The following is a 60948-nucleotide window of genomic DNA, read 5'->3' as shown; positions in this document are numbered from 1 at the left end:
ACATCTCGTCACCAAGGCAACCACGTTCTTGCGTCTGGGCGTGGCCCGGGTGAGATCTCAGAGGCGGTGCTTAGGAGGTTCAAGGACCTGAGTGGCAGTCGGGTCCCCGCGAAGCCCGCAGCTCTAGGCCCGCTCAGTCCCGCCCGGAGGAAACACCGCCCACCCGGCTGGGCTGCGCGGCGCACAGGAACCCTCCTCCCGCAGGGTCACGGCGACCGGGCGGGGCGAAACGCACGGCCCCGCCTCCGAGCGCGCGTGCGCACTGCCTCCTGGGAGGCGCGAGCGCAGTTGATGTTAGCCATGGAAACGCGAGCGGTCTTGGAGGCCCCTGGTCAGCTGCTGGTGCCGCCACATCCATCGTCCGGCGGGAGCTCCCAACCGACCTCCCCAGGGGAGATGTGGTCCCGGGACGCCCTCGCGTCACCTTTCCCCTCGGGCGACTCCAGGTAATGTCCGTCCTAGAGACACCTGGGACTTCGTTACTGCCTTAGTTTCCACGCCTGGGTACTACCCAGTTCTTTCAGCTTTGGTTACCACAGCAAACGCCTTCCGCTTTTTAAATGGAATTGTTGCTCTTTTTAATGTTCAGGGTGAACTGAGTTGATAGATAGAGGTAGTGATCCGGTGTGGTTTTAACTTGCTTGAGATTATTTTGCAGCCCGTGGGGCTGCATTTTTTTTTTTTTTTTTTTTTTTTTTTTTTTTTTTTTTTTTTAACTGAGAGGCCTTTGCGAAGTGGTGAGTGGTCCTTTGGCCCTGATGAGGGCTGAGCACGTTACCCTAATCAAGGTCAGTCTATGCCCCTTAGGTAGAGTTCACTATTTCTTGGTTTTCTCCATCTCAAACCCTCTTGCCCCAAATTTGTTCATTTTTGGCTGCCTGGGTAGGTATAGCTCGTTTCTCAGGTTTTTCTGTCTCCAGATAATCCTTTGCATGTCAAAGACCAGACTTTACTTCCCATTTGTTCTGTATTAGGCGTCTGGTGTCTGAATTATCTGCTCTGTGCCTCTCTTTTTTTTTTTTTTTTTTTTTTTTTTTTGCACTATTTTTCCCATCAAGGTCCTGCATTTAGAGAGAACATTCACACTTCTGTCCGTTCCCATCTATACCCTACCACCCATCGTTCTCACAGCATCCAGTTCAGATACTGCCATTTCACTAATTAACAGTTTGGGGCCTCTCTACAAGTTTTGCCTGTCCTACCTAGAGAGATGCCTGTTGGTTATTAACTGCTGTGGGCAATCTTGAGCAGGGAACTTTTCCCATCTTCCTCTGTAGAAGCTTTCTTGAGATACAACTCGTTACCTGGAAGTATACAACTGTTGGTTTCAAGTATATCGACAGAATTGCACAACCACTACTACAGTCAGTTTTGGAACAATTTGATTAAGACCTCAAAAAAAAAAAAACCCTTATATTTTTGGCTTCTTTTCTCAACTTTCCCTGATACTCCTGTGCACATTAGTTCTACGCAGCCACCAGTCTATTTTTTTTTTGTCTCTACAGATAGATTTATTCTAGGTGTTTGATATAAGCAGAACCTTAGAATATGTGATTCGAATGCATGCACTAGAGGAGTGCTCAAGCTCACCCGTGACAGCTCTATTACTTCATTATTGTTTGTTATCGTATAAGAGTCTGTTATGCACATAGACTTCTTTATTTATCCATTTAGCCACTGATAGACATTGAGGTTTTTTTTTTTTCCTTTTTAGCCAGTAATAATATACTGTGTACATTGTGCATACACTTTTTTGTAGGCATGTTTTTATTTCTCTTGGATATAATGCCTGGTAATGGACTAGGTGGGTCACATGTTAATTCCGTTGTTTAGCCTTTTGAGAAACTGCCAGATTTTTCCAAGGTTTTGTACCACTATACAATCCCATCAGATGAATTTGAAGGTTTTAAATTAACCTCACCAATTCTTGCTTTTGTCTTTCATTTTTTCTTTAGCCAATCAAGGTAGGTTTGGTTTGCATTTCCTTATATCAAGCTTCGTTCCCTACTCCATCTGACCCGTCACCCAGAAATTGTCAGTTCTTATCCCTGGTTCATCTTTTAAAAGTCAAGTTGTATTTTCATCACTGAATTGGAAGAATTCATTATGTATTTTAAGTGCAAATCTCTAATTATAACCTTTTACCTTCTGTAGATTGTTTCCCTTCCCTGATGGTGAGGACTCTTGAGTACTCCTCCTCAAGTGTTAGGTGCCAGCACCCTCACACTTTCTTAGGTGTCAGGTTTTACTTTGCGTATTCCTTTCAAGTCCACCATTCAAGAATCCACAAAGCAAACTTTGCTTTGTTTGACAGTAAGTTGGTATGACTCAAAAGCTTAGTTTCCACTAGTTAGCATTGTGTCTTAGTTGTCAAGGTCGTTGGTTCTTGCTTTTCAGTACAGTTATTCCTTGCACTATGTGTGCGTTATACTTACATGCTAAATGTCGTTTAAAGGGCCCTTGAAGAGTTTAGAGTTTGTTCATGGTGTGGCATCCAGTTAGGATCCCTAGAGCATATACAGAGATAGACTGGCAGCTGCCGCTGTAGCTCAGGGTTCCAGCTGGTGCGCTCGGCAGTTACACTGAACTATCTCCAAACCAGCCGACTCGCCACGTCTCTGTACTTTGGGAACCGCTCTAGTGGTGGCAGATGACTCTTTTCTAAGAAATGGAGAATTGAGTTGTTTCATGGTTTTTGAGTACACTGGTATGGGTTATTTTATTTCTGTACTGATCATAAAGTTTTGTTTTGAAAATTAGTAAATGTAGTGATGTTTGAAAAAGTAAAACTTCTGTATATTTTCTTTCAAATTTTATGAAATATATTGTAGGAGCATGGATGAGTATTGTATTCATAGAATAATAATGTGACTGATTTTAAAAAAAAAAAAACTAAATGAAATCCAGACAATTGCCAAAAGTGCTATTTAGGAATTTGTTCTTCTGGCCTTAGAGAAATGTATGTGTGTGTGCACATGCGCATATACAAACTACTACTTTTTTGTTGTGTTTTTCTTTGTTCCAAGGAATTTTAGTCACTGTCCTATGGTTGATGAGCTGTAGCTTTGGTAACTAGGATTTCCCTCACGGCAGATTGCCAGTTTGTACCATTCCTTACCCCTGTGGGAACTTTATGACTCAGATTCCAAACACAGCAACATCTCGGAGTCTGCTTCGTTGGCTGTGTTTCAAAGTAGCATATGGAGTGAGCATATGGCCCACATCAGTGCTGTGGGGCCATCTTCATCACAGCTTTTTTTTTCTGCAGGCTTGAGCTATTTTTATTTGAGCATGCTAGAGGTAGGGGCCATATGAACATTACTGCCCTTCCGGAAACCAACCATCCTTCAGAAGCATATGTCAGATTGTTTTCAGGGAATGAGGTTAGTTGTGATTATATTTATAAATAACCTAGGTTAGCATTTAGAATATTTCTCCACATAAATGTAATTGGTGGTACCTCAAAAAATATTTTAAATTCTTAAATCTTTTAAACTTCTATGGTCTAGAATAAAAATTAGAAGTTAACGGGACCTGCTTATTATATACTTTTTTTCATAGTGATCATGAATTGTTAGGAAATAGACATCAATTTTTAAAATCTTTACAATATTATTTAAAAATATTTATGATTTAAGTCAGTTTTTATGTCTGACATTCTGCCTATCAGATTTCATAATTTTTTCTTTGTGTACATCTGCAAGCCATATCTCCTTGCCTGGTTACTCATTATGAAGTCTTCACTTCCCTGACGAGGAGATTAAAATATAGTATAGTTTAAGGAAGGAATTACAGTTGAACTTCTTTGTAGCATCTTATTCCTGCCATTTCTTGCCCACAAAAAAGCTAACTGTGTACTCACATCCAATCCTGTTGCTTTGTTATTTTGGGATAACCTTCTTAGGCAGAGTCTTGCCAAAAATATTATCAATAGCGATCATAACTTATTCCATAAAAAGAGATACCTTCCATGTTCCAAAACAGGGAACAAGCAGTTTATGAATTTAATATTTTGATTGGAACAAAATACAATGCAAGAAGGCTCAAAAATGGCAAACTCTGCATTCCTCCCTTAGAACAGGAAGGAATCTTGTTTTTCAACTTGACCCATCTTACGTCTGCTGTGCCATTAACATACTACACGATTCTGCATACTAAGGTTCTCTGCTGTGTTTGTTTTCACATGGGTCTTTCCATGTTTCTCTGCCGACAGTTGAGTATTCTAAAAGGTTCAGAACTACTGGAGGGAAAATGAATGTGGTTGGGATCAGAAATAATCAGCTTTATATGGTTTCACTTTTCTGTTCTTGTTTCCTGACTCCTCTCATGGGGCAAGAGGAGAGTTTTCTTAACTCCATAGAGAAAACTTAGATACTCCAGACTTTAAAATCCTGACCATCCAATGAAGTTCATGTTCTTGACTAGTGGCATCTGCTATAGATAGCTCATGCTGGCATGTTTACTCCCATCTGCAGGAGTGTGACCTTCTAACCCTTTGACGCCAGGAGACTATTCCAGAATGCCACACTTAATGTCACTGAGGCAGATAGGCTTTTACCGAGGGGAAGGTGTAGAAAGAACCTTAGAGTATTAAGATTCCTGTCTTACTCAGTATTCTGTTGCTGTGAATGAATGTGGTGATGTCAGCTCTTAGAAAACATTTAGTTGGGACGGCTCAGAGGTTTGGTCCATTATCCTCACGGTGAGTACATAACAGCGTGCAGACGTGGTGCTGCAGAGGAACTGGGAGCTCTACGTAAGCAGCAGGAAGAGAGGGTGACACTGTCTGGACCTGGCTTGGCTATCTGAAACCCCAGAGCCCACCCCCAGTGACACATTTCTTCCAGCAAGGACACACCTCCTTCAACAGGGCTACACCTCTTAATAGTGCCACTCCCTGTGGGCATTGGGGACCATTTTCATTCCGGCCATCACATTCTACGCCCTGGCCCCCACAGGCTTGTAGCCATAACATAGTCTATCACAGTATCAGTACTGTTTAAAAATCCAAACTTCCAAGTCTCTTCTGAGACTCATGCAGTCTTTTAACTATAATTACCAGTAAAATCAAAATGAAAAAGCAGATCGCATATGTCTAATGTATAATGGCACAGAATCTACATGATCATCCCAAAAGGGAGGAAAGGGAATATGATGAAGAAATCCTGGACTAAAACAAGACCAAAAGCCAGCTGGGCAAACTCCAGCCTCTGCATCTTCATGTGTGATGCCAAAGTGCTCTTCAGACCTCCAACCCCGCTCAGCTTTGTTGGCCGCAGCACACTTCTCTCTCTCTTGGGCTGGCTCCGCTCCATCAGCAGCTCTCCTGGCAGGTGTCCCACCACTCTAACATCTCCAACATCTTGGGGTCTCCAAGGCTTCACTGTCACAGCTTCACACAGTGGCTTCTCTGGGCTCCCATGCTGGGATGCCCCTGCCACATGCCTGACCTCCATGGCCTTTTGTAGTTGCAGAAGGAGATTCTATAATCCTTTTCTTGTATCCTTGACTCTAAAGCCAGAACAGTGTGGCTGAATTTGCCAAGTTCTGCTTGCTGGGACTGGAATATAGCCCCCTCATTCAAATTCTTTTTTACCAGCTTTCTCTTTTCAATGGTTTCCGTCACTGCCTAAACTTGACTGTCCTGGAACTTGCTCTGTTAGACCAGGCTGGTCTCAAACTCAGAGATCCACCAGTCTTTGACTTTAAGTGCTGGGATTAAAGGTGTTCACCACCACGTCCAGCCCTAAACTTTTCTTTAATTCCTCTTCACAAATTGAAAGCTTAGCTATGTGGGATCTTGCTCTGAGGTCACCACTCCCTTCATTCCCCTCAGAATCAGTATTTTCTTTAATTTTTGTATAGTTCCTGGTGCCCCTTTTCTCCTCAAATTGCTTGCTTTCCCAGCTTGCTCCTTTTCATTATAGAACTGCATAAATGTGGCCACTAATAACCAAGCAACACAGTTAATACTAGGCTGTCTGGACATCTCCTCTACAAAAGCTGTTATTCCATAACTTTTCAATTTAGCCTCAAGCAGATTTCGGGGGGAGGACAAGCAGCCAAAATATAGCTAGAACAATCTCTAGACCACATATTAATATTCTTCTCTGACACCTCTCGCCCATGTTCAAATCACGTTCAGCACGACTAGTAGTCAGCCCCATTAAATCTCGCTTAAAGTGTCAAATCACTTTTCCAGTCCAGAGTCTCCAAGTGTTCCATAGTCCTTCAAGCAAAAACATAGTCAGACTCAGGCCTATCACAGCAATACCCCGGTCCCTGATTTCTTTCTTCGTTATGGTTTCTGTTGCTGTGAAGAAACAAAATGACCACAGCAGTTCTTACAAAGAAAAACATTTCATTGGGACTGACTTACAGTTCAGAGGTTTAGTCCATTATCGTCATGGTGGGAAGCATGGTGGCGTGTAGGCAGACGTGGTCCTGGAGAGAGAGCTGAAAGTTCTGTATCCACATCAACAGGCAACAGGAATGAAGAGTAACACTGGTCTGGCTTGAGCATCTGAAACCTCAAGGCTCACCCCCAGTGACACACTTCCTCCAATAAGGCCACAGCTACTCCAACAAGGCCATACCTCCTAATAGTGCCACTCACTTCCCATGGGGTTACAGGGCCCATTTTTATTCAAATCACTACAGTATCACTCTGCTGCTCTGTTATCTTGTGAATGTACCAGGCTGTACTTGGTAAAGGCTACACATGGTTCTGCACAGGACTGAGGACAGCTGACTAAAGTTGTAAGAACACAGATATTTATAATTTATAGAGCATCCTAACTGTGTAACAAACAGGCATTGCCTGACACAGATTAGTTGGATTAGTTTAAAGGCTGTTTTAAGGCATTTAAGTTTTCTAAACTAACAGATGACCCACTGAAGTAATGTTTTTCTAGCTGATCTAGTATCAGGCAGCTGGCTTTATCGTTTGGTTTTTATTTTTGTTTTACTTTCAGAATAAGCTCTTCAGGACAAGTAAATTGAATCCACTGCACATGGTACTTAGATTTTTATTGTCTTTGAGTAGAAATAACCAAAGCAGGGCTTCTCTGTGTGCTTATGATAGAAAGTAAATTTCTGTCCTAGAACTCACTCTGTAGACCAGGCTGGTCTTGAACTCAGAAAGATTCACCTGCCTCTGCCTCCTGAGTGTTGGGATTAAAGGCATGCACCACCACACAACCCACAAATACAATTTTTTAGGAAAGCAAGTTAGCATGATTATTTTGGGAAGAGAACAAACTTAGTATCAATTATATTGTAAAGGTTGAAAAGGAATCAAGGTTAGAAATCCTGCCTATAAGGAAGTCAGGTAGAAATATGGGCTGTGTTTCTTCCAGGTCTTCAGTATCGTGTTTTTAAATGGTAATTTGTTTTTTCTTTTTCATAGATGCTGCTGATTATGAAAAAGATGTGACTTTCAGACCAATCGTGAATGGGAAGTATGAGTCCAGATGTTCCTCTACTAAATGATTACAAACAGGACTTCCTGCTGAAGCGCTTTCCACAGACTGTTCTTGGAGGCCCTCGACTCAAATTAGGCTATTGCGCCCCTCCTTACATATATGTTAATCAGATTGTGCTCTTCCTGATGCCATGGGCCTTAGGTGGGACAGGAACACTTTTGTACCAGCTGGACATCCTGAGAGACTACTCGGCGGCGGCTCTCTCAGGAGGACTAATGGTAGTCACGGCATCTGTCATCCAGCTCACAAGTGTGTGCGCTAGGAACAGATCGGTGGTGGTCAAAAGGATGATAACCAGGGATATCCTAGCAGAGGAGGACGAACACGAATTTACAAGCTGTGCTGGTGCTGAGACCGTGAAGTTTCTGATTCCTGGAAAAAAATACGTCGCCAATACAGTTTTTCATTCTGTCCTTGCTGGGTTGGTGTGTGGTCTTGGAACATGGTATCTGCTCCCAGACAGAATAACCTTGCTGTATGGCAGCCCTGGGGCGACCGCTGCGCTTTTTGTCTTTGGCTGGATAACACTTTGCATAGGAGAATATTCACTAATCGTAAACACGGCCACAGAGACTGCAACATTTCAGACTCAGGATACTTACGAAATCACTCCTCTCATGCGACCACTTTACATTTTCTTCTTTGTTTCGGTGGACCTTGCACACAGGTAAGAACTTAGAGCATACTTAATAACTTGCTTTGTTTCTACGTGTACCTGGCAAGAGAACTTTTCTTAGTGTTGAATGATGAGTCAGCGAATTAAAAGTTAAGACCAAACCATTGGGATACTTGGGTTATTTTGATGAGTAATCCTTTAGGAATGATCCCTATAAAATATTCGTATTATAGAGAAGTAGCTTAATCTTACTGAAGAATCAAAACATAGCAAAAATAGTTTTAAATAGCAAAAATACTTTTAAAGAAACATAATTTTGTTGGATGGTGGTGGTGCACACCTTTAATCCCAACTCTAGAGGCAGAGGCAGATCTCTAAATTCAGGTTCATCCTGGTCTACATAGTGAGTTCCAGGACAACCAGGGCTGTAAAAGGAGACTGCTTTTCTGTTTCCTGTCCACCCAGACCCAAATAACCACACAGAAACTATATTAATTACAACATTGTTAGGCCAATAGCTTAGGCGTATTCCTGGCTAACTCTTACATCCTAAATTAACCCATTTCTATTAATCTATGTATCTTCACAAGACTGTGGTTTACCAGATAAAGTTCTGGAGTCTTTTTCCTTAGACAACTGCATAGTGTTTCTCTGACTATGCCTACTCTTTCTGTATATCTCTGTTTATAGATTTCCTGCTTGACTATAATCTTCCCTGCCATAGGTAAAAAGTAGCTTCTTTATTAACCATTGGTAATAAAGCATATTCACAGCATACAGAGGGAAATCCTACATCATCTCCTCTATTCTATCTAAATAAAAAGAAAGGTTTTAATTTTAACATAGTAAAATTACATATAACAAAACTGGTATCAAGCAAGAATTACAGTATTTAGTCTATTTGTATCTGGAAAGTTTCATATTTAACTTTTATTATAACAAAGGAAAATTATAACTGTTTGTCTTCAACTCCATCAAAGACTCCAGAAGGATATAGTATTACCTAAATAAACAGGAAGTACATTGTAAGCAACTTCCAAAACTCTAGAATTAACATCTTGCTGCCTGGACAGTCACCCAAAGTTCTTCTGTGACATTGGGTCATCCATCTTCAGCCTACAGGCCCATAGTATCCGGAAGACTTTTCCATGAAACAGGAAATTTGAAAGACTATTTTGTCTATTGGTAGTTTGTCAGTCACTTTCTTCTGTGTCCAGCAGAATGTCTGGCAGACTCTTTCATGAAGCAGGAACCCAGAAGGACTGTCTCATCTCTCTAGGCAAGTTCATTAGTCTTTTTTCTGTGGGTCCTGCATGTCTAGTTCATACAGCATGAGCAGTTTCTTGCCCAGATGGCTAACAAACTCCATAAGGAGCCTCTTCAGTGCCCATCATCCTCTTGAAGTAATTGGTGCTGCCAGAAGCAGACATGTCTCACTGTTGAGAAAAGTCTAAGCTCTTAAAACCCTTTAAAAGCCATATTCTGTAGGTCTTTGAAGTGTTGAAGATTATCTAACTGAAATACATCAATGTATATCAAGAAAACTAATGTAATTAAGTTTGATTATCATAGATGACTATTAATCTGTATTTTTAACTATATATTACATTTTTAAATGAGCTGCACAAACACAATACCTTAAACAAGAGCAGAAATACATATACACGGTGTAGCAAATCGACCTTAAATTTGTATCAATAGACCCAAGTCCATACCAATGTAAAGTATTCATCTTTATATCATATCTTCACACCCCCTCCTTTTTAAAAAAGATTTAACCATTTATATCCAACCCCTTTTAAATGAAAACAAACATTTGTGAATAATCATTTTGGGATTTGGGCCATAGTTTTCTTCAAACTGCTTCCTGCTATTTGTTGGCTGAAATATTTTTAGGGGTTCATGGAAACCTTTTGGGGGATCTTGTTCCATCAAACCATATTAGCCTGGAAGGAATCCACAGGTTCCCATCCTCTGTGAAAACAAAAGCAGAACCTCTTTTCCAAAGCAACATATCCTTAGACCAAAATTTTGAAGTTAAGATATCTTTATGTTGTTTAGCTTAGCAGCCCCAAGAAACAAATGTCTCTCTACAGTCAAATGGTTCAAAGAAATACAATAATATGCATAATTCAGACTCTTCTATGTATATTCTATCTTTATGTGGCTTAGTTTTTTTAACTCTATTATTTTTTAATTTTATTATCTTTACTCCTTTAATCTATGACTGACTGTACTCTTGTCTATACTCTTTTTCCTTTCTCTCCCAAGTCTGCGTACATTTTTAACACACTATGACCTGTGTACAGGTTTATTTTTGTCTGAATCTGTCTTTATTGTGTATAATCATTTTCTGACCAAGAGTGCCTTTTGTTTAAAAAAAAAATGCTCAGCAGGTATGGTTAGGACCAACTTCATGGCCCTGCCTGTTTGGCTCCCTCTCATCCAACATGGTGGAGGTATGTTCATCACCCCGCTAGCCATGCTCACTGCCCAGCTCCAGGGATGAGCAGGTCTATGTCGCCATTAAACAACTAGTAGCACACTGCTCATAAACCCCATTTAAGTGGAGGACCTCCCAAAAGAGCCAGCATGAACCGGGAAGCCATTACTTAAAGAAGCCCCAGAGTTTTTGCTGCTGATGCTGATTCAAAAAACCTTCTCTTAAAGGAATCACACCTCTGCTTGCCTCTAGGAAACAGCCCACCTGAGAAAATGCTGCTACCAAGAAGTTGTGCTTAACACTGTTCATGTCTAGAATTCCTTCCCAAACTCTCAGGTTTTATGTGGATGTAGTTGCCCCACATTGGGCACCATTAGTGATAATGTGGGAGTCCCCTCTGTATGCTGTGAATATGTTTTATTACCATGGGTTAATAAAGAAACTGTTTTGATGTATGGCAGGGCAGATTATAGCCAAGCAGGAAATCCAAACTGAGATATATAGAGCGAATAGGCAGAGTCAGAGAGATGCCATGCAGCTACCTAAGGAGAAAGACTCCAGAACTTTATCAGGTAAGCCACAGCCTCATGGAGATACACAGATTAATAGAAATGGGTTAATTTAAGATGTAAGTGCTAGCTAGGAATGTACCTAAGCTATTGGCCTAACAGTATTGTAATAATATAGTTTCTGTGTGATTATTCAGGTCTGGGTGAACAGGAAACGGAAAAGCAGTCTCCTTTTATATAGGGCTACACAGAGGAAATTCTGTCTTAAATGATACGTAATTTTTTGAATACTGTGTTTCACTTTAAATCAAGATCATTTTTTTAAAAATGTGATAACTTGAGAAAGAAGTGAAACTCTAAAGCAGGGAGGGGATAATTTAAAGTTTATATGTTTACTATTACAGAAAGAGCAAATTTAATGAATAGAAAATTTATAATTTTTATAATAATATTAAAATATACACAAAATGATGGGTTTTTAAAAATTAATTCTAGAAGAATGATGGGAACTATTTAAAAGCAAACATAGTTTACAAAACTGCTTGATACCCCTTTTGTCTGTGTTTTCTAAGTCTAATTTCTGTTTCTGTATATCAAAGCTTCCTCTTTACCAGGTTAGTGGACAGGTAGAAATGTGCAGACATGTGATGGAGCACATTTGTGTGTGAAAATTTTATTTACTAAACTGTGTGATGTCATTTCATGATGGAAGATGATGATGTCATGAAGCTGGGCTTTGGTCTGATAGAACTTGTACCTTTGAAAGATCTATGGGAGGGTTTGATCTCTCCAACACGCAAGCCAGGAAAGGAGCCCTCTTCCCACCATCACTCTGGCACTCTCGATTTGGACTTCCAACTCTATGAGAAAACACATTTAGGTTGCCCAGTCTATACTTCCTTGTAGCGGCCCACGCAGACAAAGGTAGTAGAGGGTTGTTATAACAAATACTTAAACAGGAGATGGAGGTTATATAACTGAGCGGATGGTAGAGGCTGGAAGATTTGGGATGTGCAGGCTGGAAATTGAGATGTTACGGCTAATTCTAATGGGACTGCACATGTAAATGGGATGCATATTCTTGGAAACCAGAAGAAAAGTAATCCTTCTTTATAAACTGGCAAAGAACTTGGCCAGCCACTCATGTTTTATGGAAGGTAGAACTTGTAAGTGATATAATAGGATATCTGAGAAATGAAATTTTGAAATAAATGTAAGAAGAAACAATATTCATCCTGACTGCTTACTTTAAAATACAAAAGGAGAGAGGTGAAGAAAATGTTAGTCAGAAAGAAAGAACCAGAATTTGAAATGTGGAAAATTCCCAGACTGTTTCATAACACATTGTAATGAGAACACTAGGGTGAGGGCTGCTGCACCTCCCAGTCAGTCAGTAGAGGTGGCGTCCCCAGAGGTGGGCGTCCCCAGAGGTGGGCGTCCCCAGAGATGGGCGTCCCCAGAGGTGGGCAGTTCCAGTTAAAGGGATGGAAGTGCGGTAATAAAGGAAATGAAACTACTGGATTAGATTTTGCAGCATAGATTGACAGAGTCATTCCATGTGAATGTGCAGTGTTGGAATAAAGGAAAGAATGATGCCTAGAGTGATTTTGAAATCATCAGGACCAGATAGCCTCTGTCTAGAGCCAGGTGGGCAGGGTGACTCCTCAGAGCCAGGAGAATGATCTTTGCCTGGGCTATGCAAGTTATAGCCACTCCAGGGTATGAGAAGGCAGAGTACAGAACCAGAAAGAACTACCCCCAAACGAAAGATAATGCAATTTGTCGTGCTGTATTTGAGCTTCCTTGGGCCTAGTCACCTATTCCTTTTCTCTTTCACCGATTGGTATTGAGAGTGTCTGTCCTAGCCTGTATCACTGCTATCCACTGTGGAGAGTACTCAACTTAGCTCTTCAGGTTCACGGTTGGAATGGAATGGATGGATTGTACCTTGAGCATCACCCATAGCTAATGGAGGGGTACATAGACAAGATTGGGCACATTTAGGGTGCTCATTTGGTGATACCTAGGTGAGTTTTAGAATTAATGCTGGAAAATGTTAGTACTTGGGAACTATTGGGATAAAATTGTATTTTTGTCTGTCAGAAGTCTGAGATCTTAAACTCAGGACAAATGTCTGAGATGCCTATTTAATAAATCAAAGCAGACTCAGCATGTCAGGTACCTGTTACAGAGTCATCCTGGCTGACATACCCCAGCTCTCTACCCTAAACCTCTCCAGCCCCTGAGCTTCTCTTCCCTGCATGCCCTCTTGGTTCTCTTGGCCTCTTGGCCCCTGGTTCCTCTGCTGGCCTCCTTCTCTCTTCCTCTCTCACTCTTCCATCTCCCTGTCCTCTCAAGGCCCAGTTTAGTCCGGACCATTCCAGACACCTCCGGCTGTTTCTTCCCTCATATCTACAATAAACCACCTCCTCGATCTTGGAGCAGTCATGTCCTCATTTTCTTCATTCAAGGACCTGCATTGTGTCCCGGGCAGGTGTGAAATGTAGACCAAGGTGTGTTGCACAACCCTGAGTGTGATGCAGCTAGGAGGAAGGCCTTCGAGGGGGACCAGGTCAGAGCACGCAGCCTGATCTGATTGAATGCGCCCGCAGAAGGGATGCAGAGCCGCTTCATCTGCAGTGTGCGGAAGAGCTCTCTTCTCATGGCCGTTGTGATCTTGGGCTTCTGGCATCCTCAACTCTCTCAGCTTTTCAAATATAAATTTCTATCATTTTAAGGCACCCAGACCATTCGTGTTATGTGAGGAGGACTGAATGAAGTTGACATTTGAAAATACAAGTACAGTTTGTGAGCTGAAATTGAAAATGTATTTAATTCTCAGTCTACATTTATAAATTAGAGGGCAGCGCGAGACCTGTGCAGGTCTTCATCTAATCAGATCTTTTAGGGAAGCATAAAGAGGAGTTTAGTTGGTTTCTAGCAGCAGCATTTACTAACCAGTTACAATTAAGTATTTGGTTTTTAAAAGTTAACTATAAAATTGAGTGCATGTATACACCTTTTTTAAAAATCCAAGTTTATAAGACTCAAACTTTTCAGAATGTATTTTTGTTGTTGTTTTATTTTTGCTTTTTGAGGCAGAGTCTCTCAAAGTAATCCTGGCTATCCAGGAACTTGCTATATAGACCAGGCTGGCCTCAAACTTGCAGAAATATTTTTGCCTCTGCCTCTGATAAACCAGCCTGCCTCCATCTTAGGCTTGAAAGCCATCTGTAGTAAAGACAAACGAGGTTCATTCCTGTTTGTGAGTAAATCTGTTTCTCAAGGATCGGGCTGTGCTTGTATGTGAAGTTCTGGGCTGCGTGTTCCTTATAAACCTCCTGAAATAGAGGTTTTTAGGATTTTGTTACGCTTATGTTCTGCTTCTGGGATCCCTGCTTATCTGCCTGCCTAACCCCTCTTTTGGAAATTCCCTACTCCTGAGCTGTAAAATCCTTATCTTTCTCACACCCAGTGCTGATCTCTTGAACCCCATCTCTGGGAGCAACAGCCTGTGTATATAAATAAAGCCTTTTAAAATTAATTTGGCCATATTTGGGTTGGTGGGCTTTCTCTTCACATCTATGGGATTAACATCTCCTGAATCAGAATACAAATTTACTGTAAGTTACTGTCCCATTATTAAATTTCTGAAGCCAGAGACTAATGCATGCTGTCATTTTAAATAGCCCTAAACTATTTCATTGTATTTTCTTAAAAATAGCATTATTCTTCTATAAATAGAAGTGCATAAAATATTTCTTACTAAATTCTTGTTGGACTTAATGTACTGTTTTAGTGTTTAAAGGTTTCATAATTACAAAGGATTTTATCTAACTATGACTAAAACACGAGGCAAAGAAAGCCTGACATTTGTTTTTAAGAACAAAATGACAGCTTAGTGTGTGACAGTTGACCTCTCATTTCAGTTTTAGAAATATGCCTTAGAGATACAAAGTCTGGTGAGAAGGACGACACAGCTCACCTGTGTGTAAAGTGTGTGCTCTCCCACTCTGGACAGAAACATCCAACTGTTTCCAGTTTTATCTAAAGATAGCAAAGAAGGCTGAAGAGATGCAGCCCATAATAACCTTTTCTCTCCTCCCTTCTATGTTGTGATAAGGGTAAATGGCTCTCCATGAATTTTATATTATGGAAAGCAAGTGTTAAATCTGCAATGCTTACCTCAGAGACGAGATTTATCTGAGGAAATGGTACACATTGACAGCCTCTTAGCCTCTGTGTGGGCATGGTTTATTTCTTGGCAAGTGGATTTCCAAGTGTAAAGAGCTTAAAATATTTTTATAGTTAAAAATCTCAAAACTTTTTTTAATCCTAGGAAATTTCTGTCACGTTATCAGAAACATTAAATACTTTCCCATATAAAGTAATTAGCTGTAGTAACCATCTTTAGGAGGTCATGTGTGGAGCAGAATATCAGTATTTGGTTAATTATATGGTTACTTTCACTTATAATATATTTGTATATAATATCTAATAAATACTGTTGCTAACACATTGCTCTTTAAGAAGAAAAATATTTCAAAATAGAACTTGATTTTGTAAAACATTTCCTGAGCATGGTTATTCTCGTGCAGTTCTGCTCTCGGGTGTATTTTGGAGAGGAAGGTTGTCTTGAAAGCAGACTAACCAGGTGTCCTTTACCACCTGTAGGCTGTCCTGTGTAGCTTGACTCTTTTTGTTAATTGGGGCGTTTCTTCTCAGAATTGAGTATATTTTCTTTCAAATTCCACCACCGGAAAGAGGGTCCTCTAATTTAGCACCGCACATTTACAGTCCTACTTGCAACAGTTTAAAGAAGGACCTGGAGTGTGAAACGGTGTGTGACTCGCTAGGCCAGGCGTGCCCATGAGTGAATATGTGTAGATCATGGCCATGGTGATAGTTACCGTGTGCTTGCTGCGCTCAGACTTGGAAACCCCGTAAGCGGAAGTCTGGCCTTTGTCTGTGACTCTCAGCAGCTCGGGTGTTCAGGTGCCGTCCTGCTGTACGTCTGGGTCTTGGGTTTTTCTCCTAAAAGTCTCTTACTCCATGAGTCCTGTCACCTGATTAACCCTTGACATAGTGTCTGATCAGGTTTATTCTGAAAAATTAACAGTAGGTTGAGAATGGTTTCCCATGTTTTAAATTTTTATTAAACAATTTAAATCTGTTTTGTTATGTTTAACTCCAAATATTTTCCTGAGTATAAGTTTCTTCATTTAAAGAGGGTGGCTGCCCCTGCTCTGAGGAGACTGTATTATACAAATATGTCTTAAACTCGTAACATTACTGGTCTAAAACAGAAGAGTATTATTAGTGCTAGTCAAGCTCCCAGTGACCTGTCATAACCTAAGCTGCTCACTGCTGTTATCTATAGTGACTTCAAAGTCTGAAAAGGACAGTGGCAGAGCCAAGAGAAGAAGGGACCTGCCAGTGAGTGCATGTTCCTACAGCTTCAGCTCTCCAGAGTTACTTACGGTTATGCAGTCACTGGTAGGATTTCAGCTAACGTAGATTTAGGGGGAGAATGTGTTCCAGCCTCATGTATTCCGTTTTTAAAAATCTCTGCATTCAGTGTTACAGATGGCTGTATTAGTTTCTTTCTTTGCATATTGGAACCCACACATCTGTAAAGCCTGTGCACAGCTGAAGAGACTGCTGGTTTAGGACGCAGCTGTCTGGGAGTAGGGCCTTTCCTAGACGCTTGCTTTGTGATATGTGCTATTTTGTGAATCGATTTGTACTTTGTATGATTTAAGTATTTTCTCTTTCTTACAGGTTTATTGTAAATACACCAGCTCTAGAGCAAATGAATCAGATTTTGCACATCTTGTTTGTGTTACTGCCTTTCCTGTGGGCACTTGGGACTCTGCCGCCCCCTGACGCGCTTTTCTTTTGGGCAGTGGAGCAGGTTTTAGAGTTTGGTCTCGGAGGCTCACCCATGTCGACTCACCTACGGTGAGTTGCTTTGCATTTTGAAGTTTGATGTAACTTCTATTTTTACTTTCTCATTATTTATTTATCGTGGTGTGGGAGGTGAGTGAGTGCCCATGGCTACCTTCCACCTTGTGGCTCTACAGATGGAGCTCAGGACAGCGGCCGCAAGTACCCTTACCCCCTGAGCCATCCTGCTGGTCTGATGTCAGTTCTTAATTATAGATTCCTTTCAAGTAAATCTTCTGCCTTCTTTCCCTACAGGCTATTGGTAATGTTCTTCGTCTCTGCCGGAACACCCGCTGTGTCCTACTTCATCCCCAGCACCGTTGGTGTGGTTCTTTTCATGACTGGACTTGGGTTCTTACTGAGTCTTAACCTAAGTGATCTGAGTTTGGCCTTCAGGCACAGAGTGGAAAGTGGTCCTGAGGCTTGCCCAGGCAGCTATGGATCTGGGTTCAGGGAGAAAGAATGCCTGCTGGGCGTGGCTATGCTGGGCATGGCTCTCCTGGAGGCGGGACTGCTGCATCATTACGCTGGCTTCTCACCCATTTCCAAAAGCAGCTCTCAGTCCATCGTGGGCTATGTTTTGATGGCGCTACTTTTAATACTATGGATACTGAGAGAAACTCAAAGCATCTACGTCTTTGGAATTTTCCGAAACCCTTTCTATCCAAAGGATGTACAAGCTGTGTCTTTATTCTTCAAGAAACAAAAGAAGCTCCTGAAGGTTGGGGTTGTCAGATGGATCTTGCTAACTCTAGGTAGGAGTTACAGTCCGCTGACTCTTACAAACGGTAGTCAGGAAAGAACCCTCAAGTGTATGTAGCATGCCTAATGCTCTTTATGTTTCATTTTCGTTGTTGTCTTTGTGCATTAGTTTGTCTGATAATTGCTTGAATGTCCTCCTGAAAGCTATTTACCAAGATAAACTGTGGCAGGAGATTCTGCAGTAATCAAACTCGCCTTGATTTTGTCTGTTTTGCTCCAGTGTCACCTTTGGCTGTGGTGGCCTTCCTCGCACTGGACAGCTCCTTACACAGGCTACACTCTGTGTCTGTCTCCATTGGATTCAGCAGGGCCTTCAGAACGGTAAACCCAGAATGCCTTGCATGGCACTCCCTGGGGCTGAGTGTAATGGTGGTTTTTAGAAACAGTTTGCTTAGATTAGCGAATTCTACCAGTGAAAAGTGGATCGTTTATGTTCTGTAGGTGTGGCAGAACACAGAAAATGCTTTGCTAGAGACTGCGATTGTATCGGCAGTGCACGTGGTGTCCGACACAGACTGCTGGTGGAACAGGAGCCTGGATACGGGAACCAGACTGCTATTGGTAAGTGTATCGAGAGGCTTTTTGTTTGCTTGTTTACACACAATAAAACTCATCTATTTGAAGGCTTTTTATTCAGTGGTATATATTCAGAGTAGTGCAGCCATGATTGCAGTCTAACTTTTCAATATTCCAAATATTTCCATTAGCGGCCATTCTCCATCCCGCCCTTCCTGTCATCTGTATCTGTTCCAGATCCAGCCACCAGGTCCCTACTTTTCTCTGCGTAGAGTTTTATGTTCTGGATCAATAACCTGAGTGGTGTCATAGGGTGTGTGGTCCTTTGCCTGTTTTCTTCAGCTCTTAGCATGCTCTCGAGGTTCACTCCTATAGCATTACAGGTACTTCTTTGTGGTCAAGTAAATTCCAGTGTGTCCATGTACCATGCTTGCTTCATACACCCATCAGATGATAGATATTTAAGTTTCCGTTTTTCACTGTTAACAGGAATATTACTGTGAGCATTTATAAACATATTTTTGTGCAGATGTGTTTTTATTACCCATGGAGATAGGTACCCATGGAGATAGGGTGGATGGATGGATGGATGGATGGATGGATGGATGGATGGATGGATGGATGGATACGTAGAAATCTGGTCATCTGCCTTTCACACTTCAGGCTACTTGGCACATTGCTTTCCAGCCTGACTCTACCATTTTGGAAATACACTGTTACCAGTATATGAGGTTCTTCCAGCTGCTCCACATTCTCACCAACACTTGTTACCTGCTATTTTTATTATGACCATACTCGTGGTGTAAAGTGCCATCTTGCAGTGATTATTGTTGCTTTATGTTGGGAAATAGGAAAATGTTCACTTGCAGAGAAAAAGCAGGCATTTCATGAGGAACCTGTTCAACCGTCATTAATATGTAAGTCTTCTATCAGTCAGCATCCTGCATAGATGTTCTCTGTCTTAGAAAGTGCCTTCATGACTCAGCAAGTGTTCTTATCACGAAGGGGCTAGATTTATCAAATGTTTCTTCTGTGTTTCTTTATATAGTGTGATGTGTTGAGTTTTGATTGCTAAACCAGCTTTATATTTCTAAATGGCCATGCAGTCCAACCCTTTTCGTCTGTTGGGGTGGTACTGAGTTGGCTAATACCAATTATCTGTGTTCTCAAGATGTGTGTCTATGCCATGTGTATGCATGTATGTGTAGCTACCTTTCCTTGTGATAGTGTCTGGTTTACATAGCAGGACCATATAAAATGAATTTTAAAGTATTGCATTCACTTATGTTTTTGGGAAGAGCTGGTAAAAAAGATTGGTAGTGATCATTCTTAATGTTTTATAATATCCAGTAAATATTAATATTTAAATGTAAAAGTTGATAGTATTTTATAATATTGAAGGCATCCCAAAACTTAGCTGTTCTGTGTGAATAGTTGGACGAGTCTTATTTTCAGTTGTGTGCCCACTGGCAAGTCCATCAGGCTCCAGTGGAGAGTTCCAAACTCAGTGTCACACAGATGCCCCAGATGAAACTCAGGTAATAAAACCAAAAGTTGTGAATGTGGGGTAAAGATTTATAGGGAAGAATTGGGGCTGATGACATGGGAGGAGATAAGAGAGGATTGTGGGAATGTAATCAGAATGCATTTGTACATATATAAAATTGTCAAAAAGAAAATTAACTGAAAAAAAGAAAAAATAGCAGTAACTCAAAATACCACTTAGCTGATTACATAATATTGAGTCATAAATTTCAATAATTGCACTACATTTTAGAAATGAAATATCTCTAGCAAACCTATATTTCAAATATAAAATACTAGTTTAGTCTTAGTTAATTCAGTGTAGTCTAATTCAATCTTTTGTTGTCAATCCAGTCTTTTTTCCCTCTTCAATTAGCTTCAATAAGTTTTCCTATAGTTTATCCTAGTTACATAATTTAATAGCTTGTGAGAAATTATTTGCCCATAAGATTTAAGTGATGTAATATAAATTAGTTTTGTTATTGTTGTTATGTTTTGGTTTTGTTTGGAGAGGGATTGCTTTTTTGAGACAGAGTTTCTCTGTAGCTTTGGAGCCTGTCCTGGAACTTGCTCTTGTAGATCAGGCTGACCTCAAACTCACAGAGATCCGCCTGCCTCTGCCTCCCGAGTGCTGGGATTAAAGGAGTGCGCCACCACTGCCCGGCTTTTTTAAGACCAAACTTAGGTTGACTGCTAGCCTCCTTGGTGGAGTAATGAGTTTGCATGAAGATCCCAAGTGTGCACAAAACCAGCTAGTGCCAGCAGGGGTCTGTCTGCCTAACCTCTCAGGAGGTGGAGGCCAAGAGAGGCAGGAGTTCAAGGTCATCTTCAACTGCATAGCAAGTTTGAGGCCAGCTTGGGCTATATAAGATCCTGCCTCAAAAAAAAGAAAGTAAAAAAAGATAAAACTTAGTTTGATGTTTTGAAGGAAAGTGGTCCCATAGGGAGTAGCACTATTAGGTGTGGCTTTGATGAGGGAAGTGTGTCATTAGGGGTGGGCTTTGAGGTCTCAGATACTCATGTCAGGCCCAGTGTCTCACTCTCTTCCTGCTGCCTGCCAGTCTGGATGTAGAACTCTTGACTCCTTTTCCAGCACCATGTCTGCCTGCGCTTCTCGCCATGATGATAATGGACTAAACCTCTGAACCTGTAAGCCGGCCCCAATGAAATGGTTTTTTGTTTTGTTTTGTTTTGTTTTGTTTTTATAAGAGTTATCATGGTCATGGTATCTCTTCACGGCAGTAGACACAAATGCAGTTTCTTATTTAGTAATTTTGAGGTTGCACAAAATTATAACAAGGAATGGCTTGCTAGGACTGTTCCTTCAAAATACTGAGGCAGTAATATAATTATTATGTGTTTTTTCCTTATGTGATTTTTGAAAATTCATAAGGCATTTGATAAGCCAAATAATAATTTTTATTTATCCACAGATTGGTATCATGCGGGACCGTTTGCTTCAGTTCCTCACTAAATTGCAGTTTGCAGTGACGGTGCTTCTGGCATCGTGGACAGAAAAGAAACAGCACAGGAGAACAACCACCACTCTGTGTGTCCTCAACGCTGTGTTCGCGCCCTTTGTGTTGGTTCTCATAGTCCTTTCAGCACTGCTCTCCGCTCCTCTACTGCCCCTCTTCACCCTTCCTGTTTTCTTGGTGGGGTTTCCTCGCCCAGTTCAGAGCTGGCCAGAAGCAGTGGGCAGCACAGCTTGTGTGTGCACAGACACAGTATTCTACCGCCAGATGATCCCCAGCTTGACCATAGCACTGCAGGATGCAATGGCAGCGGGAAGTTTGGGTGAGTGGTAGGCTGTGCTCAGGAAATTCTTACTAATATAGTTGAGGTACCAAAAAAAAGAAGAACAAAAAGCAAAAATTCCTTTTGGTCCAATCATTAAACAGGTGCTAGTACTTTGATATGTAGGCAGAGACTAAATATCAAATAGAATTATATTTCTGCTGCTTATTTGAAGGTAAAATTGTAAAATAAAAATACTTAGGGAAAATTTCATTAGGGTGATTTGACAGCTTAAAAGGAAAATATTTGCTTAAATTAGCTCAGATGACAGACTCACCGCTGAAGCCTAGAAACACCTTTCTGCTTAGAATGTCCACCCGCTTATGATGAATTTCTGCCAGACGGGTGCAGTAGGGGCCGTCCGTAGAAGGAAGCCATCTGCTTGTGAGAGTCACCTGGCCTCGTACAGCACGGAACGAGACCTGTCAAGGAAAGCAGGGGTGCTGAGCATAAACCGTGAGCGTGAACAGCAGTGGAAGGTCCGTCACTCTACAGCTGCCACTCAGAGTCCCTGCAAGCAGGCGTTTCGGAGGATGGCAGCCAGCCCTGCTGAGTTCACCCATCAGTCCCGCAGCTAAATGAGACTTACAAAACCCAGGCCCCACAGCTGTTACTTCTAATAGCAAAGACACGAAAGTACCTGAACTGTCGGCCAGGAAAAGGAATCCTTAGATCCAGCTGTGTTCATACAGTGAACTCCAGCAGCTGTGAGTGAACTGGGGCTGGTTGCAGTCAGCATGAGTAAGTCTCGGGGGACTGTGCTTAAAGAGGACCTCAGCTTTAAAAATAGCCATACATCACAAGTGATATAAATTATGTAGAAATCTCAAAGCCATAAGACACTGTTCTAGTTTATCTTTCAGATCAGTGTGGAACTGGCTGACCTACTTTTCGTACTTTCCCTAATGCCTGATGTGTGGCTAGCATTTTATTCAATAGTTTCCACCTGGTCATCTTTCTGACAAACATATCCTAATGTGTTGTCTCTTCTGAGTGCTCCTTAAGAGTTAGACACCTCATGAGAGGCAGTGGGTTCTCCATTATATTCTTGACCTAGTGATGGACAAAGTCATTGAAATAGGGATCTAGATATTTATTTTAAATGTTCATAGAAAAAATAAAACAAGCTCAGAGAGTTATTTCTTACTTTTCCCTTTTCCTCCCTCCCTTTTCTAATTTCTTTTAGGTCTCCTCCTCCCTGGCTCTCATTACTTGGGCCGTTTTGAGGATCGTCTGATATGGATAATGGTCCTAGAGCGTGGCTATCCTTACTGCTGTGTTAATGTGAAGGTCAGTAACACTTGAACCTTTCCCGGTGGTTTTTATAGGGCATATGTTCAATTTTCCCTGTTATGTACACATCAAATAATTACTTAGCTTGGAAGAAGCGGATGTTAGCCGATGAAAACACCTGATGATTTCTAAAGGTATTTTCAATAAGCACATGCTGATAGCTGGCTTGTGCTGATTGCATACTAAAACGTGGTAACAAAAGCTGACATTCTTCTCTAGTCTTTTTCAAAATTTATTATTATTATTTTATGATGTGTGTGGGTATTTCACCTGCATGTGTGCCCGCATGCATACCTGATGCTTACGGATGTCAGAAGAGGGCATCAGATCCCCTGGAAACCAGAGTTCCATTGCACTCTCTGGGTGAGAGACAGTTGTGAATCCAAGTGCTTCTCTTTCCTCTTTAGGGGTTAGAATTGCAGGAAACATCCTGCCACACTGCTGAAGCCCAGAGAGTGGACGAAGTGTTTGGAAGTGCTTTTCAGCAAGAAGGCCCACAAATGTGTTCCCTTAATGAGCACTGGGGCAATGTCCTGACCCCTTGTACCATTCTGCCTGTGAAGCTGTACTCTGATGCCAGAAGTGTCCTATCTGGCATCATTGATTCTCATGAAAACTTGAAGGAATTCAAAGGTGACCTTGTTAAAGTGCTCTTGTGGGTTCTTATGCAGTACTGTTCTAAAAGGCCCAGCACACAGAAGAAGAGCCACCACACTGAAAAGACCAGCAGAGCCTTACCAGTGGCCCTGCCTGCCTTGAACACTCCACCATGCCCCAAATCCCTGGAAGACTCGGACAGTTTAAATTCAGACACTTTCCATGACTGGTCTGATGATAATATTTTTGATGATGAACCTGCTATCAAAAACAGAAAAGAAAAACTTCAGCTCAAAGATCTAGCAGGTGCAAATTTGCCTATTCCAGGGTCAGTAGACTCCCAGGGTGCAGATGATCATTCTGCAAGCACAGGTCCCAAAAATGATCTTTATAGGACAGTTTTACTGGGCTTCCCTGCGGTCGACAAGGGCCAGCGAGAAGATGGGGCGTACATCCCTCTCGTGGAGTTCAGTTGTTCGCAGTCACACTTGCTGAGTTTACCTGAAGAATGGAGGTCTAACTGTACACCACACTCCAGAATAAGGGAGGCAAGCCCCTTGTTTCCAGAAGACTGGTATCTGTTTGTTTTAAGACAGTTGGAATGTTTTCACTCAGAAAAGCCAAGTGTGCTGGAAGACATCGCAAAGGATAAAGCTCTAATGACCTTGTATGTCCATACAGTGATGGCATGCTATATTGGTCTGTTTGGAATAGACAACGTGGCACCTAGTCCTGGACAGATACTAAGAGTCTACAATGGTGGCTTACCCTGCTCTGGTGCCTTGGATTGGCTCTCAGAAAAGCCAGAACTGTTGCAGCTGGTTCAGAAAGCATTCAGGTAACTCACTTTGATTATACACAGTTGTTTTGTTTTCTCACTAGAAGATTCTTGCATTTATAATTTTTATTGCTTTCATAAAAATAAAGAAAAGACTTGGTATATAGTATGGTTGAGTTGGAAACAGTTTAATTTCTACATTTCTGATTTTGTATAGAGGATTTTTTTTTGAGACAGGGTTCCTCCACATAGCCCTAACTCGCTCTATAGACCAGATTGGCCTTGAACTCACAGAGATCCACCTGCCTCTGCCTCCCAAGTGTTGGGATTAAAAGGTGTGCACCACCATCGCCCAGCTGGGTAGAGAATTTCTAAAATATGACTCCTTGCACTCCCTGGATGCCTTCATTTCAGCTGATTGCATTTCTCCCTCATTTTGTTTGTTTGGGGTTTTGTTGTTGTTGTTTTTGATTGTTTGTTTCTCTCAGCATTGAAAATGGAACCTGCATATCCTGCCTCCACCTCCAGAGTGCTAATGTTATAGGCCTAGCTTACATGGTGCTGGGAATCGAACCCAGGTTTTGTTGTTGCTAGGCAAGTACACAGCAGCCGAGCTCTGTCTCCAGCCCCATGTCCCTCAGTTTTTATGTGAAATGGATGGTTTTATCTTGGGAGAGACTGGCTGTTGAGACACGTCCCAGACTGGCCCGGAACTCATTCTGGAGAGCTAGGGATGATGACCTGGTCCACGTGCTCCCACCTCTTCCGTGCTGGTCTTTAAATGCACAACTAGTGTTGGCTTAACTTAGGATGGTTTCACTTCAGAGTCTTAAAAATAGTCAACAAATAGCTTTCCTCTTAAAGTTTACTATAAAATATTCTGAAATTGTTTGGGTTTCCATTTTTTAGGTATACACTGAAACTAATGGTTGATAAAGCAAGTTTGGGTCCAATAGAAGACTTTAAAGAACTGACCAACTACCTCAGAGAATACGAGAGGGACTGGTACATTGGTTTGGTATCTGAAGAGCAATGGAAGGAAGCAATTCTAGGAGAAAAGCCATGCTTGTTTTCCCTGGGGTATGAGTCTAGTATGGTAAGTCATTTCCATGAATAAACCTTAGTGTTTGGAAAATGTAGATTGTTTGAACTGATAAATGGCGTGACATTCCAGCTGTTGATAATGTTAATTAAAGTTACAAGGCATTCATAATTATGACTGTATAATCTGATAGTGTAATCTAGAATAGCTGGTTCATTTCCTTTGGCCAGCCAAATAGGGGGCTATTGAAAAGTGTAATTACTGTACAACAGCTGATCTATAAGACAGCTAGTGTGTGTGATCTGCTATAGTTGATAAAATACTTTGTGGGTTTTTTTCTGCCCAGTTCAAGTGTAAGAATTACCACTTTAGTTTTTAACCCCAAGAAGAGAAATTAACTTGTGGGTAGCAAATTACTGACATATATGCTTCATTTGAATTACATTCAGTCGTTGATAGTTCAGAGCTTCTTCAAATAGAGGACTGTTAAAAATACTTAGTCTTGTTCTTATTACATTTTAAAGTATTTTTATTGAACACAATATGAAAAATTGAACGTTATGATCCTATTTGGATTTTAGGTCTGTCTAGCACCATGGCAAGAAAAAAAGTAGTTCGGTGTAAATGTTGCCAACAAAAATGATTTTTAAAAGTTACCTTGAAAGGTTATAACCCTAAGGCATATAGCAAATAAGGAAACATTAGTTTAGAAAATTCTCCTGAAAACCATTATTAAAAAATAGCAAGAAGCCAACATTTGAAGCTCATCCTGTTGCCTTCTTTCTCAGTGAGATGGAAACTCCATTAGACTGGCATAGCCAAGAACACAAGGCTCGCCCTCCTCCTCTGCTCCCAGTTAAAGGGGAAGTTTCCCTGGAGGCTAGGACATCAGTGTGCTTAATCTCTTTCCCACTGTAACTGCTGAGGCCAGATTCCAGACACAGTCAGGAATGGGTTCCTTTCCGCCCAGCCCTTCTCACAGGAGGCTTCATCTTAGACGTGCTACTCCTAAGAATTTGGGCTTTGCCCCTACTTGCCTATTCACTTGATAGAGGTGGTACATTGAAAGAGATGAGCTGAAAAGACCTGTAGTTCCTTGTGCCTAAATAAATAAATATCAAGTCAAAGTTGAGTCTGAAGAACTCCCCAAAGGAAATGACTTAGCCAGGCGGTGGTGGTGCATGTTCGAGGCCAGCTTGGTCTACAAGAGCTAGTTCCAGGACAGGCTCCAAAGCTACAGAGAAACCCTGTCTTGAAAATAAAATTAGCTACGGTGTGGATACACTGAGGTACGTAATGAATGTACCCTTTGGCTTGTAACAGAAGGTACAGAAGGTAGTGCACTTTTTAGGAATTACACAAAAGCAATCATCAGGGCAAACTATACTCAGCAAAGAACCAACTCCATCATCATGGGTGCAAAGTCCTCAACAAAGAATTAGCAAGCTGATCCAGCAACTTATAAAAACAACTTTTGTGTCAAAATAGTATATTGGTTTAATATATAAAAAAACCAGTTAATGCAATACACAATAACACTAAAATAAGAAACAAGGGCTCTATAATTATCTAAGTAGATAAAAAGGAAGAAAACCTCATTTAACAAAATGCAATACCCTTTCATAGTAAAAACCATTTTTCCAGCCACTGAATTTGATATTAAAAATGTGTAGCAGCAGAAGCAAACCAGAAAAAATAAATAAAAATCAAGGAAAAGTTGAGCTCTGAAGTGGTCCCCAAAAGAAATGATTCATTAGCCTCGCTGTGAATGCACTGAGGTGTGCAGTTGGTTAATAGTTATTAGATATAGTTACCATCATATTGTGCTGAAGTTCTGTCTGTATGTAATGAACTGATTGCTTCTGTCTCAAATTCATATCGAAACCCTTGCCACAGTGTATTGGGAAGTAATTGGATTTGATGAGATCATAAGTATTGAAATGTGTGATGGGATCAGTGGCCTTATAACACAAGGTGACATTAGACTTTCCTGTATGTGTGTCATACAAAGACAGAGGAGGGAGTCTTCCTTCTCCAAGCCAGAAAAAGCCCTCACTGTAGCCTATGGTGAACCCTTACCACAGACTTCTCTACCTCTAGAACAGTGAGAAAACAAACCTTGATCAACCTCTTTCCTCCTCCCTCTCTTCTCTGTCCTCTGGCCATCTTTCAGCAAGAGTCTCTCTCTGCCCAGCTAGCTGTGGGATCATCCTGTCTCTGTCACTCAGACTGCAAAGACTAGAGGCCTGTGCCGCAGTACTTGATGTAAATCTATTGCAACAGCTGAGCTATGACGAAAAATAATAAGGCAAAAGAAAGAAAGAAAAGCACATGGATCAGAACTGAAGAAGGAACACTGTCTGCAGGTGGTACAGTCTGTGTTCTGGATGTAAGGAGTCTATTTTAAAACTATTCAAGATAACTGCAGGATCTAAGAAGTTGGTCAACATAAAAACCTATGCTATTTTTATATACTAGCAATGAACAAACCAAAATAAAATAAGGAAATCCTACTTATATTACCACCAAAAATAGTAAAGGACCATTGAAATGGCTTAGCAGGTAAAGGCACCTGCCACCAAATGTGATGACCTGAGTTCCATCTTCAGGACCCACATGGTGAAAGAGAATCAACTTTCAGAAGTTGTCCTCTCCATGTGTCCACTGTGACGTGTCTGTACACACACACACACACACACACACACACACACACACACACACACTGAATAAATAAAATTAAAAAACAAAATGCAAACCAGGCATAGTATCTCATGCCTTGAATCTCTACGTGCAGAAGGCTAAGGCAAGAAGATCTGTGAATTCACAGCTGTCTAGTTTAGTAAGACCCTGTCTCAAAAACAAACAAACAAAACAGGTAGAAATTTAATAAGTATAAAACACATACTCTGAAAACTAAAACATTGTTGAAAGAAGGAATTAAAATCTAAATAAAATGAAATTATTCATGTTTATAAAATACCCAAGTTTGTGAATCAGACTATATTGTTCAAATGGGAATACCTGAGACTGGAGAGATGGCTCAGCAGTTACGCTAGAGGACCTGAGTTCAGTTCCCACCACCACTCACATGGCTCACAATCACCTGCAACTCCAGCTCCAGGGCATCCGATGCCCTCTTCTGACCTCCATCGGCAGTAGGCTTGCAAGTAGTACATAGACTTTGCACAATATACAATATTGTGCAACAGCCATGCATATAAAATTTTTTAAGTGTAATACTCTTCAAATAATCTATAGACTTAACACAGCCCCATTCAAGGCCTATCTACCTGTTGTAAAAATTGGCAGAGTGATTTTCTAGAACTCAAAGACTGTCAAGAGACCCAGCATAGCCAGGAAGATCTTTTAAAAGAAGAGTGGTGACCTCATACATGTGAATTTCAAATACATCATAAAGCTCTCTGATACTATGTGGTTCCACATAAAGGTATCGTTTAAGTGAGGGAAGTGGAATTAGGAATAGTCTTGTTCAACTGGTTTTCTCTTTTATAATTGTTTTTATTGAGCTATGTAATTTTCTCTGCTCCCCTCCCTGCCTCTCCCCTCCCCTTCTACCCTTTCCCATGATCCCCATGCTCCCAATTTACTCAGGAGAGCTTGTCTTTTTCTACTTCCCATGTAGATTAGATCCATGTATGTCTCTCTTAGGGCCTCATTGTTGTCTAGGTTCTCTAGAGTTGTGCATTGTAGGCTGGTTTTCCTTTGCTGTATGTCTAAAACCACTTATGAGTGAGTATAAATTATATTTGTCTTTCTGCGTCTGGGTTACCTCACTCAATATGATTCAACTGATTTTCAACAAGGCTATCAAGACCTTATAATGGAAAAATGCTTTCAACAAATGGTACTGAGACAGTTGAGTGTCCTCAATTAAGAGAAGCATTAGGTTAAGGAAGTCATTTTCCCATGGCTGCTACACAAAGTTATCCCCACACACTGGGTGACTTGAAGAACAGCAGTCAGGAGGCCTCTGAGGGCGCTAAAGAAGAGCTCTTCACTCAGCCTCTCCTGCACCTGCTAGCTCCTGGAATTCATTCCTCGGCTTGTTGCACCATAACGCCAGTCTCTGTCTTCAAGTGGCCCTCTTTTCTGTATCTTGGGGTGCTCTCCTTCTTTCTTTTACAAAGATACTGGACATTGGCTTATGATCCATGTAAATCCAGGAGGATCTCATCTCAAAATCCTTAGTTACATTTGCAAAGTACCCATTCCAGTAAAGGACATATTCACAGGTACTGTGGGTTAGGACTGACATTCATCTTATTCGAAGATGCTATTCGATCCACTGAAGATCTCAGCTAACACTGTATTAAATAACTGACCTCCACTGCATAAAAGAACTAAATGTTATAACTAAAACCATGGAAAGTTTAGGAGAAAATGTGAGCTCAAGTTAAGACCTCAAACTTGAGAATATATTCTTAGACATGATAACAAAAGTATTAGGAACAAATGAAACCACATTGATATACATCACTAAAAATAAAATATTTTAGGACTGGAACAATAGTTCAATCCTTAAGAGCACTGTCTAGTTTTCCAAAGGACCATGGTTCAATTCCAGCAACTACATGGCACCTCTCAACTATCTGGAACTCCCAAGAGACCCGACACCCTCTTCTAGCCTTCTGATGCACTGTATGCATATGGTGTACAGATATACATCCAAGCAGAATGTCCATACACATAAAAAGTGAAAGTGAAAATATTTAAATAAAACCTTGAGGCTAGGGATGCAGCTCAGTGGCTAGAGACCTTGTGTAGGCTGCTTGGGTAGGGTGCTTGAAGCCTTAGGTTCAGTGGCCAGCATCACATAAAACCAGGCAAGGTAACATAGTACTGGAACTCCAGCACTCAGGAGATAGAGGCACGAGGATCAGGAGTTCAAGGTTATCCATGACTGTAACACAGATTCTCATTCATTCTGATTATGTGAGGCCTGTATCAAAAAGAAAGAAAATAAGGGGCTGGAGAGATGGCTCAGTGGTTAAGAGCATTGCCTGGTCTTCCAAAGGTTTTGAGTTCAATTCCCAGCAACCACATGGTGGTTCACAATCATCTGTAATGAGGTCTGGTGCCCTCTTCTGGCTAGCTGTATACATAATAAATAAATAAATATTTTTTAAAAAAGAAAGAAAATAAATAGATAGGGTAACCAGAAGTGTGGAAATGGCCCATCAGTAGAATGTTCGCCTCATGTATACAAGACCCTAACCCTAACCTCCAGTGTTAGAAAAGGAAAAACAAAACAAGCAGAAGAAGAGCACAAGTCCTGTATTTGCTGGTCTCGTGGCTTCTGAAACCCAGCGTCTAGGAACCCAAGGGAGGAGGATTGCCACAAGGATGAGACCAACCTGAGCTACAAAGCAAGCCCTTGTCAGAAAGAGAGAGAGAGAGAGAGAGAGAGAGAGAGAGAGAGAGAGAGAGAGAGAGAGAGAGAGAGCACAAAAGCCAAATAACCAAAAACAAAGTTCTTTGAAATGTCACACATCTGTAATCTCAGCAGCAGAAGAATCGAAAGTTCAGAGTCATTCTTGGTTACAGAGGACTTCATAGTGGCCATAAGATCCTGTCTCAAGAACAAAACAAGGAAGTGGAGAGGTGGCCCAATGATTTCGAGCCCTATTGTTTTTGTAGAGAACACGGGTTCAATTGCCAGCACTCATATGGTAGCTCATAGTCAGCTGTCACTCTAGTTCCAGGGGTCCAGGCCCCTCTGGCCCCCTTGTACACATGCAGGTAAAATTCTTAGCCATGTAAAGTAGAGAAAATCTTTAAAAAGTTGAAAAAGAACCAAAATAATAGAATGCAAAAAGATTTATGAAGAGGAGGAGAGAGAAGAAAGGATTGCACACATTCTAATCCCCAGGAGGATCAAAACTTCATGGTCATCCTCTACTACACAGAATACAGAGTTTGAGTCTAACCTGGGCTATATGAAGCCCTGCTTCAAAGCAAAACAGTATTTAAAAAATAAACCTTATAGCCGGGCGGTGGTGGCACACGCCTTTAATCCCAGCACTCGGGAGGCAGAGGCAGGCGGATCTCTGTGAGTTCGAGGCCAGCCTGGTCTACAAGAGCTAGTTCCAGGACAGGCTCCAAAGCCACAGAGAAACCCTGTCTCGAAAAACCAATAAATAAATAAATAAATAAATAAATAAATAAATAAAAATAAACCTTATATTTCAAAAGATATTGTCGGAAAGTGAAAACACAAATCCAGAATGGGAAAAATAACCACATATAAAAGATTTGTTATTATAATATGTAAGTACTCCTGATCGAAGATGGACAAAAGCTATACATACCCTTCTCTGAAGATACACCGTGACCAATACACACACACACATACACACACACACACACACACACACACACAAATGCACTATATCATTCATGTAGGGAACCAATTCAAAACTATAGTAAAATTAGGACTAGGGTATGTTACTTAGTGGTAAAATTGCTTGCCTAGCATGTGTAAGTCTCTGGGCTTGATCTCCAGCAGTACCCAAGAAAAGAACAACATTTTACTATACAATTATGGCTAAAATAAAAGGTCAAATAATAAGTCTTGGCAAGGATATGAAGAGATTACAACTGTTATATACTGACATTGGGAATATACAGTCACTTTGAGAGATAGTCAGGTAATTTCTCAAGTAGTAATCTCAAGTAGGTAATTTCTCATAGGCTGATTGTATGATCCTGCAGTTGATGCTGTAGAGGAACAAAAGTGTAGGCTGACGCAAAAACTCGTACACCGATGTTTGTAATGTTGTTCTTAATGGCTAAGAGGTGGATGCCGTCCAGCTATGCAGGAACAGATGATGGGCATTTATGGCATGTTCGTAGCCATGAAAACAAACAAAGAACAGCTCAAGCTCCAAGGGCCGTGAACTGAACAGGTAGAATCATTGTGGTTGCTCAGCAGAGCGGAAGGAGGAGCGAGGCAAGTGACAGCTGGGAACGCAATGTTTATTCTTGAGGCTCTGAGAACTGTTCTCAGACTAACTGTGGTAGTGACTGTGCCCCGTGATGCTCAAGGGCCCTCGGATTATAAATTAACAGTTGAGATGAGCGAAGCGTGCCGAAATCAAATTACATCTAACCAAAATTTAATGAAATGGAGCCTGACTGAATAATTGTCCACGATGATGATTAATCTTGATTGTCAGCTTAATAGGCAACAGAATCATCTTCAGCCTTAGCCAGAACAAACTTTTTCTTTTCTTTCTTTTTTTTTTTTTTTTGTTTTTTGATTTTTGAAACAAGGTTTTTCTGTGTAGCCTGACTGTCCTGGAACTTACTCTATAAACCAGGCTAGTCTCTAATTCAAGAGATCTACCTGCTTCTGCCCCCTGAGTGCTGGGATTAAAGACGGAAAGATTTGTTTGTGTATTTTATTCATATGAGTGCTCTATATCCACACCAGACCTCATTACAGATGGTTGTGAGCCACCATGTGGTTGCTGGGAATTGAACACAAGACCTCTGGAAGAGCAGCCAGTGCTCTTAACCACTGAGCCATCTCTCCAGCCCCAACTCTTCCTTTCTTAAACTGTTTTTTATACAGTATTTAGTCACATCAATGAGAAAATAGCAGATCTATCCACTGACATTTGCAGTTGTGTCGTGCCAAGGCCACGTGACTTGATGGATGGGTCAGAGTCATAAAAGAATAAATAACTGTATTTTTTTTGTCAAAGTAATAAAGTGACATTTTTCTTCTCATGTTTATTTAGAGAGCTAAGAAAACAAGGGTGATTCTTGATTCAAAAGCTAAGCAACTACTGTGCATGCTAAAAGGCCAGTCCCTACTGTTCTGTGGTGGGCAGCTCTGCTTTATGTTTGTTAACCTTCCCTCCCCTCCACTTCCAGGGTGTTTACACTGCGAGGGTCCTGGTGCTTCAGGAGCTCCCGGTCCACATCGGGAAGCTGAATGCTGAGGCTGTTCGAGGTCAGTGGGCCAATCTCTCATGGGAACTGCTTTATGCCACCAACGATGATGAGGAGCGCTACAGTATCCAAGCCCACCCACTCCTTTTGAGGAACCTCACTGTTCAAGCCGCTGACCCTCCCTTGGGATATCCAATTTTCTCTTCAAAACCTCTTCCTATACATTTGTGTTAGTCCATTTTTTACATCGAAAGCTGAGGGCATCAGAGGAGGCACTAGTTAAACAGAATGAGTCTAAGTTCTGTCATTTCTGTAGACTTTCTTCTTGCCCCAAGGATGCCTACAAGAAAAAACTAAGATCTGTGAAGCTGATTCTCCACTGTCTGAATGACTCAACCGGCAGTTCCTCTGACCTAACATGGGCAGAAGTAGTTGGCCAATATTTGTGCTGTATGAGTTCTGATAGGTTTTGGTAGCTAAAGACATTTCTACAAGATTAGATGTTTTTTACTGCTTTGCTAAAAGTCTGAAAAGTAATTAGTCTTTTTAAAAGTCAGCAGGTTTATACTTACATATTTAAGAGACATTCATATCAGTGTTTTTAAATAATAATGAAACCTTTTAATGGTTAACATAACATGTATATATATTTATTTGAAATGTAGTTAAATTTTAGTATTTTTAAGTACTGTTTTAACATTTAACATGGCATGAATAGTCCCATACATTGTATTCATTTTTCATATACTTCAGTTTGAAAAGTGTAAGCACTTGAAATAAAATATGACTAGTAAAATCTTGTTCTTTGTGTTGGGAGAGGGGTACACGTGTGTGTAGGTGCCTACACATGCTTGTGGAAGCCAGAGGTCAACCATAGGCAGTATCTCTCTCAAGGACTTAGGATTTGCTGAGTTGGCTAGGTTGGCCAGTCAATGATCCTCGTCTGTGTCTACCTCGCCAGCAGTGGGGTTAGAAGTCGATGCCACCATGCCTGGATTTTTTTTCATGAGTACTGGACATCAAACTCAGGTCATCATGTTTGAATGACAAACATTTCACCAACTGAGATACCATACCAGACTCTTTATTCTATGGAAGTAAATAGTGCTCTTCATTCACCCCAGATAATCTCACAATCAGAGGCCATCCCATAGTTCTGACTCCTTACACAATTCTTGCAACTGATTTACCTAGTATAGGAGCGCACTCCTACAAAGTCTGCTAGGGTTCCTGGATAGGGGATCCTCAAGGCCAAAAGAAAGTCAGATGAAAGAAACAGAAGACAGGATAGAATCGGGAGGTCTGTCTGGTCATGTCAAACAGTCAAACAGCCCAGAGTTTATTTCTGAACGTGCTTATATATAAAGGAAGAGCAAAGCATAGCACAGACGATCAGTCAGTATCCAACCAGAAGGTCATTCCTATCCTTGAGTGAGCAGCCTCCTCTCCAACATGTGCTTGCTGCCCAGAAGCAGCCTTACTTTCTGTCCTGATGTTCCTGGCGTTTGTCATCAGTAGTATGCTTTCTGCTAGATAGAATGTTCTTTTCTACTGAGCTAAATCAGAACTCTCTCACAGCCCTCAAGGTTATAGGAAAAAGCAGAGCAGGCAAACTTCAACTCAAATGGCTTCTTTTAGTCAGAAATGACTCCAAATGGAAACTGAGTCACACATGGGCTCCCACACATCCCTCCTTTTTTATTACATTTCTAAGGACCTCTCAGAGTCCCTCAGAAAACTGCATCTGCCCTGGGGGTTCCTTACCACACTCTAGTCTTACCCCTCATGGGAAAATGGACCCTAGAGATCCAGCTCCTGTCTTAGGTCGAAAAGAGGCAAAGAAAACTCACCCATCTCTGACTGCATGTCTCTGGTGTCAAATTTTTGGGGAAATGTGCAGAGTTTTACTCCGTGAAGTTGCGAGCCCACTTTCCACAGTAACTTCATAATCAGCTTGAGAACGATAGGTAAACAAATTATGCCCAGAAGAACACAAGCTCCAATAACTACGGCGCTGCTAAGAAGGGAAGTAAATGCTGACCATGATGGAACAACCTTTTCAAGCTGTCCCAAAATATCTTTAGTTGCTTTGCTGTATTAAAATCAAATTTAGCCTTTTTCAAAACAATATTTCTTGATGTAATTTAGCCAACTCTAAGGACTCATTAGAATCATGCCAAATTCCCTTAAGATGTGCTTTAACTCTTTCCCAACCGATAACACTTTATACACAGAAGATGTAACACATATCCATTCATAGTTAACATGACATTTCAGCTGGACTCTGGTTTTTAAGCTTTGGAGCTCATCCCCCTAAAGATTGTACCACATCATACGAGGCATTCAACTTATGTTCCATTTTTACATCTACATACACATACTTCTTGTGTCTCCAGTGTCACAAAAACATTCTTAGATAATTGACTAACAAACGCTGCATTTTGAATTGACCGAGACAAAGCCACTGCAGCAACTGCAGTAATGGTCAGCATCACAACAAGAGCTGAAACCCCTGCTACAGCTAGTCCAGCAGCATATCTCTGTCTACTTATAAAGCTTTCTTAATTTCTTCAATTATTTGTAACCCTTTGTCATCAAACCATGGATTATTTACATGCACTGGTACATTGCAAAAGAAGGTTGTTTTAACACCAGTACACGGGTATGAACATCCACTTGAGAAACACCCCTCCAACTGCCGATGCCCCTCCGCAACACACACTCCCACCACTCCACATTAACCCTACTGGTCAAGTCAGCTAGCATGTGACACCTCCGCCCTAGTGCTCACTCCTGGCACCCCTGAAACAAACAGGCTGCTGAGGTCAGAGGCCAGGACCCAGGGTGCATACACTGACTCTGGTGTATGCTTCGGCCATAGCTCATGTGTCAGCAGGTGAGGTCTGAGGACACATTGCTTCCTCCCACATTCTCCACCCCAGCTGGTGAAGTTAGAGAATGCCTAGCCTGCTCCATCCCTGGCACTGGGCACACTCTGGTTCCTGAGGTCAGACCACTTACAACCATCTATGCCTGACCCATATTCCCACAGCAGCTTGAGCACCTAGTTGGTGAAGTCAGAGGATGAATAACACTCAACACCCACCCCCTGCCTCCAGCCCACAGTCCTGCCAGAGTGTTCACTCTGACTCATTGAGTTAGAGGACATGGCCTTTTCCCCTTGCCTCCAGCACACACCTTTCTACCTGAAGCACCTGGCTTATGTGTTCAGAGCACATGAGACCACCCTTCTCATCCTTGCCCATACCTCTGGCTTCCCAGCTGGGCTCACCTCAGTTACCTTATCCATGAATCAGCACCAAATGTCCCACAACTGACCTGTAGAGTTGTACATGGACCCAAGTTCAAATTCCCAGGACCTAGAACCGGGCGGTGGTGGCGCTCGCCTTTAATCCCAGCACTCGGGAGGCAGAGGCAGGCGGATCTCTGTGAGTTCGAGACCAGCCTGGTCTACAAGAGCTAGCTCCAGGACAGGTTCTAAAGCTGCGGAGAAACCCTGTCTCAAAAAAAAACAAAAAACAAAAAAACAAACAAAAAAATTCCCAGGACCTACATAAAAAGCCAGGCATGACCACATTAGCTGGTCACTCCAACACTATGAAGGGTTATTGTAGGAGGCTGCTTGTTAGTTCCCAGCTGCTCAACCCCGAAATAAGTACACAGAAACTGAATTAATTAAATCACTGCTTGGCCAATCACTTAAGTGTATTGCTAGCTATCTCTTACATCTAGAATGAACCCATTTTTATTATTTTATATTTTATCATGAGTCTCATGGCCTACCGGCAAGGTTCCAGCTGGCAGCTTGCATCTTTCCCCTCTGGGGGCTCCATGACATCTCATGACTCCGCCTTCTTTCTCCCAGCATTCAGTTTAGTTTTCCCTGCCTAAGTCTGTTTTGCCCTGCTATAGGCTCAAAGCAGTTTTCCTTATTCATTAATTGTAATCACAGCATGCAGAGGGGAATCCCACATCAGAGGGCGGAGGCAGGAGCAACATTAAGGTTTACTACTTGCCAGCCTAGCTCCAGAATCCATGTGAGCGAGCGCCTGTCTGAATGGGAAAAGAATCTGAATGGGACAAGAATGGGAACAACAGAGCAGGATACATGGCGTGCTCCTCGGGCTTCCTCACCCACCCACTTAGTTTTATGCATCCACACACAGGCACATATATACCATAGACCACACACACACACACACTTAGACACACATGCATGTATACACGAGAGGTAGCAGTAATTAAATAAGATAAAAGGTGACAAAAGAGAAAAACAGAGTCCCATAAGAAGGCAGGCCCCTCAGAGTAGCTGCTGGCTTTTCAACGGAGATCCTGAAAGCCAGACGAGCACAGAAGAATGGGTTTCAAGTTCTGAGGGACCACAGCTGCCATTTCAGATTGCATTGCCTAGAAAGGCTATCATGATTGAAGGAGATAGAAAACCTTGCCATCATTTATAAAAGAAAAGAAAAGAAAACAGGCTCAAGCAGTCTGCGACTGACCGCTAAGCCCCCTCTACAGAAGACATTGGAAGGATAGTCCTCAGACTGTAAAGAAGGTTCAACACATCCAACAGCTACAGGGGAAAAAAAGATGCTGGGACAATTGCTAGGCAAATGAGGACTAAGACAACTAAAAATGAGCAATGTGATCAGAATGAATGCGTCTTTCAGTAAGGTTCCCCGAGGGCTTCTGATGTAAACTTACTGCTGCCCTGGGGTTCAGGAGGGAAGCCCAGCCGAGGAACTGGTTCCATTAAACTTGACCATGGGCATGTCTATAGGGCGTTTACGTGACTGCCAATTGAAGTGGCTGGACCCGGCCCACTGTAGGCAGTGGAACCCTTAAGCAGGTGGGCCTGGGTTATATGAAAAAGTTGATGGAGCCTGAGCAGGGAAAAGTAGGCCCATAAGCAACAGGGTTCCTCTGTGGTCTCAGGTTCAGTTCCTGCCCTGGCTTCCCTCAATGGTAGACTGTGACTGGGAATTATAAACTCAAATAAACCCTTCCCTCCATCAAGTTCCTTTCAATCGGAGAGGTTTATCACAGCAACAGAAATGAAGAGTGAAGAAAGACATTGACCACTTCTCTCTCCATTTCCCATGGGAAATCACAAAAGCTGCAAGTCGATCCTAGTCTTAGGAAGCAGTTCTTAAATCCTGCTCCGTTAGGAGAGACAGATGGAAATGTGTGTTTCCCAGAAGAGCACAGTGCCTTCATTTCCCACAATCAGAAAGGCATATAATAAGGCATCCTCAAGATTGCTGGGAGAAATGGGGCAGCTATGGGAAACTCTCGGGGCAGTAGCTGGTCCCCTCCACACCGCTTAGGAAATACTAATAGCAGTTATCACTAACAATGTTGACTCTGTCAGCTGAAACAAAACATGGGATAACCAACGGCTGTGACCTCTAATTCCTGCAGGCAAAAACAAAGGCATTCCTAATACTCATGGCCAAAATTTTCTTCATGACTTCCTCTGTACTTAACATATAATTAAAGTGCTCATAGAACTCTTATGATGTTAGTATTATTATCTTGGATTTACAGAAAAAAGAAATGGTTTTACAGGGATTAATTTACTGCAGAACCCTATAAATTCCATCAAGGTGGAGAATCTTTCTGTCTTGCACGTGCTGTAGTCTCTTGTCCCCAGCAAAGAGATTGACAAATAAAAAGAACTCCATATACACCCAAGTGCCCTGGTGTGTAACATGAGGTCCTGCTTGTTGGGGTTTCTTTCCTGCCTACTTCCCACAGCCATTTAGCCCCCAAAGAATCACACAGAAGTCTACATTAGATATAAACTGATTGGCCAATTAGCTCAGGGTTCCTATTAGCTCTTGTAGCTTATATTAACCCATTATTCTTATCTATGTTAGTCACATGGCTCAGTACCTTTTTCAGCAAGGTAGATCACATCCTGATTCTTTGATGATCTGGGCAGGACTGGGGAAAAAGCTTCCTTCTTCCCAGAATACTCCTGTTCTCATTGCCCTGTCTCTACTTCCTATCTGGTTGTCTTGCCTATACTCCCTGCCTGGCAACTGGCCAATCAGTGTTTATTTAAAACATGATTGACAGAAAACAGACAATTCTCCCACACCACTGGTGAGGCTGAGAGATGAGCCCTGGGATATCTACCGTCTAGAACTCTATGGTGCACACATTCAAATAAGGTCAGTTTTTCTTGCTACAGGTCAAACTCGGGGTTCCATGTATACTGAGCAAGTACTCAGCCACTGAGCTACTCTTCTAACCCTGAAGATGGTCAGTGTTTTAAAACTACTGTGTCTGAAGTTTGAAGCAACATAGCTTGTCCAGAGAGAGAGAGAGAGAGAGAGAGAGAGAGAGAGAGAGAGAGAGAGAGAGAGAGAGAGAGAGAGACAGAGAGAGAGAAAGAGAGAGAGAGCTCATGTACATAACTCAACAAAGGGACAAATCCCAAATCCAATGTCCTGGGTGCACAGCCATCTTTGCTGTAATACACTTCTATATCAAAGAATGGTAGATAGAGGCTTTTATGGTAATCATCGAATGAAATACAGAAGGCTGTTTATTAACTTATTGATGACTCATTATGCCAAAGTTTTACAAGTCCAAGGAACCACAGTGGTTAATGATTTGGAATTACTTGCTAACTAGCCTCCAGCTCACCAAGATTTCATCATGTTCTTAGCACTACGCAACTATTGAGCACATGGCAAGTCTCCAAGCTCCTGTTTGCCTTGGAATGGCAGAGGCTGCACCTGTCTTACTACCCAGAAGCAGATTACGGTTTTCTTCAGCACCGATGTTTCTTTACCGATTCTACTGAGACCAGCATAAGCAACGGCTTCCTCAAAAGATCCTCGCAAAGCAGATTCTTAGAGCTGAGAGGAGATCTAGAGGCAATGCCCTCAGGGATGCTCTGCTCAGGCCCTGGCTACTCTCTACCACCTTCCTCTGCAGATGTGGGAGGAAGTGATCTTTGCATTTTCAAGGGTTCTGTCTTCTGTTCATGTGACGTGCCTTTAATTCTGGAAGCAGCAGACAGTACCTCTGCCTGCTAACATTAGAGAAAATAAACCAACCTGTCATCCTCATGGAAATCCCTCATGGACCTGAAGACAGCTGATATTTCCTCCCACTCCTGCTGTTATCTCTGGCCTCTGGAAGGCTAATCAATCGTATCCAGTTGCTGCTCATTGTCCTCACATGACACGGCCTTGCTCCTCTCACACCCCTCTGCCCAAGGCAAGCTGGTCAAATCTCCAAGGGACAGGAGGCAGCCAGAGGGGTCTGGACTGCACTGCAGGGTAAGATGCCGCCACCATTCCACTCAGATGGTACAGTGCACGGGGGCCCAATCTGTGTCAAGATGGTTGTATCCTTGGGGAACTCTCCTTGTCCTTTCTGTCAGCTACGCTCAGCTGGCTGTCACTGAGGTGGCCGTTCTGTGCCCGTTGCAGACTCAGGACTCATACTATAGGCTTTGCTGAACCCAAGGACCATAGGGAAAATCAGGCACCCTTCAATTTCCTGTGAGAGATGTCTGCTTGGAATTGGGGTAAATTTCTCTAGAAGGCACAGAAGAAGATAGAGAGCATACTGGGAGGAGGAGGGCACTCTGAAAACACTACATATCCTTTCGTAGTTTTAGATTTCACACGGGTATGCAGTCTAGTTTTTTAACTTGATAAAACACACATACATATAAATTTTTATATACAATAAAACATAAGATATATATGTGTGTGCACATGAAGCAGGAGTTTTAAACTTATGGTGTGTGCTTTTGAGGGGACTCTACATCCCTTTCATAATTTTTCTTCTCTCTCACCCAACTATGCATCTTTGGAGATACTTTACCCCACTCAGACTCCCTGGTAGAGTCTCCCCCTGGGAAACTTTAATTCCACAGACTCTGCATGATTAGCCACACATGCCTGTGCTAGATACACAAAAGGGGTGCTGGAAAGCTTGTTCTTTACACAGTCGGGGTTCAAAAGGGAATACATTTTAATATTAAACTAGAACTTGAATTCAACTCTAATATCTTAAGACTGTTAAGCAGGTTTTTCTATCACCTGAAAACAAGACTGCTCCATGGTACAGTTAAAGGGAAAGTGTTTTGTTGAGGGAGGCTGCTCTTCGTTCCTGGCAGCCCAGATTTGAAATAACCACAAAGAAACTGTATTAATTAAATCACTGCTTGGCCTATTAGCTTTAGCCTCTTATTGGCTAACTATTACATCTTAAATTAACCCATTTCCATTATTTTATATTTTATCATGAGGCTTGTGGTTTACTGGCAAGGTTCTGGCTGGCTCACATCTTTCTTCTCTGGTGGCTACATGGCATCTCTTCAACTCTGCCTACTCTCTCTATATGTATTTTTTCCAGCCTGGCTATATTCTGTAAAGCCATTGGCCAAAATCAGCTTCTCTATTAGCCAATGGCAACAAAATATATTCATAGCATACAGAGGGGAATCCCACATCAGTTTTTATTGTAGATGTGTGTGTGTGTGTGTGTGTGTGTGTGTGTGAGAGAGAGAGAGAGAGAGAGAGAGAGAGAGAGAGAGAGAGAGAGAGAGAAAAGAAAGAAAGAAAGGAAGGAAGGAAGGAAGAAAGAAAGAAAGAAAGAAAGAAAGAAAGAAAGAAAGAAAGAAAGAAAGAAAGAAAGAATAGCCAGAGGCTGAGTTCAGCACAGAGACAGGAAAATGTAAATTGAACATGGCCAGAGGACTGGACACATGGGAGGGGGGGCAGAGGTCAGAGAAAGAGATTGGACTATTGGACGTGTGTCACTGTGAGGGTGGGCTTTTGGGTCTTTTTCTCAAACTTCCCTCAGTGTGACAGTCAGTTGACTGCCTGTTGCCTGCAGGTTGTAGCCCTCTCACCCCCTGCACCACCTCTGCCATGCTCCCCGCCACGATGGACTGAACCTCTCTGAACTGTAAGCCAGCCACCGGAATTAAATGTTTCCTCTATAAGAGCTGCCATGGCCATGATGTCTCTTGGCAGCAATAAAAACCCAACTAACGCAATCATAAACTCTTTTTTTTTTTTTAACTGATTGAGCCTACTTCATGCTGCCAGTCTGTGCATGAAGGTATGGCCATCCAACCGGAGTTCCTAGGGGCCACATCCCAGAGGAAATGGATTCTCCCTTCCCAATAACCATCCATCGGTCCCCACCCAGGGTGAGACTCTGTGAGCCCAACCAATAACCATGCTGGAATTTTGGATATCTTGCCTTGCACATGAGGTCACAACTACTACTTCACAACAGTCTTTCACAAACTCTCATTCTTACATAATTTCCACGCTCATTTCCACGATGTTTCATGAGTTCCAGGAGGAGAGGGTGAAAGAAATGTCCTATTTTGGTAAGGCTGAACAGTCTTTTATTTTCTGCACCTCACCAGCTATGAATCTCTGCATTAATTGACGTCTACTGCAGAAAAAGAAGTTTCTCTAATGAAGGTTGAGAATGGCACTAATCTATTGTTGCGCCCCATGTCGCGAGACCCCCAGACAAGATCACCACAGAGGTGGTATCCATTGCAAACACACAGGAGTTTATTGATTACAAACAATCCAGCAATGCAGCAGGTGGAGGAGAACTTCCCCGAGGCTCTGGGGTTGATGGGTTTTAAAAGGAAAAACTGCAAGCCGGGTGTATACAAGCCTTAGCGTTTCAGGATTGGGTTAAGCGTATGTAACCTTTGAATTCATTAGTTGGGGTCTAGGGGAATTTCCAAACAGTTATCAAAAGCCATGAGGACATTTGGCAGCTGCAGATATTGTTGACCACAGTTTCCACTGGCTGGCTCACCTGCAGGGGGTTGTCCTGACCTGGGCCCTGGCAGTTCCTTTCTTGGAATTGTTTATGACTTTGCTGGAACTGAGTTCATCCCTTACATAGGACCTGTCTAAAATGGAATTCTTTCTCAAAATGGAGTTTGCTCTGCTCCTTCACTCAGATAAGCGCTGGAGAAGCTAGGAAAGTTAAACACATAGCTTACTTCTTCAGTGGCATAAGGTGCACAGCTGCCCTTCCTGGGATGCCAAGGATGATGTCATTTTGCAACCTGATGATCCTTTGCTGTCTTATGGGACAAGCTCTGCCCACATCTTCCAGAATTTTTGTTTTTATTTATTCCCTTCCCCTTAAAACCCTGAACATTGCTTCTAGACCATAAACCCATTCTTATGAGTGAGGTCACTTGTGCTTTACAACAGCCTAAGTGACATCTACGTCATTTTAGGGTCAGGCCAAACCTGACACTCACAGGTGTTATGTTCACCTCAGTCAAATTCCTTAGACTCTAAATTTTGGGCACTATCTCTGAGTCAACAGTAGCCATATCTGTGAAAGAAGCCCGTTGCACTTTGTAAGGAACCTCAATGTAAACATGTCTTAAATTGTTGCGCACTTGGGGCTAAGTTAATTGTTAAAACTTTTTCCAAACTTGTGTTATGTTTAAATGTGGCTAAAGTAAAATGATCCAGTGCTGATTACAATAAAATCAGGCCGAGAGCCAAGTTTCATTCTTATCGCACCCTGTTTGTTTTCTCCTGCCTGCTGCAAAGCCAGCAGAGGAATCGCCAGAGGAACTAATGTAAAAAAACAGCCAAGCATGATGATTCATGTTTGTAACCCCAGGTAGGGAGTTGGAGGCAGATGGCCAGCCAGTCTAGCCTAATCAGTAACTCCAGGTCAATGAGAGCTCCTGGCGCATGCCTTTAATCCCAGCACTGAGGAGACGGAGGCAAGCAGATCTCTGAGTTCAATGCCAGCCTGATCAATACACAGTGAGTTCCAGGACAGGCTCCAAAGCTACACAGAGAAATACTGTCTCAAACAAAGAAAAATAACCAAAAAAAAAAAAAGTAGAAGCTGGAGAGATGATTCAATGGTTTAGTGCACTGGCTACTCTGCCAGTACCCACATGGCAACTCACAACTGTCTATAACTCCAGTTCCAGGGGATCTGACACCCTTTTCTGGCCTCCTTGGGGATTGCAGGGGAGGAATTTAAGGAAGGAAATATAATTATACTTTAATGTTGAAAATGCAAATAAAATAATAAAACGTATAAGTTTTTCATATATTATATAAAGAACAAAACAAAAAATCTTGACTGTGTGCCTATGATGTGGCTTTATTTTAGGGTAATAATGCCATTTATCTCCCCCAAGAATATGGACTGATGTGGGAGTCTCCTCTGTATGTTGTGATTACCATTAATGAATAAAGAAACTGCTTTGGGCCTATAGCAGAGCTATAGGGGAACAGAGCTAGGTGGGAAAAACTAAATGGAATGCTGGGAGAAAGAAGGGCAGAGTTAGAGAGAAGCCATGGAGTCGCTGCCAGTCAGACATGTTGAAACTTTGCCAGTAAGCCACTGCCACATGGCGATACACAGATTCATAGAAATGGGTTAAATTAATATGTAAGTGATAGCCAATAAGAATCTAGAGCTAATGGGCCAAGCAGTGATTTAATTAATAGTTTCTGTGTGATTATTTTGGGTCTAAGCTAGCCGGAAGGCTGGGAACCAACAAGTGGCCTTCTTCTACAATGGACCAAGAAAGGCTAAAGTTTAATAATTATGTAAAGTAAAAATACTTGTGACTATTGTTCTTTGGTGCTGGGTTAAATAAGGTGTCGTATCTGGGAAATGGTACTGAGAAATGAGAAAATGTCCACTGAGTCATAAAAAGCAGTGATGAATGATAAGAAATTTTTATTTATCCAATAAACTTATTGAAGATGACATTGGCATGGAATACATTTGTCTCATTGACCACTTGGAAAAAGTTATTTTTCAAAAACAAAATTTGTTTTTTAGGGGGTGGGGTTTTATTATCTGAAATTTTCCTTTTTTTTTTCTTCTATTTTAAACTGTCTGTGGTATGTGCCTTTAATCTTAGTACTCGAGAGACAGAGGCAGAAGCAAGAGGATCACTATGAGCTGGAGTCCAACCTGGTCTATACAGTGGATTCCAGGTCAGCCAGGGTTACATAGTGAGATTTTCTCTTAGTAAGAAAGAAAAGAGGAAGGGAGAGAGGGAGGGAGGAAGGAAGGAAGAAAGGAAGGAAGGAAGGAAGGAAGGAAGGAAGGAAGGAGAGAGAGAGAGAGAGAGAGAGAGAGAGAGAGAGAGAGAGAGAGAGAGAGAGAGAGAGAGAGAGAAAGAAAGAAAGAAAGAAAGAAAGAAAGAAAGAAAGAAAGAAAGAAAGAAAGAAAGAAAGAGGAAATGAAAGAAGGGAAGAAGTGCTATGAGCCATAGGATCATTCATTAATTAATCAGTCTCATTCCACAAGGTCAACCTATCAGAGCCAAGAGCTTTGTTTGGAGGATTAGGCCAGGATACAAGCCATGTTAAAACTATTGCCTTGTGAATAAAGAGGCTGTTTCTTACTGTAGATTTCTCTGTAGCCTATCCCCATTTGTTACAAATTTGGGATTTATCTCCCACAGTTCAGCACCATTTTATCTAGGCACAATTTTCCTTATGCATTTGGGGTTTACTGATTATATTCCCTAGCTATGTGTGAAGACAGTCACACAGACAAGAAACCTGCTTCCCATTACCAGGTCTCTGTTTTTTTTCTTCAATGTAAATGTAGAGATTGGCCTTCCTGCTATTGTCTTTACTGGCAGGCATTTGGTCAGTGTTTAGGGTCCAGGAAAAAGTATTTCATTTAAGACATTTCCAGATATCCAAGGACATAGAACTACTACATGCCCAAAGCTATTGATTTATAGCTGCTCAGATGGATAAAAATTGGCATGCCCTGGTTTTACCTCACTTATAGATAAGGAAAGCACTGACCCAAAGTTAGCCTTGCATTAAAGATTCCTAACTTCTCACCTCGTTCACCTTCACCTCAGTTTACTGATGATTTTAGTTCAGGAGATTTACTACTTTTGTCTTTCTCTTAGGAAAAATAATTAACAATCTATCCACAGCCCAGAGGAAAACAAATCTCCACTGGCACCTCTGCTAGGAGGAAGGGAGGAAGGGCGGAAGGAGTGGGGAGGGAGGGAAGGAGGATATAAAATCACTCATTTGGTTTTTGAGACAGGGTTTCTCTGTAGCTTTGGAGCCTGTCCTGGAACTAGCTCTTGTAGACCAGGCTGATCTTGAACTCACAGAAATGGGCCTGCCTCTGCCTCCCATGTACTGGGATTAAAGGCGTGAGCATTCACCACCACCACCCGGCAAGATCATTCTATTATAGTACTATTTAATATGTTTCTGGTAATGCTATACATAAAACAAATGTTTCTAATTTATCCAAGAAAAAGAGTTGATCTGGGGAAGAAAAGACCATAACCTTTGAAATCACTGTTTTACTTGCTTTGAAACCCAAGGCAAAGTGCTCTGTGTGGTGTATATCTTCTATAGATAAATGCTCTGTAAATGTCACAAAATGGCCTTGACATGCCCCTTTCTGAAAGACTATGCACCAGAGAGTACCATGCTTGGTCCCTGTCTCCCTCTGATGGTCAGTCTCTTCGATGTCTTCTTTCTCTGCCTGACCATGAAGCACTGACAATATTAACTGTTATCAAGAACAGTTGTATGAACAGTCTGCTAATTTCTCCTAACTGTTCAAACTGGGAACGATGTGGCATGATGCTCAGTTATATATTAGTCCATTCCTGTGCTTATAGGAAAATCAGTTTCTCATCTCACCAACTTGATAGCTAAAAGTGCAAGATGAGGCAGCCTCATTTGCTTGGTCTCATATGATAACTAGCATTTATATTATTCTGTAGAGAAATGGAAAAAAAACAGACATGTTAGGTAGCCATGCTGTATGAGAATTTACTCTCCCTAGAACTACCAGAGCCCTGGGGGAAAACATTAACCCATTTTAAGAGTGATGTCTCCATGGCCTCAAATGGGGCTCTGCCTCTTAATGGAGGTTCAGCATGGAGACAAATGTTTGGAGGATAAACCATATCTAAATCATATCAGGCCACATGCTGGAACGAATTGAAACCAAGACAATGAAACAATATGACACTCCCCTCCTCTTGTCACCATTCATAAGGGTCACAACAGAGAAACAACCAAAGCACCTGCTTTCTCAGCTTGGAATGGAGAATAAAGGGACAGCAGCCCTGACACACTCCGGGCTGTGCTTAAGAAGTGCCTCTGTCCTTCTGTTCTTACCTAACGCCCATAACAACCCATGGAGATACCCATTGCTATTGCCATCTCCTGCCCATTGTGTAGATGAGCCACATAAGTCAGAGAGGTGACCTGCTTAAAGCCATGGGAGCATAGCTTAGACCTGGTATTTGAACCCAGATATTCCAGCACCAGGTCCAGCTCTGACCCAGGGTACCGAGCTTCCTCTTGTACAGAATCTTTCCCTCCTAGGGCTGCTCTGTCACTGAGTTCCAGGATGCTCCCTAAACCATCCTCCTGATTTAAAACACAGGCATCTTCCCATGAAGTCTGTCTTAGAATCAACCATCTCACAACACCAAACCCAGAATGACTCATGACATTTCAACCTCTACATTTTAGAACACTATGTAATATGTAAATGTTTTATAATATCAATGTTTTTAAAACTTTGTTAAAGTTTTCTCTTGGCTCTCCCTCACCGGATTCATTTTTACAACATAGAAAGGTAGAAGTAATTGACTGTTTAAAAAATAGAGAAGCCTGCTTAATTACTTGTTGGGAGCAGTGAGACCCCAGATCCTGAATTTCTTGTAATCCCCTGATCTGAGTGCCTACAGCTACTCTGAGCACGAGACCTTCAGGAGTTCCTGATGGCAGGAGAGTGGTTTCTGGTGGGTTTGGCTGGGGCGTGGCTATCTCTATATAATCTGCCCCTGAACGCAATAAAGGGGGCATTCTTGGGGAATTCAAGGATGACTCGTGTCTCTGTCTCTCTGTCTGTGTGTGTTTGTGTATTTTAACCTCCACCTCCTTGCCCGAATCTCGTGAACTGAGTGCCAGCACACCGAACACAGACACGGGGGCTCGGTGCTTGGCAATTGGATGTCTCCACCGAGATTTCGGCAGTTACTGGTGGATTACATACTCTGTAAATTATGGCCTTATTTCAGACTGCTATTTATCTGGTTTTTGTTGTTGTTGCTGCTGCTGTTGTTGCTTTTTTGTTTGCTTTGTTGTTTTGTTTGTTTTAGATGGGTTCCTTTATTAAGTAACCCTGGCTATACCAGAACTCACAACCTGCTATATAGAACAAACTAGTTTACATAGATCAGGCTGGCTTCAAATTCACAGAGATCCATCCCAAGTGCTGGAATTAAAGGGATGTACCACCATACCCAGCTATGTAGTAGCTAAGATTTTTAGTGGTTTGTAACACGTGCTGGAGAGCTAGCTTGACAGTGAAGAGCACTTGCTGCTCTTCCAGAGAACTTGTGTTTGAATTCTAGCACCTGAATCAGGAGACCCACAACCATTCCCGGGGTTCTGTCACTCTCTTCTGGTCTTCACAGGCATTCACAGACATGTAACAAATACACACACACACACACACATACACACACACACACACACAAATATACAGGCATATAAACTTTAAAAAATCTTTAAAAATGCTTGTATCAAAGCATACAGATAGAACAATGAAAACAACCCACGATAGCCTTTCTTATGTATAACTGCAATAAGCTTAACTCATTACATTCGCTGTGATGCGTATCCATAAAGCTCTTTTTTTTTAAGTAACAGTTACTATTCCCCTCTCAGTGTTTGCAGGCATGATGTGGAAAGAAGGGGCAGTTAGCCCTGTTCCCTACACATCTGACATGAGCAGAATGCTTCAGGGCTGAGACGGGAACAAGGAGTGCAGTGTGTGTGTGCGCGCGCGCGCATGTGTGTAACTGTCTTAGTGTAGTGGGCTGTTCTGAAAGTGGGAAACTCGGGGCTGAGGGCGCCTCTCCAGGGAGAAGAGACAGGGAGGGAAAGGTATCCCTTCGAGGAAGTGATGACTGAGCCAAGATGGGGAGACTAAGTTTGGGAGGGAGTGGAGAAGGACGTTTTCTGAGACTTACTTTCTCAAGCAGTAAGTATAGAAGAAAGCAGGGCAGCCTGCTTGCCAGGTGAAACCTTGTAGCCACCTAGACCAATGGCAACTGATGGAAAACCACATGTGGGGATAGAATGCTCTTATGTGGTTTGGGTATTTGTATTGTGAGCTGGTCTGGAAGTTAGTTAAAAACTATTCTAAAGCCTTTGAGGACTTTGTGTTTTCATGCAAGATGAATACACACTGTTAGAAACAAAGGAAGTCACTTACCATATCAATATCAAAGGCTTTAATGATTTTCTTCCACGTCATTCTTGAAAATAACCGGTCCCGGAGTGGCACATACTGCCACAGATACAGCCCAAACAAGCCAGGCTGCTTAGCTATCCAGACTTCATTCAAATTGTTGGCCATGGATATTAGTACCAGCCGGACACAGCGGCTCGTTTCCATCTTGGAAACACCCGTGACATTATCCCTTGTCAAAATAAAACGAATGCTGGAGATTTATCAAGCTATTTTTTACAGAAATGTTTTGTTAAGAAGGAGCCAAAGGCCGGGTGCCAGTGGGGTCCATGCAGTCTGGAGCCTTGCACCTGGTACAAGTCTCTTACGGGTGTTAGCAGGAGTCATGGGTTTCCATGACATCCCACCATCTCTCATAGGAATCACAGCCAGGCTGGTTGAGATTGTGCTGGCTAATCAAAAAGTCAAAGCTTTCCATTTTATTTACTATGGTGCCTAATGGTTGTTATTACCTCAAAAAGCACATGAAAATCCCACAAAAATGAAGTCCTACCCACCTGTGGTAAGACAGAAGAAGATAAAAGGGATTTTGTTACCAACTATGGAGTTATTGCCCAACAGTGGGTGGACAGGGTGGACAGCTTTAGAACTGATACTGTGCAATTTTATTAGTATTAGAAAAACTGGTTGCCAAACATTGTCAGCTAAATTTAGAACGTCTCATAACAATTGGGGTTAAGCTATGCGGCTAATTAGTAAGTACTTCTGACAGAAACCATAACCTATATGATTCAACACTGTGGAATAAGAAGCAAAACATTCCAACTATTCTTCAACCGAAAAGATTTACCTTAGTGACTACTGAAGTAAAAGAATTCTTGAAAATATTCGAATGCACAGGTCCTGGGCAAATGGTAGACACTGTTATACCTGGGTAGTTAAAAAGTTCACTTTGGAGGGTATTTAAAAACCCCTAATAGGGCCAGGCGGCGGTGGTGCACGCCTTTAATCCCAGCACTCGGGAGGCAGAGGCAGGCGGATCTCTGTGAGTTCGAGGCCAGCCTGGTCTACAGGCTCCAAAGCTACAGAGAAACCCTGTCTCGAAAAACCAAAAAAAAAAAAAAAAAAAAAAAACCCTAATAGGCAATAAAAGGAAAATGAAAAGAAAAAGGAAATTAGACACAGATACAGGTCTCATTTCATTGTCTCATGACTCAAGGAACTGTGTTCTAAAATGCTTGAATAAAGGACAGACAGCATACACACAGGCCATGGGCTGGAACAGCAAAAGCGGTACTCTCAGATCTTGCCAGACCCCAGGGGTTCAGTGGATGCTAGCAGTAGCCTTTGGCATCAGTGCTTCTATGGCAGACAAGCACGGAGCAGGCACCAGACTTTTCTCTGAAGACCCCTGTTTCTACCCCTCATAACAATCTTCATTTCCCCACTCCAAAAATGTTGATGTTTTACAGAGGACCTCTGGTAGGAGTAGAAGGGCATCTCTTCATTTCCTGAATGGATTTTTTTTTAATGAGGCTTTAAAAAAAAAGGAGTGGAACTTTACAATAACTACCATAGAAAAATCCAATCCACTTTTAAATTTTATATTACCATTTTAACTGATTAATTAATTTCCATGAAGTAAATTTTGCCTGATGGATAGTGCATAGCTAGTCACGATTACAATGTAATTGTCTTTGGACTGACCTTTAAAAGAAGCTAGACCAGGAATGAACCCACTATTAGTATTTTGCTATATGAACATAATATCAAATTGCCCTCTAAATTTATATCTTTAGGGGCTGGAGAGATGGTTCAGTGGTTAAGAGTACGAGCTGCTCTTCCAGAGGATCCTGGTTGGATTCCCAGCACCCACATGGTACCTCACAACCATCTATAACTCCAGTCCAAAGACTCTGGCACCCTCTTTTGGCCTCTGCAAGCACCAGACACACACCTGGTCCATAGACATACATTCAGGCAAAACACACCAATACATATTTTGGGGTGTTTCGGTTTTGTTTTAGTTTTGTTAATTTGTTTTGGGTTTTCCAAGACAGGGTTTCATTGTGTAGCCTTGGCTGTACTGGAACTAGCTCTGTAGACCAAGCTGGCCTTAGACTCAGAGATCCACCTACTTCTGCCTCCCAAGTGTTGGGATTAAAGGCATGTGCCACCACCACCCAGCCCAATGCACATTTGTGTGTGTGTGTGTGTGTGTGTGTGTGTGTGTGTGTAATTTGTAGATAGGTACAGCTCTCAGAACTCATCAAAGAAGTTTCTTTGTAAATAACAAATTGGAGTTAGCGAGAAAGAAGGAAAGAAAGGGAAGGAGAAAGGGAGGGAGGGAGGGAGGGAGGGAGGGAGGGAGGGAGGGAGGGAGGGAAGGAAGGAGGGAGAGAAAGGAAGGAAGGAAGGAAGGAAGGAAGGAAGGAAGGAAGGAAGGAAGGAAGGAAGGAGGAAAGAAGGAAGAACAGAAAACTGGGGAGGGTGGAAATGATCTTGGAGGAGTCACTGGGAGAAATGGGGACTACATATGATGAGAATTACATTTGTGTGCATGGATGAAATTCTTTTTTAAAAAACTTGATACAAATATTATATTGTAAAAAAGAATAGCTAGCTAGACCTTCCAGACTTAATACTGGAGACTGTAAACCAGCTATGAATAACCAGCAATCTGTTTTTCCTCTCATTTCTAAGGTAGGAAATATTCCCAGACGGCAGTTTTAACACCAGGCCAGCTAATGAAATGCCTAAATTGTTTACTCAAGATGTTTGGGAAAGCAGGTTCTGGAGAACACAAGCAACAGTTAGGGCTGCGGGTGCAGGTGAGGGGCAGGTCGGCGTTGGGGGGGTTGCAGGCAGGGGCGGGGTGCAGGCGGGGGCGGGGTAGGGGGGGATGGGAGCTGGAGAACTCAGCTTGATCTTCAGAGAACCTGCTTTCCCAAACATATGATTATTTGTGTGTGTGCATGCACGCACGCACGTGCACACGCTCACACATGCATTCACGTGTGTCTGTGCTTCCACGTGCATCTGGAGATCAGAGAGCAGCTTGGAGTCATTGGTTCTTTCCTTCCACCTTGGGCACTGAGGAATTAAACTCAGATGACCCAAGCCTGCAGGGCAAGTGCTTTTATTAGCTACACCATCTCACTGGTCCATCAACTGGGCACATTTTGCCAGCCTATTAAATCCAATTAAAACAGCCCTGGGAAACAGGTGAGGCAGCTCTCTCTCTCTCTCTCTCTCTCTCTCTCTCTCTCTCTCTCTCTCTCTCTCTCTCTCTCTCTCTCTCTCTCTCTCGTGTTGTTTTTTGTTTTACAAAGGGTATTCTACATGTCTTCTAAGCCTGGGTCCTGACAGATGGGAGATACACTCTCTCACATCTGCCTGCCTCAAGTGTGCCTCTCTCCATGGGAGGTTGATTGGCAGTCCTTTACTAAGTCTGAGGAGATCATCTGACCTGCAACCCTTCGTCAGTATGCACCTGTCCACACCCAACAGGCAGAGAAAGATCCTATTGGACCACACCTCCAGTTTCTATGGGACTACGGTGATCTGAACCACTGCATCATACAGTTCCAATAGTAATATATTCCATCAAAACTTACTTTCCAGCCATGTACGCTGACTATGCCTGTAATCCCAGCACTTGGGAGCTGAAGGCAGAAGGACCAGTAGTTTAAGGCTAGCCTCGGATACAGAGAGTTTAAGGCTAACATGTGCTGAACGAGATTGTGGCTCAATAACAAAGAGGAGGGGGAGGGATTCACTTTCAATAGAATGAATTAAATTTAATGTTGGACTAAAAAAAACTATTGGACCCTTTAAGCGATGCATGATGGAGCATACTAGTAGGAGCCTAGAAGACAGTGGCACTGAAGGTGATTTGGACTGTGGGGACCCCACTTGGAATATTTCAGAGGAGAAGAATTTTAGTATGTGGCTTAGAGAACATTCTCATGCTATTTTGGTGAAGAATGGGGCTTCTTTTTGTCCTTGTCCAAAAAAATCTGTCTGATGCTAAATTGAAGAGTTTTTGGTTAATTGTGTTTGTAAAGAAGATTTTAAAACAGCCTAGTGTGGACCATATCGTGTGGTTATTAGTGGACATGCTTACACAGATATATAGTGAAAAGAAGCAAGCTGAGCTAGGAAAATACAAAATGCTCCTCTTGAGGAGAAAAGAAGCACCAGCAAGTGTAAACAGATTAAATAAAAGTCTGATGCTAAGGGGAATAAAAGGAGTGGTGACCTCAGATTAAGAACCCACCCAGCTAAACTTCCAATTTGTGGAAAGAAATTAAAGAAATGCTTAGGGCTGGTCATAGTGGTGTATACCATTAACCCCAGCGTTGGGAAAACAGAGGCCAGAAGGTCTCTGAGTTTGAGTCCAGCCTCGTCTAGAGATCCAGTTTCAGGACAGCAAGCCTAGACAGTGAAGGACAGAAAGCTGGTGAAGATGTAATTGAACAAGGGGGCCGTATTACAGCCCCAGTTAGCAGCAGAGCTTGGCAGCTTCATTCACATAGTTTTGGAGATAAGGATAAAAGAAAGGGTCTGTGAAATTTGCCCCAAGACTAAGAATGAGGTCAGGTATATGTCAGGGGTGTCTCTGAATGGAGGCCTAGTAGAGAGGCCATTGCATGAAACTGAACTTGAAGCCTGTATTGCCTTGGGGACCCCAAGATGTTAGAGATGCCAGAATACCTGCTGAGGAAAGCAGCTAACAGGGAATGGAACCAACCCAAAAGAAAGAGGAGTGTTGCAGTCAACAAAGCTGTAGGGAGTTGTAGATCTAAAGAATGTTTTGACATCAGACATGGAGATTGCCGAATTTGGAGAATTTGGAGTTTGCCCAGCTGGTTACATCTTGCTTTGGTCCATTATTTCCTCACTCTGTCCCCTTCCTTGCTTTTTGGAATGACAGTGTATATCCTGTGTCATTACATGTCGGAAGTATGTGAACTGCCTTTTTTGTATTTTATTTTATACAGGTGATTATAGTTAAGAGATTGCATGAATCTCAGAAGAGACTTGGAACTTTGTACTTTTAAACATTGCTGAAACGTGGAAAGACTGTGGAGACTTTTGAAGCTTCAAATGCTGAAGCCAGATCCAGTGCCTGTTGATCCAGATGTAGAGCTCTTTCCGCTACCTCTTCAGCACCATGTCTGCCTGCATGCTGCCATGCTAATGCTGTTGTGCTACCTGCCCGGTATTAATGGACTAAACCTCTGAACCAATTGAACATTTTCCTTTATAAGAGTTGCCATGTCATGGTGTCTCTTCACAGCAATACAACCCAAACTAAATCACCGCTCCAGAGGGATGATAATACATGATGGTGGGATACACGCAGCAGGTGTCTGAGAGGCACCTAAGAGCTTACATTGCCAATCACAAACTGGAAGCAACAAAAACACTGGGAATAGCTAGAGTCTTTTGAAACCTCAAAGCTCACCCCTAATGACATACATCCTCCAGCAAGACCACCCCTCCTAGTCCTTTTCAACCAGTCACCATTGGGGACCAAGAATTCAAATGCTTGAGACGCATAGGGGACATCTCATTCAAATCACTACTTTTCCTTTAACGTGAAATAAGTCGAACTGCAATTTGGTTGAAATATCCCCTTAATATTGATAAATGGATACTGAAGTATTTTTGTTGTTGTTTTTTCAGTTTCAAATGACTAACATTCAGCTGAAATGAAATAGACAATCTGAATCCACGACTGTCATTTAAGAAATTGAACCTATAGCTTTCAGTCTTCTGAAATGAGAATTTCTAAAGCTGTGTATGCTTATAATCCCAATGCTCAGGGATCTCAAGCAGGAGGATTGCCACAAGTTCAAGACTGGCCTAGGGTACATAGCAAGATTCTGTCACACCAAAATGAAAACGAAAAATTCTCCATGCCCATAATCCCTAACTTATTAATTTTACATAAGATGCAAAGAAGCCTATACAACTGCAAAGTTCTCCACTGGTTCCATCTGCTGGATAAGTGATTACAAAACGTAAGCAGGGCCACAGCATATGTTGGAAAGCAAGTCCATTCATGTTCTCCTCACCTTCATAGCTGATATGGGCTTCAGGCTAATGCACCCCACTTCCACTTAGCACCCACCCCCTTTTATGCACCCACGACTCCCCAGCAGACAGGAATCACAGATAGCCTGGCCACAAAGCATGCACTATGAACTGCCCATTGGTCATGTGCTGTATATAACCTCTCCCTTCCTCTTAAATATGTAAGGACAGTGTCCCACTGGCTGGATTTTTTTCAAAGAGCCTTCATAAGCAGATAGCACAATGTCGGAGTGAATAATGTTTTTAATAAATCTCTTACCCAAATAACAATATGCCTCAGTGCCGCCCCCCCCCCCCACCATTGAACCTCCAATTAGAATTCATTCACAAGGATCCAGTAGAACTTTACAGGTTGGTGGGTAAATTAGCCCTCTTGCTGCAGGTATAACTTTCCAAGTGACCTTTAAAGGTTTGTTTTTATTTTATGTGCCTCGATGTTTTGCCATGCGTAAGTGCACCACGTGCTCCCAGAAGCCAGAAGAGGGCATCTGATACCCTGGAGCTGGAGTCAAGACTGCGGTGAGCAGCCATGTGGGTGGTGGGATCTGAACCAGGTTCTGAGAAAAAGTAAACAATCAGTGCTCTTCACTACTGAGTCATCTCTCCAGCTCAGCAGGGGTACTTATCGGTCAGCTCTTCCCCAGTGAACATTTCATGTATGTTCAATGTAGTATGTTAGCCGGGCGATGGTGGCGCACACCTTTAATCCCAGCACTCGGGAGGCAGAGGCAGGCGGATCTCTGTGAGTTCGAGACCAGCCTGGTCTACAAGAGCTAGCTCCAGGACAGGCTCCAAAGCCACAGAGAAACCCTGTCTCGAAAAAAAAATTAAATTAAAAAAAAATAAAATAAAACAATGTAGTATGTTAATTGTACCTCAGTGTGTGTGTCTAGGGGGGTAATGGTTATAAATCTGCCTTTGAATAACAGGTTGTAACAGTGGTCGCAAGTCACTACCTGGTGTAGCCAGTATTACGCAGACGAATCCTAAAGTGGCAACTTGTATCACAGCGCCAGTTTGTCCGGTGTGTCCCTTTGCACAAAAACAGTTATGCCTTGCTTTCATGGATGGCCCACTGAGTCCTTTCCTTCATTTCAAAGGGCCATGAAAGATAATTGTTGGGATTTGGTGAGGGCTGGGAGGACGCAGATGTGAAGCACTTGCTGCCTTGATCTCCACACTGGGCTTGACCCTCAGTTGTGCAAATAAAATTTACTTTTTAGATAATAATGCTCTGTAAATGTGTCAGCCCTGGGCATCGTGAACACCGGGAGTAAGAAGGGAGAAGTACGTCAGTCACTTGGGTTTGCAACTGTAGGTTTTATTTAACAAGATGAACTGAGATGTGAGCTTGCCTTTCCCTCTTAGTCTGCAAATAAATGGGTGTATACTTGCCAATTTCCTAGTTAATTATTATAATAGAATTTTGAAATGGAATTTGTGCCCTGGCAATGCTGAAGCATGTGTGGTAGCTCGTACATGGCCGTTCTGTTGAACTTGTCTACTCTGTTGAATTGGTCCGTATTGGGTTTCAGGGTCTAAGTTGGTAAAGATGACTGACCAGGTCTCTTCCACAAGAGGGCACCAGAAGTCATTACAGATGGTTGTGAGCCACCATGTGACTGCTGGGAATTGAACTCAGAACCCTTGGAAAAGCAGACAATGCTCTTAACCGCTGAGCCTGAAAATTGCCACAGGCATGAACTCTTCTTCAAGTTGATTTGTATGTGCCCTTTGGTCCTGCATTTCTAGAAAGAGTGCTGGAGACTGACCACAGTAATTTTCTTGTCAAGCCTCTCCTACTTTGTCTGTCTCTGGAGGCTATGAATACCCGCCCAAAATCTACTTCACACACTACAAATACAACTGGCACAATACCAGCCAAACACTGTGGACAAACTAATCCTTCTGCCCTGGTTTGCTTTTGTTTATTTTGTTTTTGTTCCCTTTGCTGTTTGTGTTTGTATTGTCCCTTTTTTGTTCTTTTTACCCACTTGATACAACCTATATACAACTCTGGGAAGAGAGACTCTCAACTGAAGAATTGCCTCCATAAAATTACCCTATGACCATGTCTGTAAGAAACTGTCTTGATTAATGATCGATGTGGAAGGGTCCAGGGTACTATAGGCAGCACCATCCCTGAGCAGGTAGGTTTTGGCTATCTATCTATCTATCTATATCTATATATATATATATATGGCAGCTGAACATGAGCCAGAGGGTGGACCAGTAAGCAGCATTTCTCAGTGGTCTCTACTTCAGGTCCTGCCCTGACTTCCTTCAGTGGCAGGTGCTGACCTGGAAACAAGACGAAGTAAACCCTTTATCCACTAACTTGCTTTGGGTTATGATGTTTAGCACACAACAGAAAGCAAATACCTCTGATACCCTGACCTCCTACTCTTTATCTGTCTCTATTCCTTTCTTCAAGGTCACTGCGACAATTATGCCATGACTTCAACATTATTCCCCTGTCATGACGTATTTTCCTAACATATGACTTATGTGCTATTATTTCTTTTATACTAGTGTTGTGGAATATCAGCTTAAGATGTGTTGCATTCATTTATGCTGTGGAATTTTTGTTTAATGATGCAAAGATGTGTTGCATTCTTTTATGTTTCATTTGTTTAACTCTGTGAAGCTGTGTTACTTTGCCTACCTAAAACACCTGATGGTCTAATGAAAAGCTGAATGGTCAGTAGCTGGGCAGGAAAAAGGAGAGGTGGGGCTGGCAGGCAGAGAGAAGAAATAGGAGGAGAAAAAGAGAGGGGGGAACGAGAAAAGGAGAAGGAAAGGAGGATGCGAGGGGCAGGCCACCAAGCTGCACAGCCAGTCACAGAGTAAGAAAGAAGCAAAGATATAGAATAAAGATAAAAAGCCCAGAGGCAAAACACAGTTAGAGAGAAACCGCTAATTTAAATTAGAAAAGCTGACTAGAAACAAGCCAAGCTAAGACTGGGGATTCATAAATAAGAATAAGTCTCTGAGTATTTATTTGGAACTGGGCATCAGACCCCAAAAGAGTTAAAAAGAAAATCATGCTAGTGTTCTTTTCTTTTTTTTTTTTTACCTAAGGTGTGGTGTGTGCAATAAGTCATAACTCCCATTTTTATCACCGGTCATGCAACAGTCCTCTCTCATTGAGTGCTTATGTACACATGACACACCCCATCCACATTGCCATCCTAAGGCATTGCTAGACCACAGCTGCAGCAGGAGCGTGGGGAGCTGCTTCTGTGTGTCTCTTACGAGATGAGCCTGTGTTCTACTCACGTTCTGGCAAATAGCACTGTGTTTTATGCTCCTGGGATGATCTCTGCGTGTGCATTTACCTCAGTGTTTCTGTCTACTGTACCTGGTGGAGTATATCTCTGTGTCACCGTCCCCCTTTCCCCAGGATAGCAACGGGGTAGCCTGCCATGTGCCTAACCACCATTCCATAGCTGTTTTATGTGTGCTGTTTGATCCCAGCTAAACTGCAAAGCGCTTGTGAAGAACTGTGGCTTTCTCCTGTTGTTTCTGTTGCTTTTCCATCACAGCCTGTGTTTATTTTGTGCTGTCTGGTGCTGAATGCCAAAATAGAATTGATGGTATTTGCAAGGAGGGAATGCCAGTGGGCTCTTTCCGGGCTGTTTACTTGTGCCTGAATAGCTGTGGGGTCTTGAAAAAGTTACACAGGGTCACCTTAGCATCTCTTGCAGATATAAAAGGTAGAAAATGTCACCCACCTTAGTGGCTGATATGTGGAACAAGTTAAGCAGGCCAGTATACCACATGGTACCACAGGTATTTAATAATGATGCCTAGCACAGGCTACCATGCATCCTGCCAGCTGCTTCAAGCTAGTCCTTTGTACCTGCCCACTCTCCCTTAAGACAGTGTAAGCATTTGGGATGAAGGATTGTTCCAAATAATTCCTTGCATCCACTCACTGCCCAGCCATCCACTTTGTGTTCTGTAACTCACATTGCTGTTTTGAATTACGTTTGTTCTCTTTGAATTGATGTTGAAAAATCCCAGTGCAGTAGAATAGTAAAGGGCATGGCCTGGAAGAGCAGATTGAGTCATGAGTGGGATTAGTGATCAGGGCCCAGTGGCCCTGGCTTCTAATCTCGGCCCCATGAGAGGCTTCGACAGCAGGAGTGAAGTTTGATTGTTACCTATGCTACAGGTCATGATAAAGGTCAGGCTAGATAAATTGGTGACACTCTGTCTCAAGAGAAAAAGTGAACACATCTAAAACCAGCCGTATCAATGAATCTGTTGTCCCGGTGCTCCCCCGGGAGATGAGAGACTGCAGTGGCATTTCAAATGTATTTTAATAAATAAAGACTGCCTGAAGATCTGAGAGTAGAACGGTCCCACTGGTCAGCCTTAGAGACCAGGTGATGGTAAAACACACCTTTAATACCAGTAGCCACAATGACACACACCATTAGTCCCAACAGCCACACTAGTTGCTATAGAAATCGGGCGGTGCACGCCTTTAATCCTATTGGTGCACGCCTTTGATCCCAGCCCTAGAGAGGAATATAAGATGGGGCGAGACAGCTCTCAGATGCAGACTCTTTCTGAAATTCCAGGAGGCAGGATCGCCATTTAGGACTGAGGTCGAGGTAAGAGCCAGTGGCTGGCTGTTTTGCTTTTCGGATCTTCAGGTTGAACCCCAATTTCTGACCCTGAGCTTTTATTAACCGTGCTTCAAGATTAAAAAAAAATGCCTGAAGTTTGCAGGCCTCCTAAGCTATTGTATGCAGCAGGAGACAGGAAGCCCTGTCTTAAACGTGGTGGAAGGTTGAAGACTGAGATTCAAGGTTGTCCTCTGCCCTCCACACGCACCCGGTGATATGTGCATACCTGTACTCACACATATGTCATACACATGAGATTTTAAAAATGGGTACAGTTCAGCGGTAGCATGTGCTAAGCCTGTGCAAAGGCCCTGGGTTCAACCCTCAGCTCTGAGAAAGAAAAAGAAACAAACAGAACCACGAGTGCGGTGAGGGGGGGGGGGATTGCACTGCCCTCTTCCAAATCTTCCACTGGGTCAGGTCACAGCGCTTCTCCCGGGAGGACACACAGCAGTGTGACACCACCTTGGAGCCAGAATGAGGCAGAATCCCACAACTCTAATAACGCCGATACCTCGACTGTGGACTTCCCAGCCCCCAGAACAGTGAAAAGCAAACTGATATGGCCTACGGGGAGCCAGCCGGTGGTATTTTCATTGAGAAGCACAAGTGAATTAAGACAGTGTTGACGACAAAGATATACACCTGGACAGGGTCTGAAAAACACGACTCTAGGTCTGCAGGCTAAAATATTGTGA

The 60948-nt window shown here is 42.3% G+C and overlaps 2 protein-coding genes across 3 annotated transcripts in view; one reads left to right on the top strand and one right to left on the bottom strand.

Moving 5' to 3' along the window:
- Positions 1 to 293: 293 nt before the first annotated feature.
- On the top strand, positions 294 to 33939 carry Pcnx4 (pecanex 4). Of its 2 annotated transcripts, XM_038336318.1 has the most exons (12): positions 294 to 446; positions 7409 to 8151; positions 16834 to 17013; positions 17254 to 17753; positions 17981 to 18081; positions 18202 to 18321; positions 21234 to 21597; positions 22784 to 22887; positions 23298 to 23523; positions 24169 to 24325; positions 25175 to 25361; positions 33207 to 33939. In XM_038336318.1, exons 2-12 carry the CDS (start codon positions 7454 to 7456, stop codon positions 33456 to 33458), a joined length of 2889 nt encoding a protein of 962 aa, XP_038192246.1. In that variant the 5' UTR covers positions 294 to 446; positions 7409 to 7453; the 3' UTR covers positions 33459 to 33939. The 2 variants fall into 2 exon arrangements, with proteins under 2 accessions (XP_038192246.1, XP_038192245.1); XM_038336317.1 differs by having other exon boundaries at positions 23298 to 24325.
- Positions 33940 to 60940: 27001 nt separating this feature from the next.
- Positions 60941 to 60948, bottom strand: part of Dhrs7 (dehydrogenase/reductase 7) — a 20430-nt gene continuing 20422 nt past the window's right edge. The window contains exon 7 of the mRNA XM_038336319.2: positions 60941 to 60948. This exon is cut by the window's right edge and continues 258 nt beyond it. The gene's annotated coding sequence lies outside the window, so the exon portion shown is untranslated.

The sequence above is a fragment of the Arvicola amphibius genome, chromosome 7 (genome assembly GCF_903992535.2).
Source record: "Arvicola amphibius chromosome 7, mArvAmp1.2, whole genome shotgun sequence".
In the NCBI taxonomy this organism is placed as follows: Eukaryota; Metazoa; Chordata; class Mammalia; order Rodentia; family Cricetidae; genus Arvicola; species Arvicola amphibius.
The sequence above is the reverse complement of the archived record's forward strand: the minus strand, read 5'-3'. Positions and strand labels throughout refer to the sequence as shown.

Excerpts from the sequence above, each read along its gene's own strand:
- Pcnx4 (XM_038336317.1), top strand. The coding sequence starts at position 7,454 with ATGGGAAGTATGAGTCCAGATGTTCCTCTACTAAATGATTACAAACAG. Across the intron at positions 8,152-16,833 it reads TCGGTGGACCTTGCACACAG|GTTTATTGTAAATACACCAG; the intron begins GTAAGAACTTAG and ends TCTTTCTTACAG. Across the intron at positions 22,888-23,297 it reads ACTGCTGTGTTAATGTGAAG|GGGTTAGAATTGCAGGAAAC; the intron begins GTCAGTAACACT and ends TTTCCTCTTTAG.